The sequence below is a fragment of the Bos indicus genome, chromosome 8, assembly GCF_029378745.1.
Source record: "Bos indicus isolate NIAB-ARS_2022 breed Sahiwal x Tharparkar chromosome 8, NIAB-ARS_B.indTharparkar_mat_pri_1.0, whole genome shotgun sequence".
NCBI lineage: Eukaryota > Metazoa > Chordata > Mammalia > Artiodactyla > Bovidae > Bos > Bos indicus.
This window is the reverse complement of record NC_091767.1, coordinates 20,443,612-20,515,700: the sequence shown is the minus strand read 5'-3', so window position 1 is coordinate 20,515,700 and position 72,089 is coordinate 20,443,612. Positions and strand designations below refer to the sequence as shown.

Genomic DNA, 72,089 nt, shown 5'->3' with positions numbered 1-72,089 from the left:
TGTTGATTTACATGTAGCTGTCCAGATTCCCAAACACCACCTGTTAACGAGACAGTCTTCTTCATTGTATATTTTTGTTTCCTCTGTCATACATTAACTGATCATAAGTGTATGGGTTTGTTTCTGGGCTCTCTATTCTGTCCCACTCACCTATATGTCTGTTTTTCTTCTGATACCAGATTGTTTTGATTACTGTAGCTTTGTAGTATGAAGTTTGGAAGAGTTAAGCCTCCAACTTTGTTCTTTTTCTTCAGTATTGTTTTAGCAATTCTGGGTCTTTTGTGGTTCCTTATAAAAGAATTATTTGTTCTAGTTCTGTAAAAAATGTCATTGGTATTTTGATAGGGATTGCATTTAATCTGTATATTGCTTTGGGTACTTTGGCCATTTTAACAATATTAATTCTTTCAATCCATGAACATAGGATATCTTTCCTTTTTTTTCTGAATCATCTTCAGTTTCCTTGATCAATGTTTTTCAGTTTTCAGTGTATAGGTTTTTCACCTTGGTTAGATTTATTCCTCTGTATTTTATTTTTCTGATGCAATTTTAAATGAGATTGATGCAACTGTAAATAAGATTGCTTTTTTACTTTCTAGTTCTGATATTTGTTAGTGTAAAGGAATATAATACATTTCTTTCTGTAAATTAATCTTGTAGCCTACTACCTTGCTGAATTCATTTATGAGTTCTAATCGTTTTTGCATGTAGACTTTATTAGTTCTGTATTTAGAATACTATGTCATCTGCAAATAGTGACAGTTCTACCTCTTTCTTCTCAATCTGGATACCTTTTATTTCTTTTTCATGTCTGATTGCTGGGGTTACCTTACCCCAGTGCATGCACTGGCAACGTCCGCCCAGTTCCATCCCTGCCCCTGTGCTTATGCTGATAAGGGTCTCTGCAATTTGGTCCGGGAGAAGGCAATGACACCCGGCTCCAATACTCTTGCCTGGAAAATCCCATGGATGGAGGAGCCTGGTAGGCTGCAGTCCATGCGGTCGCTGAGGGTCGGACATGACTGAGCAACTTCACTTTCACTTTTCACTTTCATGCATTGGAGAAGGAAATGGCAACCCACTCCAGTGTTCTTGCCTGGAGAATCCCAGGGATGGGGGAGCCTGGTGGGCTGCCGTCTACCGGGTCGCACAGAGTCAGACACGACTGAAGCGACGAAGCAGCAGCAGCAGCAACCACCACACCACAGGTGTCCAGGTCTGTCTCTGAGCAGCTAGATTAAATCTCTGCCCTGGTCTCTCCCTAGGCTGTGGTATGGAGCAAATGGGGCTAAGGTGGTAGCTTCTTTGAACTGGGAAGTGTAGCAAGTTGGCAGCTGCCAGTACAGGTATATCTCTGCCCTGATCGTTATTAAACCAGCACATATGTTCTCCTCACAAGTAGATTCTAGGCTTCTCCAGGCCTTTTATCCATCTCAGTGGATTTCTCAGCAGTCAAGGAGGCTCCTCAGGTTTAGGGTCTGCCCATGTGGACCTTCTCTCCCTTAAAGATCCCTCCCAGGGGCACCAGTCCTGCCCCGATGCCTTTTTTCCCCAGACTATCCAGTTACGTGGAGATCTGTCTTGCAGCTTTGGTTGTATAGATCTTCTGCCAGTTTCTAATTGGTTTTCTGTGAACAATGTTCCACATGGGGATGTATTTTTGATGTGTTTGTGAGGAAAGGTGAGTTCCACATCCTCCTACTCTGCCATCTTGACCCCTCCCTCAGCCCTTCTCTTACATTAACTTTTCTAGGGTTTTGACTGAATATCCTGGGCCTTTCTGAGGTCCTTCTACCTTAAGTGGACAGAACTCCATTGTCCTGTGCTATGCAACCTCCAAGTTTCTATTCAGTTCAGTTACCCAATAGCTATCCTCTGCCTACTCTCACTGAATCTAGATCTTGCATACACAGCTTTATATTCACCCCAAAACTCAAGGGGACCCTCATACAGATTTCTGAGGCCGTATTATCTGTGCATCTGCCTTTTAGTCAGTAACCTGATCTGTAACTTCCAGCTACATCAGCATCCCCAAACTCTTATTTCTCTTGTCTCTACCCAGTGAAAGCACTGCTTTAAAAAGACACAAAAACACCTAAAAAAAAAAATTGGGCTCCACTTCTCTGAGCTGAGGTTTGAATAGTGGTTGCAGGCAGAAAACTGGAATGAAATATACTTTTCTTCTCTCAAGCATCACAGACCTGTGCTTTCTGTTGTCCCATGTCTGCAAACAGTTTCTTCATACATTTTGTCCAGTTGTACAGTTCTTCACTGGAACAAAAAATCAGTCCAATAACCATTTCTCTATAATGTTTTGTACTGCATCTATGCTTAAATATGATGCCTTATTTCATCCTCCAACAACTCAAAGAAATGTTCTTAAACTACTTTCTGGCTAAGAAAGCCAAATTTAAATGAGTTAATCCCTTTCTCTCATCCTTTAGACCTCTCAAAAGTAGAAGAAAATTATATTCACACTGCTCTTCATTCCACTTAACTCAGTCCTTTGCACACAACAGATACTCAATAAATAAACTAAACTTTAGGTAGATGCTTTTTCAACATTATATACCTGAAAAAAAAATGCTAAATTTCAAAGATGACAGATTGGAGAAGAGGAAGAAACTAATATTGGTTAGGAGCTAGGATTAGCAAAGTACAGATCAGAGGCCAAAGCTGGCCCACTTGTCTTTTTAAATAAAGTTTTATTGGAAAACAGCTATCCTTATTCCCTTCCACACTCACTGACCCTGGATGTTTTCACGCAATGATGACTAACTTGAGAAGTTGGGCCAAAAAGCCTAAAATATTAACAATCTGGCCCTTGAAAGAAGATCTCTGCCAACCTCTGATTTCGTATATGTTATATACCAGGTAATGGACTCAGCAGTATTACATACTTTTCCCTTCATTAAATTTCCAAGTCATGTTGTGAAACAATAAGTAATGACATTATCAGATGTGAACTCTGAAACCAACAAGGTAACACGTCCCAGGTTCTATAACTCCCCAGGTTCCATAGTTCATAAGTGGCAGAATACAAATTTTAATTCTGATTTGTGAGATTCTGACACCTATGTTCTTTTTACTTCTAACCGAGAATCTTGAAGGAAAATAGAAGGCCGTTTTCACTGATTTGTGTGTCACCACATAGGGGCAAGTGAAAGCAAAGATAAACAAAGAGCTGCCTTTGCCTTTGTATCCTATTATAAGAATAATCTACACCATTATTACTTATAAAGAACTTTTTATATGCTAAGAATTATATATATGCATATGTGTGTTTGTACATATAAATAATTTACTTCTCATATTCTATGAGGATACTGTTATACGTACAGAGAGAAATGCTTAGAAGGATTGAAGAAATCCTTAGAAGGATTACTATTACAAAATAGTAATTAGTAAATCAAAGATTCAACCTAATTTTCCTAACATAAAATCTCTCTCAACTTCTCTCCTATGCTCCCATGACTTCAGTCACGATCCCATGGCCTGAGAAAAGATAACGTCTTGGGGGTCTGCTGTGGTCACACAGAGCACCATGAGGCCACCTGCCAACAGTCCTTCCGGGCCTCCTTGGCCAGCTTTCCAACATCACTCCCAGTCCTGTCCAGATGTGATGCTTTTCTTTCCTCTCTTCTTCTAAATGTGTTAAGCTCCGAGCCCTCATCATTGAATTTTAAATTATCTTCTGATTTCCTACGTGGGCCAAGAATGAGAGCAGTATGGGGGGAAAAATGGTAGTGACAATAAATGGGAAGCGTTTGTGAAAATCTTTTTCTTCTTTTCAAAAAGACCTGTAATCGTGTTTTGTACCAACAGGACTCCTTCCTTCAGCTGTAACAAAGTTAGAGAAAGGGACGGTGCTATAAATTGAGAGTTCAGGAGGTGACTCTATTGACCCAGTCTTTTCAACAGGATTGGTATTACAGGTTTCCCGCATAGAAACCAGTGCAAGAATATTTCTAAAGCAATTTCATCTTTGCTAGTATCCCTTTTCTCTCTCCTTATGCCTCTTCTCTTTCCCATGGTGTCTCTAACTTCTCTGTTCTCCTGGTTTCTGCTGGGTATGTTCTCCTTCCGAACCTCAGTAACTTTCCATGGTGCCCAAGATCCAATCACCCAGGGGACAGAGTTAGGGACATAATTTGGCATTTGCCTGATTGAGTTTTCTGAGAACTGGTTCCAAAGACAGCCTTCTCTTTATAGACCAACAGATTGTTTTATATAGACACAGAGAACGCCAAAATGATAGGGCAACTAAGTGTTTGATAAAATGTAAGATGCCATATATGTCTACAGACAATCCTGGGGAGGATTTTTGTTCATGTAAAGGGAGAGAGATACAGGTCAGAATTATCCCACATGGATGCTCTGATGTGGGTTTTACTTATAGAAATGTTCTAAAGGTGAGAAATAGCAGTGGAGTAAAGGTATAAAACCTGAATGCAAACATGTGACATCTTGCATAGCCAGCCAGAAGAAAACTCCCAGGGTTTTAGGATTGAATATTCATTTCTCTGACAGGAGACATGCATGAACATCCTATCCCAAAGGAAGCAAGGGTGGGCCCGGGGGCCTCGGGGAGACCAAGGAGTCGGTAAACCACAGCAAAGGGAAGTGAACCACAGAGTGGGACAACAGTCCCACAGGCCCCGGGGAGCTGGCCACCCTGTCAACTACATCTTCACCACAAGTTTTAATTGAGTCTTTTGAGGATTTTCTTTTTTCCTTGTGGAGATACATCCTTGATTCTATCATAGCAGTTAAGAAGGAAAATTGAGTTCATTTTAGAATCAACAGCTGAAACACATCAGTTGCACAAAGCAAAATGTGTCTTTCCAATTTAAATCATCATGTAAGAGTTTGCGTCATGTCTGCTGGATTACGCCTATCCTGAACCAGCTCTCTTCCAGTTTTCCCACTACCATAAATGTCATCTTTCCTGGCATCCAAACCTTAACCTGCCTTCCCTTTCTCCTCCATTTTCCTAAACCAAGCCCAAAGGTAGAACACTTGCCTTATAGACTGCATCAGTAGCAGGTGAGTTACCTGAAGAACTAGAAAGTCAGCAAAGGATTACAACAGCATCAGTTAAGAGTCACTTGACCTTCACTATTTCCCTCTTTGCTGCCTTAAATGCTTGTGAAAGAGAAAAAAGGGGGAAAAAATTAAATAAACAGAACATGCTCTTCTTCACTACAGTCACATGGGCTTAGGCTTCTGGGTCTAAGATGAAGGGAGAGAAACAAATGAGACAACTTTTAGATTTAAGTTAGCAGAGTTTTGTTGTAAAAAGGCCCAAAATGCAATGGAATCTTCTTAAAAGGTTAACAGAGGACAAAAATGGAGTAAACAGGCACTGCATATTTAAGATAGTGACTAGAAAACAGTAAGGCCTTTTGGTTTATACGCCACTGAATTCAGACTGATCAACAGATTATATTGTTATAATTTATGCAACAAAGATAAAGCCTAGGCTAGTGCAGAATATGCTTTGGAATCATGTAAGTCTGGCTTCAAATTCCATGTCACTTTAATACCTGAGTGAACTGGATCACGTCACATCTAGAGTGTTTTTTTACATCTATAAAATGAAATACCATTCCCCTAGTGCACAGTCATCATGAGAATTACTCGATGCTGAGACAGTGCATCTGGAGTAACTAGCACAGTGCTGGACACAACAGGCGCTCAGTGAATCATTCTATCATCATCACATCTGATTACCTAAAAGGTCTGTTTCTCTCATTTGCCCAAATCCAAATGCTATGAATTTTCTTTAGGTGCCAGCCATCTCTTTATGAATCCATCCCTAACTACCATAGTGGATAATTTTACTCAGGGATTTGAAAATGATTGATTGTCAGGAAAAGGAAAGGTGGACATTCAGTTCTGCTCCCACAGGGCAATTTTATATAGACATAAAGAGAAACAGATTTTGGGTTCACTATCTGAAATAGCTTTCCAACAATTTTAAGTCAATCAGTAACAGATTAGACATCGTGAACTCATCTCCACTCTAAGGGACGCTGCTGAGTACTGACACGTGACAGCACACCGAGCCTCTTTGGTTCCTGAAAACGGGTTCAATACTGGTTCTTAAACTTACCAGTGGCAAGAACTCGGCCAAGTTGCATAAGCCGAGTCTGCTTGCTTAATGTGAAAATAAGTGTTAATAGTACCTACCGGGTCAGTGCTGTTCTGAGGATTAAATGTTAAAAGAACCTTCCCCAGTCCACTACCGAAAAACAAAACAAAATACTGCCCTGACCTCTGGGGACCAAGGTAAGGGCAGAGGCCTGTCGGGCTCATAAAGTCTTAGGAAAAAGTTCAGTTCAGTCCTGTCCGACTCTTTCCAACCCCATGGACTGCAGCACACCAGGCCTCCCTGTCCATCACCAACTCCCGGAATGTACTCAAACTCATGTCCATTGAGTCAGTGATGCCATCCAACCATCTCATTCTCTGTCATCCCCTTCCCCTCCCACCTTCAATCTTTGCTTTTAAAGACAAAAAAAAGAAAAAGAAAAAGCAAACCCTTCTCACACTTGGAACATACTCTCATGGAAACCCCCAATAGCAGACCGCATTACCATACTATCCCACATCCAGTGACTGGAGAACAGGGTCATTTTACAGAAGGGATGAGATGATACTATGCAAGTTAGACGATGTTTCCTTTCCAGAACTGTGAGTCTTTTGTTCTTCTGGGCTTCAGGCATCTTTTTATATGGTATAATCCATTAGGTATTATCAAAAGTTCCAGGCATGTTCAGATGTTCTATACCAACTATTTGGAACAATAGTGTTCTCTGTAACATCTATTATCAATATGACAATCTACCAATATTACCAAGATCCTACATATTTTCCAGCTTTATTGAATGGTATCAACATATAGAGCAGTGTGTATGTTTAAGGTATACAACGTATTGATTTAAGTTTTTATTTTGATTGCAAATTAATTAACCACCACTGCCTTAGCTAACATCTGTACTATATCATCTAATTAAGATCTACTGTCCTAACAACTTTATATAGGTATATAATAAGTATTAACAACTATCATCATGATGCTGTACATTAGATTCCATACCTTATTCATTTTATAACTGGAAATGTATACACGTCAACCAACATTTCCAGATCCTTTCCCCCAGCCCTAGCCACTGGTAACCACCATTCTAGCCTCTGTTTCTATAAGTTTGGCTTTTTCAGATCCTACATATAAGTTATATCACACAATATTTATTTCTCTGTCTTATTTCACTTAGCATAATTCCCAAAAGGACCATCCATGTTATCACAAATGGCATAATATCCTTCTTTCTCATGACTGAATAGTAATCCATTGTACTCCAAATCAAATCAATTTGATAGAATAAGTATACAAGTTTACCTTTCAATATAAAAAATCCTTTGAAGTGACAGAAAAAATTTTCATAAGAATTAATCCTTCATTCATCTGACAAATCACTACTGCTCTCTGGCTGTGCTCTAGGTGCTACTGTGGTGAAGAGGTTAAGCAAGGTTCCTGATCTCAGGGAGCTTACAGGTCAGGGTGGGGGAGGGCAAGAGAAAAAAATACAATAAACAACATAACTGTAACCAAAGGTCTATACTACAAAAGTAATTAAACAGAGTAACTATGGTTGAGAGTGACTGGTAGGAGGGGTTTGGGGAACTGCTGCCCCTATAGCATGCAGGAAATCCTTTTCAGTTCAGTTCAGGCACTCAGTCTCGTCCGACTCTGTGCGACCCCATGGACTGCACCATGCCAGGCTTCCCTGTCCAATACTAACTCCTGGAGCTTACTCAAACTCATCTCCATCAAGTCTGTGATGCCATCAAACCATCTCAGCCTCTGTCGGCCCCTTCTCTTCCTGCCTTCAATCCTTTTGGAGAAGGTATATGTGGCTTAGTGGTAAAAAATCTGCCTGCCAATGGAGATGCAGGTTCCACCCCTGGGTTGGGAAGATCCCTTGGAGAAGGAAATGGCAACCTACTCCAGTATTCCTGCCTGGGAAATCCCATGGACAGAGGAGCCTTGGGGCTACAGACCATGGGGTTGCAAAGAGTTGGACACAACTTAGAGACTAAACAACAACAACAAATATGTGATCTGAGACTTGAATGATCCAAAGATACAGACTTCCAAAAATCTTAGAATATTCCCATAGAGGAAGTAGTTCAAACGTCTAGAGTGGTCTGAGCTTGGTCCGTTCAAGTAACAGAAACCCCATTCGTAAGAGTGAAGTGGCATCCATGAACCAGAAATTTTGAAGACTGTCTAGTTTAGAGAAAACAGAAAGGACTGGATTACCAGAGAGACAGTTACAAATTTTCTAAAATACATCAGGTAATTCCCAGGTGATACTATCTGCAGTGAGGAAATATGAAATACTAGACAAAAGTAACAGGCAAGATACAACACAATGTAGAGCAAATACCAGCTGAGGAAGTGCAAACTCATGTCATTCAAATGACTCACCTCTGAAGTTCCCCTGAAGAAATTGTACATTGCACTCACTCAAGTCCTTTCCATATTTCTCTCTTACAGAAAGGAGAACTATAAGAGAGATTCTTCTAGACATTCCTTCCAGGTGCACAATTCCAATATTCCAATGATAATATAAAATTTCAGCAACTCAATTAACTTAGGTAAGCTGTTTCCTGTCGTAAGTTGAGGAACAATCAAATTTCATAAGGAAATAACTGGACTTATATAAAATACGTTTTACTAATATTTATGAACCTACTAAATATTCTAAAGGAGAAATTTTGCAGAGGTTTCAATTCTAAATATTGTTTTTTTCTTCCATTCTTATTAATATATAATTGAAGAAATGTCTATTTAGTTCTTTGGCCCATTTTTTGATTGGGTCATTTATTTTTCTGGAGTTGAGCTGTAGGAGTTGCTTGTATATTTTTGAGATTAGTTGTTTGTCCATTGCTTCATTTGCTATTATTTTCTCCCATTCTGAAGGCTGCCTTTTCACCTTGCTAATAGTTTCCTTTGTTTTGCAGAAGCTTTTAAGTTTAATTAGGTCCCATTTGTTTATTTTTGCTTTTATTTCCAATATTCTGGGAGGTGGGTCATAGAGGATCCTGCTGTGATGTATGTCGGAGAGTGTTTTGCCTATGTTCTCCTCTAGGAGTTTTATAGTTTCTGGTCTTACGTTGAGCTCTTTAATCCATTTTGAGTTTATTTTTGTATATGGTGTTAGAAAGTGTTCTAGTTTCATTCTTTTACAAGTGGTTGACCAGATTTCCCAGCACCACTTGTTAAAGAGATTGTCTTTAATCCATTGTATATTCTTGCCTCCTTTGTCAAAGATAAGGTGTCCATATGTGCGTGGATTTATCTCTGTGCTTTCTATTTTGTTCCATTGATCAATATTCCTGTCTTTGTGCCAGTACCATACTGTCTTGATGACTGTGGCTTTGTAATAGAGCCTGAAGTCAGGTAGGTTGATTCCTCCAGTTCCATTCTTCTTTCTCAAGATCGCTTTGGCTATTCGAGGTTTTTTGTATTTCCATACAAATTGTGAAATTATTTGTTCTAGCTCTGTGAAGAATACTGTTGGTAGCTTGATAGGGATTACATTGAATCTATAAGTTGCTTTGGGTAGTATACTCATTTTCACTATATTGATTCTTCCAATCCATGAACATGGTATATTTCTCCATCTATTAGTGTCCTCTTTGATTTCTTTCACCAGTGTTTTATAGTTTTCTATATATACGTCTTTAGTTTCTTTAGGTAGATATATTCCTAAGTATTTTATTCTTTCCGTTGCAATGGTGAATGGAATTGTTTCCTTAATTTCTCTTTCAGTTTTCTCATTATTAGTGTATAGGAATGCTAACAAACACATGAAAAGATGCTCAACATCACTCATTATCAGAGAAATGCAAATCAAAACCACTATGAGGTACCATTTCACGCCAGTCAGAATGGCTGCAATCCATAAGTCTACAAGCAATAAATGCTGGAGAGGGTGTGGAGAAAAGGGAACCCTCTTACACTGTTGGTGGGAATGCAAACTAGTACAGCCACTATGGAGAACAGTGTGGAGAGTCCTTAAAAAACTGGAAATAGAACTGCCTTATGATCCAGAAATCCCACTGCTGGGCATACACACTGAGGAAACCAGAAGGGAAAGAGACACGTGTACCCCAATGTTCATCGCAGCACTGTTTATAATAGCCAGGACATGGAAGCAACCTAGATGCCCATCAGCAGATGAATGGATAAGAAAGCTGTGGTACATATACACAATGGAGTATTACTCAGCCATTAAAAAGAATACATTTGAATCAGTTCTAATGAGGTGGATGAAACTGGAGCCTATTATACAGAGTGAAGTAAGCCAGAAAGAAAAACACCAATACAGTATACTAACGCATATATATGGAATTTAGAAAGATGGTAACAATAACCCTGTGTACGAGACAGCAAAAGAGACACTGATGTATAGATCAGTCTTATGGACTCTGTGGGAGAGGGAGAGGGTGGGGAGATTTGGGAGAATAGCATTGAAACATGTATAATATCATGTATGAGACGAGTTGCCAGTCCAGGTTCGATGCACAATACTGGATGCTTGGGGCTGGTGCACTGGGACGACCCAGAGGGAGGGTATGGGGAGGGAGGAGGGAGGAGGGTTCAGGATGGGGAACACAGGTATACCTGTGGCTGATTCATTTTGATATTTGGCAAAACTAATATTGTAAAGTTTAAAAATAAAATAAAATTTAAATTAAAAAAAAAACATAAAAAAAAATATATATATATAATTGACATACAGCACTGTGTTAGTTTAAGGTATATATAAGACACATGGAGATTCAACCAGTCCATTCTAAAGGAGATCAGTCCTGGGTGTTCTTTGGAAGGACTGATGCTAAAGCTGAAACTCCAATGCTTTGGCCACCTCATGCAAAGAGCTGACTCATTGGAAAAGACTCTGATGCTGGGAGGGATTGGGGGCAGGAGAAGGGGACGACAGAGGATAAGGATGGCTGGATGGCATCACTGACTCGATGGACGTGAGTCTGAGTGAACTCCGGGAGTTGGTGATGGACAGGGAGGCCTGGCGTGCTGCGATTCATGGGGTCAAAAAGAATCGGACATTGAGCGACTGAACTGAACTGAATAGACATGGGTTTGATACCTGGGTTGGGAAGATCCCCCGGAGGAGGAAATGGCAACCCACTCCAGTTATCTTTGCCCAAAGAATCTCATGGACAGAAGAGCCTAGAAGACTATAGTTCATGGGGACATGACTGAAGTGACTTAGCACACAGAGTACAATGAATATACAAAACTGTATATAGAGTGAAAATGAAAGAAGTAGAAAAATTTTTTCCCTTGTGATGAGAACTCAGGATTTACTCTCAACAGTTTTCATATGTAATATAGAGCAGTGTTAATTATATTTATCACGTCCCTAGTATTTATTTATCTTTATACCTGGAAGTTTGTAGCTTTTCACTGCCTTCATCCAATTCCCCATGCCTCGCAACCCTACCTCTGGTAACCACAAATCTGATTTTTCTATGAGTTTGTTTGTAATACAAAATAGTGATTCCATAATTCTACACATTTCAAAATGATCACCATGATAAGGCTAGTTACAATGTAACCATATAAAGATTTTGCATAGTTATGGACTATATTCCCCACACTATTCATTATATACCTGTGGTTTATTTTGTGTTGAAGTTTGTACCTCTTAATCTATCTCACCTATTTCTTTCCTTCCTGACCCCTCCTCACCTCTGGCAACCACCTGCTGGTTCTCTTTATCTACAACCGTTTGTTCTTTTGTTTTTGAGATTCCACATATAAGTAAAATCATACAGTGTTTAAATGTCTACCTCTTCACTTAGCATAATAGCCCCTAGGTCTATCCATGTTTTCACAAATGACAAGATTTCATCCTTTTTCATGGCTAATATTCCTTTATATATATGCCACTTTTCATCTATTGATGGGCACTTAGGTTACTTCCATATCTTGGCTATTGTCAATAATATTGGAATGAACATATGTAAGTATTTTTCTAATTAGGGTTTTTCTTTTATTTGAATAAATACTCAGGAGTGGAAGTTCTAAATCATATGATAGCTTTATTTTTAAATTTTTGAGAAAATTCCACAATTTTTTTCATGGTGGAAAAGAGTGGTATTGGTTGTAACTTTTTAATCTTATTGACTTGGGCCCTCTTTTTTTGTTCTTTTTTTTTTTTTCTATTTTAATCTTTCTTCTACTTTATTCAACATATAATAATCTTATTTACTTACCTTAATGCTATACATATTACATTAAGAAATCATATATCTTTTCATTTGAATAAAAACTGATTTTAAGCATGGTTACAATTCTTGCTACTAACTACTGCTACAGCAATATTGCATAGTTTACTAATTGTAATTTGTTTTTTTATGTTTTTTAAACTGGAGGACAATTGCTTTACAATGCTGTGTTAGTTTCTGCTATACAACAGTGTGAGTCAGCGCTAAGTATACACATATCCCCTCTATCCCAAGCCGCCTCCCGCCTGTGCAGGTCCTCACAGAGCCCTGAGCTGGGCCCCCTGTGCTATGCAGCAGCTTCCCACTCACTATGTGTATTACACACGGTAGTGTATGAATGTCGATGCTACTCCCACTCTTTGTTCCAGCCTCTGCTTTCCTTGCCGTGTCCACAGTCTGTCCCCTATGTCTGCATCTCTACCCTGCAGGTACATTAGTACCTTTTTTCTAGATTCCATATATATGCATTATTATTCATTTTAAAACTTGGTTTACCAATCTTTCATGCAGTGGTTTGCAGAAAACAGATGAGTTTCTGGGCTTAGTCATATTGCCAAATACCAGTATGAATGTGGGCAATCCATAACCTCTCTTTACATCAGATTCCTCAACAGAAAACTGGAAAAAATAATGTGTTCTGTGGTGTTTAGTCACTAAGTCGTGTCTGACTCTTGTGACCCCCTGTACTGTAGCCCACCAAGCTCCTCTGTTTATAGGATTTTCCAGGCAAGAATACTGGAGTGGGTTGCCATTTCCTTCTCCAGTGTGTTCTAGTTACCCCAAAAAATTATTCCTTAGAGCCCTAAAAATGTTAAATTATGAAGTTTTTACAAATAATATGTATTATTGAGATAGTCATCCATCTATTCATCGGAAAGTTTAAAATTCTTACTACATACAAAACTCTGAGGCAGATACTGCAGTGTTTCCAGGATAGCAAACACAGTCTCTGTGCTCCATACCATATAGAAAGGTAAGTAAGTAGTCAACGTTTCTGACCACCAAATAAGGATGCGTGGGAACCATTTCTGCTTTCCTAGATGAGAATGATGGCTGTTGTTAAATATGTTTAAGATATTTTGATTTTCTAAAATTATACTTTTAGAATAACCCACCCCTTTGGGAGAATCTTCTAAGTGAGAAGTTATAAAGAGCATTTAGGACATGAGCCAATCTGGGAGAGTTAACCACAGGAAGACTTGTTCATTCCTGTAATTCATGGTGATTAGGTTATCCTGGTTCTGAAAAAAGTTTAAAGCTAAAAATGTTTTTCAGAGAGAAGCAAATTTACACGTCCATCAAGAAGGGAAAACATTGGGAAAGGAAGATGCCACATTTTTCTGAGTTTTGTAATGGCATCAGCTGATCGAAATCATGGATTGGTATGTGGGCGTAGGAAAAAGAAAAAGGTATGGCTGTCACAGTGTTTTCAAGGAACAATTTCTGTGAGTCATAGTGACTGATTACTATGTGTAATGAATGATAGGGAACGTCAATAATGATGGAGTTTCCAAGCCTTCCTAAGTGGGGAAATGTTGGTGTTATTGATGAAGGAAATGAATTTGGCATGCTGAGCCCAGTGTGGATGGAAGAAGGATGAGCTTAGTTTGGCAAGTGTTCATTTGAAGGAAGAAAATTGAACAGCTGAGTGTGAATGTTCGGCTGGAATTTCAAACAACACAGCTGGAACTCAGGTGAGAGAACAAGATGGAAGGAATAGATTTGAGTATCATTTGTACAGACATTATCCAGGAAGCTGACAGAACTTTGTAACAGCAGAAAGAGCCCAGCAATCAGGCTGAACTTTCAGATATGCTCAGAGTTAAGGACAAACAGAGAAGAAAAGCCAGGGGGTAGAGACAAAGATCAAGCAAGAAGGTAGTGACTTACCTTGGAAATGAGTAGAAGGTATTTCAAGGTTTCAACATAGGTGATGAATATATCTTTGAGTTTCTTATTCAAGAACTGTGTCAGTAAAGACAAGATAGTACAATTTTGGAGTTTGCTCTGGATACCAAGATTTTCTCTCAAGGTGAAGGAGAAATACACAAGTTGTGCTGAAATACCTCTATGAAGAGGGAGAGTCTGAAGGTGCCAGAGAGAGGGGGAATAAATACAGCAACAGTATCAGTCAGGTGGGGATGTGGCTTGAGAGAAAAATAAGGACACAGATTCCGCAGACTGGAGAGAAGAGGGATGAACATGATGGTTGAAACTGATAAAAAAAGGAAGGGAACCTCTGAAGTTGTCATTAAAATGGAGTAAGGAGTCATTTATCAAGTCAAAATGCATATTTCAAGAGAATTAAAGATTCTGGAGTAGACTACTGGTAGACATGTGGTAGGCCATCATCCACAGATAAGGAAAGGGACTTGAGCTAACTAGTAAGGGTTGATTTTGGTATCAAATATTTGTTGAGTTCCCTCTATGTGGCAGGCACATGTGCTTGAAGCCAGAATACAGGGTTTACACCTTTCAAGTGTAATGCCCTGTGACTCAGACTCAGGGATGTAGAGTCGAGAGAGAGGATTATTTAGAGTAGAATTGAGGACAGTATTGAAGAAAGTGCCAGGCAGGCGTCCAGAGGATTGTGGCTTCCATAAAATACTGTTTCACATTCTAATTCTTTTTCCTAAACTGACAAAACTCACCCCCCTCCACATTCCTCAAAAACTGCATTCAAATCTTAAATAACACTCAGTTCAGTGTTGCTTTTAAAAGGGGCTGCTGAGAAGTGAGGCAATGAAGCATTGAAGCTCCACGTCTATCGATTTTATATATTTTAGTTTGGATCATGTGTGTATACTAATAAGATTTGTTTCGATTATAACAGAGTACTAACCTGAACTGACTTAAACTAAGGAGGGATTTAATGGACCAAATAAAAGTAATTATAGGAAGATTTGGTAGGAAGAAATATAGGAAGATAGGGCCTCTGGGATAAATGAAGCCAGGGATACCACCAGGGCATTCTCTCCACACTGTTCTGCCATGTGGTAGCTAGACTTTCTCTCTGTGCAGAGTGACATGTTCCTCAGTGGCCCCAGTCAGATGCAAAGTCTCATAGGAAGACTCGCTGTCTGATTCCAAGGTCAGGATTCTTAAAAGAGTGCTCTGATTGTGATAAGTCCTGGACATAGGGATTGTGGGCATGAGCACAGGAACTATGACTGTACTCAAAACATGGTACTGGCATAAAAACAGAAATACAAATCAATGGAACAGGATGGAAAGTCTGGAGATAAACCCACATTCCTATGGTCAATGGATCTACCAACAAAGGAGGCAAAGAATATGCAATGAAAGATAGTCTCTTCAATAAATGGTGCTGGGAAACACTGGATAGCTACACATAAATGAATGAAAGTAGAACACTCCCTAACACTGTACTCAAAAATAAACTAAAAATGGATTAATGTAAGACACGATTCTATAAAACCCTTAGAGGAAAACATAGGCAGAACACTCCTTGACATAAATCACAGCAATATCTTTTTCAAGCCATCTCCTACCATAATGGAAATAAAAACAAAAATAAACAAATGGGACCTAATTAAACTCAAAAGCTTTTGCACAGCAAAAGAAACCATAGACAAAATGAAAAGACAACCTACAGCATGGAGAAAATATTTGCAAATGATGCAAGTGACAAGGGATTAATCTCCAAAATCTACAAACGGCTCATGCAGTTCAAGATCCAAAAAACAAACAACCCAATCAAAAACTGGGCAGAAGACCTAAAGAGACATTTCTCCAAAGAAGGCATACAGATGGCCAAGAAGTATATGAAAAGATGCTCAGTATCGCTGATTATTAGAGAATGCGAATCAAAACTACAATGAGGTATCACCATACACCATTGAGAATGGCCATTACCAAACCTCTATAAACATATAAATAAATGCTGGACAGAATGTGAAGAAAACAGAATCCTCCTACACTGTTGGTTTGAATGTAAACTGGCACAGTCACTATGGAGAACTGTATGGAGGTTCCTTAAAAAATTAAAACTAGAGCTACCATATGATCCAACAATCCAGGATACATTCACCCCTTTGTACACTGCAGCACTGTTTACAACAGCCAAGACAAAGAAGCAATCTAAATGGCCACTGAGGGAAGAACAGGTAAACAGGTAAAGAACATGTTAATACATGTATATAGTGGAATGTTACTGAGACATTAAAAAGAATGAAATAATGGATTTGAAGCAACATGGATAGACCTAGAGCTTGTCATACTGAGTGAAGTAAATCAGAGAAAGACAAATATATGGGATCACTTATACGCAGAGTCTTAAAAAAATGATATGACTAAACTACTTTAAAAAATAGAAACAGACTCACAGACATAAAAAAAAAAAACTGATGGTTATCAAAGAGGAAAGGTGGGGAAGGGGATAAATTGGGAGTCTGGGACTGACATATACACACTACTATATTTAAAACAGATAACCAACAAGGACTTACTGTACAGCACAGGGAACTCTGCAAAATATTCCAGAATAACCTACATGGGAAAAGAATTTGAAAAAGAATAGATGTATGTGTGTGTATAACTGAGTCACTTCACTGAACACCTGAGACTAACAACATTGTTAATCAACTATACTCCAGTATAAAACACAAATTTCAAAAAATAGATAAAGACCTATTGCACATAACATAGGGAACTATATTCAACATCTTATAATAACCTATAATGGAAAAAATCTGCAAAATTATATATATATATATATATATATATATCAGGCTGAACACCTGAAACATTGTAAATCAACTATACTAAAATTCAATAAAAATCAAAATATTCACATAAATAGTAGAATAGATAAATTATAGTCTGTTTACACAATGGAATACTATACAGCAAGGCAGCATGGATGAAGCCCACAAACACAGTAAGAAAAACTAGAACAAAATAATATATGATAAATTTTTGCATTTATGAGGAACTCTATGATGTTGAAAGAGGAGCTTCTCATTGTCTAAGAAGGCAGGTACCAGAAAACTGGTAACACACTGTTTCTTGATGCCAGTGGTGTCACATGGATGTGCTGACCCTGTGATAATTGAGTAAGCTGTACACTTCTAGTTTGTGTGCTTTCTGTAGTATATTATACATAAATGAAAAGGTTTTTTCCTACAAAAATGACTGTTAACAAGGGGATGGGAAAAAAAAAAGAAATCCACTTGAGTTTAGTTTAAAGCTGGGTTACCACTACTGAAAAATCACTGATAGACTATCCTACCTCCTACTTCACAGACTAGGAAACAAATATTCACATGTATTCAATTCCTGATTCTGAGTTTCACAGATAATTAGTAACAGAGTCAGAACTGAAAGCTGTTCTTGAATGCAAACCAAAATCTAGAGCCTTCTACCAATCTGCCATGAAATACATGTAATATACATAAATATATGCAGATCCCCTAGCTCTGCGACCAAAGACTGCATTCAGTCATTCTTTCAACATCTATTACAAGGCAGCCACTGGACTAGGCTTAGGGAGCTCCGTCTCCTCCCTGCAGCACAGCGATACTATGACAGAAATATAAACAGGGGGTGAGGAACACACGTAGGGAGCTATTAATTACCTCCTAGGTGGATCAGGGTGTCTTCACAGACATATGTATTTATATTGTGTATTAGATATTTCACAAGGCAGATATTTAGGTGAAATCATGCAATACTGCTGGATTAGGCAGTATGACCAAACCGCACATGATCTCTGTGCTTCAGTTCCCTCAGCTGTAAAATGGGGACAAATTATGGAAGTTAATATATATAAAAGCTTAGGAAGGTGCTGGGCACACGGAGTGGGTACCAAGGATAAAGGGGGCTGAGAAGTCTGCCCCCATGGGGAGGAGTGTTTTATTACTGATGTTGTTTAGGACTGCCAAAATAGGTTGGTCAGAAAAAAGCAGAATCCATTTTTTGTTTTTAATATGTTTTTTAATTCTCTGTAGACAATGCAACTCCTTATCAGCAAGATCTGAAGCAGGTATTCCCACTGCCACACCATTCAACCCTCTACACTACCAGATGCATAGTAACTACTATATAAAGGCTAGCTGCTGCTGCTGTTGCTGCTGCTGCTAAGTCGCTTCAGTCTTGTCCGACTCTGTGCGACCCCATAGATGGCAGCCCACCAGGCTCCGCCATCCCTGGGATTCTCCAGGCAAGAATACTAGTATTGTTATTACTTAGGTAAGGAAGGCCACATGTAGGAAATTCTCTAGAAGTGAGGTGGGGGTAGGGCTGGGGAATGAGGGGTAGGCTTTCCTCAGAGAGGAAATAGTGCATATGAAGGCAAGTAGGTGAAAAGATTATGTTCATTCAAACCATTAGCTAATACCTGTGCCAGGAAGCAAACTGGGCTTTCCTGAGGATAGCAGTTCCAACACTGGAAAGAAAAGTGAAGCACTGTGACTCTTCTCTGACAGCCATCATTAAAGGCCACTCGTAATTTCACATGAGATCCTTCTACCTTCACTTCAACATTTTCCCTACTCCTCAGCATTGTATGTGGTTGCCTTTCTGCTGGAGAGTTAAGGATGGCTTGAAGATATCTGCCCTTGAGAGTATAATTCTACCAACAAGCTATTTCTATGCAGTACTTGGTGTGCTGATGTGAGTACCTACTTTGATGATAAGAATAATCAACTGCTTTGTCTTTTAAAGGGTTCTTAATGCCAGCACTCCATAGTTCTTTCCGGTGAGTGCAATTAACAAAGGCAGGGACAAAGCCCAGTTAAGTAATTCATAAAAATACATCTACGGAAAGAAAACTTTAGCTTGGTTTTTCCATCAGTCCGTGACTGGGCTGCAACCAAGGTAAGGGGCTGCCTTACAGTGCGGACTGTCACACCACTGTGGGGCCCACAGCAGAGATCAGTCATCTTACTGAAGACCCACAGGAGTACTGTGCTAAGTCTCCTCAGGCTGCTATACAAAAATACCAAACAATGGGTGGCTTAAAGGGCACTGCTTTCTTGCTATGTCCTCACATGGCAGAGAAAAGGAGAGTGAGCTCTAATCCCATCACAGAGTTCCCCCTCATGAACTCATCTAAAGGTAATTATTTCCCAAAGGCCCCCACCTCCAAATACCATTGCATCAGAGATTGAGGCCTCAATATATGAATTCTGAGGACACATAGATTCCATCCACAGCAAGGATGAATGGTGGGATCATAACAATGCAGAACACCAGCATATCATATGGGTGACTTCCCAAAAAATACCCAGAAAACATAAAACTTTATTTAGATCAGTATTAAAAATAGGCAATAAATTTACTTTACCTTAGAGAGAAAATATCAACTGTAACTATAATCCTATATGACTCCTCCTAAGGAGGGGCTCCCCCAAACTAAAAAGTGAAAAAAAAAATAACAGACCAAATGCAGTAAGATTATCTAGAATGAAATAATAGGCCAAATACAATAATTTAGAACCAAAATCCAGGATCATTTCCATTGGAGACCATAGATTAGACAGAAGAATTTTTAATCCATGGAAAAAAAATTAGCCTGAGGTAAATACCATATGATATCCCTTATATCTGGAATCTAAAATATCACACAAATGAATTTACCTAAAAACAGACGAAGAACAGACTTGTGGTTGCCAAGGGTGAGGGGAGGCTGGGAGATGGATGAATTAGGAGTTTGGGATTAGCAAATGCAAACTATTATATATAGAACAGATAAATGGCAAGGTACCACTGTATAGCATGGGGAACTATATTCAGTATCCTATGAGAAATCATAATGAAAAAGATTATGTAAGAGAATGTGTGTGTGTGTGTATATATATATGTATAACTGAGTTACTTTGCTGTACAGAAATTTACATGCAAATCGACTACACTTCAATAATTTTTTTTAAAAAAATTAGTCTTTGAATCTGCAAACCTTTGAACACTATGTATTAATAAAATAGTTTGGACCAAATAAGAATGATTTTTAAAAACCAAACAAACCACCCTATTATAAAACACCGTCATGGACAGGACACAGAGGACTGCCTAGACCAAATGACATATCCGAGCATAAAGTTTAGGTCCTGGAGCCCCCCACCTCCATCTGCATCCTGGATGCACCACTCATTAGTTACATGACCGTGCACATGTTAGTTGACCTCCATGAGCTTCCATGTCCTCAGGTATAAAATGGCCTTAATAGTACTACCCACCTTTAGAGTTGATGCTAAAATTAAACAAAACTTGAACAGAAAGCATTTCCAGTGGTGCCTAAAAAAGAGTAAGTACTCTAATTATTAGAGAAAGGGAAAACAAAACCATAGTGAAATACAATTTCACACAGGTCAGAAGGACCATCATTTAAAAAAAAAAAAAAACCTATAAAAAATAAATGCTGGAGATGATGTAAAGAAAAGGGAACCCTCCTACACTGTTGGTGGGAATGTAAGTTGGCATAGCCACGGTAGAAAACGGTATAGGTTCAGTTCAGTTTAGCTGTTGAGTTATGTCCACCTCTTTGCAACCCCATGAACTGCAGCACGCCAGGCCTCCCAATCCATCACCAACTCCCAGAGTTTACCCAAACTCAAGTCCATTGAGTTGGTGATGCCATCCAACTATCTCAAACTCTGTCGTCCCCTTCTCCTCCTGCCCTCAATCTTTCCCAGCATCAGGGTCTTTTCCAATGAGTCAGCTCTTTGCATCAGGTGGCCAAAGTATTGAAGTTTCAGCTTCAACATCAGTCCTTCCAATGAACACCCAGGACTGATCTCCTTTAGGATGGACTGGTTGGATCTCCTTGCAGTCCAAGGGACTCTCAAGAGTCTTCTCCAACACCACAGTTCAAAAGCATCAATTCATTGGCCCTCAGCTTTCTTTATAGTCCAACTCTCACATCCATCCATGGCCACTGGAAAAACCATAGCCTTGACTAAACAAACCTTTGTTGACAAAGTAATGTCTGCTTTTTAATACGGTGTCTCGGTTGGTCATAACTTTCCATCCAAGGAGTAAGAGTCTTAATTTCATGGCTGCAATCACCATCTGCAGTGATTTTGGAGCCCCAAAAAATAAAGTCAGCCACTGTTTCCCCATCTATTTGCCAGGAAGCGATGGGACCAGATGCCATGATCTTAGTTTTCTGAATGTTGAGCTTTAAGCCAACTTTTTCACTCTCCTCTTTCACTTTCATCAAGAGGCTCTTTAGTTCTTCTTCACTTTCTGCCATAAGGGTGGTGTCACCTGCATATCTGAGGTTATCGATATTTCTCCTGGCAATCTTGATTCCGGCTTGTGCTTCTTCCAGCCCAGTGTTTCTCATGATGTACTCTGCAGATAAGTTAAATAATCAGGGTAATAAGTTAATACCTTATTAACTTAATAAGATAAGTTAATATACAGGCTTGACGTACTCCTTTTCCTATCTGGAACCAGTCTGTTGTTCCATGTCCAGTTCTAACAGAAAACAGTATAGATGTTCCTCAGAAAACTAAAAAAAGAGATACCATATAATCTAGCAATCCTAATCCTGAACATATATCTACACAAAGCTATACTTCAAAAAGATACATGCACCTCTATGTTCAAAAAAGCACTAGTCACAGTAGCCAAGACATAAAATAACCTAAATCTCTATCAACAGATAAATGCATAAAGAATATGTGGTACATACATGCAATGGAATACTACTCACCCATGAAAAGTAGAATGGGAAATGTCATCTGTGGCACCAAGGATGATAGACACAGAGACCATCATACTAAGTAAGTTAGAAAAAGAAAAAAAATGTGTAATGGAAGCACCCAAATACATAAATATTAACACACATAAAGGTTCTGTTAATGTTCAGAGAAATACAATATAAATAAGAGACATTAACACCCCACTCACATGAATGGACAGATCTTCCAGACAGAGAATCAGTAAGGCAACAGAGGCACTAAATGATACAATAGAACAGTTAGGCTTAATTGATATTTTCAGGACATTACATTAAAAATAAAAAACAGAATAAACATTCTTTTCAAGTGCACATTAAACATTCTCTAGGATTGACCACATACTAGGGCAGAAAACATGCCTCAACAAATTTAAGAGTACAGAAATTATCACAAGCATCTAACTACAAGGGGATGAAGCTAGACATGAACCACAAAAAAAGAAATGAGAATATAGCTATTTCATGGAGACAAAACAACATGAGACTAAAAAACTAATAGGTTAAAGATGAAGTCAAAGAGGAAATTAAAAGATACCTAAAGACAAGTGACATTTCATCTGAAAGCAGCAGAACACACTTTATTCTCAAGTGCACATGCAACATTCTGCTGGAAAGATTACATCTTCAGTCAAAAATCAAGCCCCAGTAAATTTAAGAAGAATGAAATCCTATCAAGCATTTTCTGACCACTATGCTATAAGACTAGAAATCAATTACAGGAAAAAGAAACCTATAAAAAACACACATGCATGGAGGCTAAACAACCCACTACTAAATAACCAAGAGAGCACTGAAGAAATGAAAAATGAAATTAAAAAATACCTAAGGAAAAAAATGAAAACATGACTCAAAACCTGAGAGGCAGCAAATGCAGTTCTAAGAGGGGAGTTTATAGCAATACAATCCTACCGCAAGAAATAAGAAAAATCTTAAATAAACAACCTATCCTTACACTTAAGACAATTAGGGAAACAAACAAACAAACAAAAAATAAAAGTAAGTAGAAGGAAAGAAACAATAAAGATCATGGCAGAAGTAAGTGAAAGAGAAATGAAGAAAACAATAGCAAAGATTAGTGAAAATAAGGGCTGGTTTTGAGAAGATAAACAAAATTGACAAACCTTTAGCCAGACTTATCAACAGGCAAGTTTGGCTTTGGAGTAAATGAAGCAGGGTAAAGGCTAACAGTTTTGCCAAGAGAACGCACTGGTCATAGCAAATACCCTTTCCAACAACACAAGAGACGACTCTACACGTGGATATCACCAGATGGTGATATTGAAATCAGATTGATTATATTCTTTGCAATCGAAGATGGAGAAGCTCTATAGAGTCAGCAAAAATAAGACCAGGAGCTGACTGTGGCTCAGATCATGAACTCACTATTGCCAAATTCAGACTTAAGTTGAAGAAAGTAGGGAAAATCACAGGGCCATTCAGTTATGACCTAAATCAAATCCCTTATGATTATACAGTGGAAGTGAAAAACTGATTCAAGGGATTAGATCTGATAGAGTGCCAGAACTATGGACAGAAGTTCATAACGTTGTACAGGAAGTGGTAATCAAAACCATCCCCAAGAAAAAGAAGGCAAAATGGTTATCTGAGGAGGCCTTACAAACAGCTGAGAAAAGAAGAGAAGTGAAAGGCAAAGGAGAAAAGGAAAGAGATACTCATCTGAACGCACAGTTCCAAAGAATAGCAAGGAGAGATAAGAAAGGCTTCTTAAGTAAACAATGCAAAGAAATAGAGAAAAACAATAGAATGGGAAAGACTAGAGATCTCTTCAAGAAATTTAGAGATACCAAGGGAATGTTTCATGCAAAGATGGGCACAATAAAGGACAAACAGTATGGACCTACCGGGAGCAGAAGATATTAAGAAGAACTGACAAGAATACACAGAAGAACAATACGAAAAAGTCTTAATGGCCTGGATACCCACAATGGTGTAATCACTCACCCAGAGCCAGACATCCTGGAGTGTAAAGTCAAGTGGACCTCAGTAAGCATTACCACAAACAAAGCTAGTGGAGGTGATGGAATTTCAGCTGAGATATTTCAAATCCTAAAAGATGCTGCTGTTAAAAGTACTGCATGTAATATGTCAGCAATTTGGAAAACACAGCAGTGGCCACAGGACTGGAAAAGGTCAGTTTTCATTCCAAACCCAAAGAAGGACAATGCCAAAGAATGTTCAAGCTACCAAGCAATAGCACTCATTTTATATGCTAGGAAGGTAATGCTCAAAACCCTTCAAGCTAGGCTTCAACAGTACGTGAACCATGAACTTCCAGATGTTCAAGCTGGATTTAGAAAAGGCTGAGGAACTAGACATCAGATTGCCAACATCTAATGGATCACAGAAAAAGGAAGGGTATTCTACAAAAACATCTACTTCTGCTTCACTGAATATGCTAAAGCCTTTGGCTGTGTAGATCACCACAAACTGGAAAAAAGATGGGAATACCAGATCACCTTACCTGCCTCCTGAGAAACCTGTATGCAGGCCAAAAACAACAGTTAGAACCAGACATGGAATAACAGACTGGTTTCAAATTGGGAAAGCAGTACTTCAAGGCTGTATATTGTCACCCTGCTTATTTAACCTATATGCAAAGTACATCATGAGAAATTCTGGGCTGTATGATTTTTTCTAGCTGGAGTCAAGATTGCCAGGAGAAACATCAACATTTTCAGATATGCAGATGACACCACGTTAATGGCAGAAAATGAAGAGGAAACAAAGAGCCTCTTGACAAAGGTGAAAGAAGAGAGTGAAAAAGTTGGTTTAAAACTCAACATTCAAATAACTAAGATCATGGCATCTGGTCCCATCACTTCATCCAAATAGATGGGGAAACAATAAAAACAGTGACAGACTTTAAATTCCTGGGCTCCAAAAATCATTGCGGATGGTGACTGAAGTTATGAAATTAAAAGATGCTTGCTCCTTGGAAGAAAAGCTATGACCAACCCAGACAGCATATTAAAAAGCAGAGATATCACTTTGCTGACGAAGGTCTGTATAGTCAAAGCAATGGTTTTCCCAGTAGCCATGTATGGATGTGAGAGCTGGACCATGAAAGAGGCTGAGTGCCAAAGAATTAATGCTTTTGAACTGTGGTGCTGCAGAAGCCTCTTGAGAGCCCCTTGGACAGCAAGGAAATCAAACCAGTCAATCCTAAAGGAAATCAGTCCTGAATATTCATTGGAAGGACTGATGCTGAAGCTGATGCTCTAATACTTTGGCCACCTAATGAGAAGAGCCGACTCACTGGGAAAGATCCCGATGTTGGGAAAGACTGAAAGCAGGAGAAGGGGATGACAAGAGGATGAGACGACAGAGACTGGCATTCACTGATGCCATCCACTGAATCTGTGGATGGCATCACAGATTTAATGGACATGAGTTTGCGCAAACTGAGGGACAGGGAAGAGGGGCATGCTGCAGTTCATGGGGTTGCAAAGAGTCAGACACGACTGAACAACAACAAAAAATTCTCATCAAGAAAAAAAGGAAGAGGACTCAAATCAATAAAATTCGAAATGAAAAACAGAGAAGTTACAAAAGACACCACAGAAACACAAAGGATCGTAAGAGTCAAGCAACTATCTGCCAATTACGTGGACAACCTGGTTGAAATGGACAAATTCTTAGAAAAGTACAACCTTCCAAGACTGAACCAGGAAGAAACAGAAAATATGAGCGGACCAATCACAAATACTGAAATTGAAACTGTGATTAAAATTTTCCAACAAACCAAAGTCCTGGACCAGATGGCTTCACAGGCAAATTTCACCAAACATTTAGAGAAGAGTTAACAACCACTGTTTGCCAAAACTACAGAGGAAGAAACACTTCCAAACTCATTCTAGAGGCCACAATCTTCCTGACACCAAAACCAGACAAAGATAACACAAAAAAGAAAATTATAGGCCGATATCACTGATGAACATGGATATATAAATCCTTAACAAAATAGTAGCAAACAGATTCTAACAACACAATAAACCGATCATACACCATGATCAAGTCAGGTTTATCCCAGGGATGCAAGGGTTCTTCAATATAGGCAAATCAATCAATGTGATACACCATATTAACAAACTGAATAATAAAAACCATATGATAATCTCAACAGAAGCAAAAATAGGTTCTGACAAAATTCAACACAAATTTCTAATAAAAAAAAAATTCTCTAGAAAGAGGGCATAGAGGGAACCTACCTCAAAATAATAAAGGGTATATACAACAAAACCACAGCAAACATTATTCTCAGTGGTGAAAAACTGAAAGCATTTCCTCTAAGATCAGGAACAAAACAAGCGAGCCCACTATTACCACTATTATACAAAATAGTATTGGAAGTCCTAGCCATGACAATCACAGAAGAAAAAGAAATAAAAGGAATCCAAATTGGAAAATAAGAAGTAAAACTGTCACTGTTTACAGATGACATGATACTATACATATAAAATCCTAAACACATTGCCAGAAAACTATCAGAGTTCATTGATGAATTTGAGTAAAGTTTCAGGATACAAAACTAATCCACAGAAGTCTGTTGCATGTCACTATGCTAAGAATTAAATATCAGCAAGAGAAATCAAGAAGACAACCCATTTACCATTGCATTGAAAGAATAAAACACCTGGGAATACGCCTACCTAAGGAGACAAAAGACATGTACTCCAAAACCTACAAGATGCTGAGGAAGAAATCTAAGACAACACAAACAGAAGGAAAAGTAGACCATGTTCTTGGACTGGAAAAATCAATATTGCAAAAATGACTGTACTACCCAAGGCAATTTACAGATTCAATGTAATCCCCATCAAATTACCAATGGCATTCTTCACATAACTAGGACAAAAAATTTTACAATTTGTATGGAAACACTAAAGACCCAGAATAGCCAAAGCAATCCTGAGAAAGAAAAATGGAAGTGAAGTTATCGGGCTCCCTGACTATACCACAAAGCTGGAGTCATCAAGACAGTATATTACTGATGCAAAAACTGAAATATAGAACAATGGAACAGGTTAGAGAGTCCAGAGATTAACTCACCAACCTATGGTCACCTAATCTATGACAAAGGAAGCAAGAATATACAATGGAGAGAGAGCCTCTTCGATAGTGGTGCTAGGAAAACTGGACAGCTACATGTAAAAGAAATGAAATTAAAATACTCTCTAACATCATACACAAAAATAAACTCAAAATGAATCAAAGAGCTAAATGTAAGGCCTGATACTATAGATCTCTTAGAGGAAAACAGAGCCAGGACACTGACATAAATCACAGCAACACTGTTTATGTCCCACCTCCTAGAGTAATGAAAATAAAACAAAAATTAAAAATGGGACCTAATTAAATTTAATTTTGCACAGCAAAGGAAACCATAAACAAAAAGACAAACCTCAAAATGGGGGGAAAAAACTGAAAACAAAGCAACCAACAAGGGATTAACCTCCAAATGTGCAAACAGCTCAAGCAGCTCAATATTAAAAAAAAAAAAAAAGAACCCCATCAAAAGACAGACAGCATACCTAAATAGACATTTCTATAAAGAAGACATGCTGCTGCTGCTAAGTCACTTCAGTCATGTCCGACTCTGTGCGACCCCATAGACAGCAGCCCACCAGGCTCCATAGTCCCTGGGATTCTCCAGGCAAGAACACTGGAGTGGGTTGCCATTTCCTTCTCCAATGCATGAAAGTGAAAAGTGAAACATACAGATGGCTAAAGACAAAATGAAAAGATGCTCCACATCACTAATTATTAGTGAAATGCAAATCAAAACTACAACATGGCATCAGTTCAGTTCAGTTGCTCAGTCGTGTCCGACTCTTTGCGACCCCATGAACTGCAGCACGCCAGGCCTCCCTGTCCATCACCAACTCCCAGAGTCCACCCAAACCCATGTCCATCGAGTCGGTAATGCCATCCAACCATCTCATCTTCTGTCGCCCCCTTCTCCTCCTGCCCTCAATCTTTCCCAGCATCAGGGTCTTTTCCAATGAGTCAGCTCTTTACAACAGGTGGCCAAAGTATTGGAGTTTCAGCTTCAGCATCAGTCCTTCCAATGAACACCCAGGACTGATCTCCTTTAGAATGGACTGGTTGGATCTCCTTGCAGTCCAAGGGACTCTCAAGAGTCTTCTCCAGCACCACAGCTCAAAAGCATCAGTTCTTCGGTGCTCAGCCTTCTTCACAGTCCAACTCTCACATCCATATATGACCACAGGAAAAACCATAGCCTTGACTGGATGGACCTTACTTTATACCAGTTAGAATGGTGCTCACCAAAAAATTTACAAACAATAAATGCTAAAGAGGATATGGAGGAAAGGGAACCCTGCTACACTCTTGGGGGTAATGTCAGTTGGATATGGCCACTATGAAGAACATCATAGAAGTTCCTTAAAAGAGTAAAAATATATAGCTACCATATAATCCAGCAATCCCAGTCCTAAGTATATACTGAGAGAAAACCGCTGTTCCTTTCGTCTGGGTCCTGGTGTGCACAAGGTTTTTTGTAATTGCTGTAATTCAAAATTACAGTTTGAATTACACTGTAATTCCAACAGTGTAATTCAAAAAGAAACATGAATTACAATGTCCACTGAAGTACTATTTACAGTAGCCACAACATGGAAGCAATCTTAATGTCCATCAACAGAGGAATGGATAGGGACTTCCCTGGTGGTTCAGTGGCTAAGAGGCTTTGCTCCCAATGCAGGGGGCCTGGTCAGGGAATGAGATCCTCCGTGTTGCAACTAAGAGTTCACACGGCACAACTGAAGATTCCACACACCATAACTAACACATCCAGCATGCAATAAAGACTGAAGATCCCACATGCTACAACCAAGACCTCGCACAACCAAATGATAAGTAAACATTTAAAAAACAAGGAAGGAAGGAATGGATAAAGATGTGGTGTGTATATATATACACACGATGGAATACTACTCATTCCCGCAGGAGACTGAGCCAGACCTGCCTTGGAATGTCTGAGTGTCTCCTGGGGAGACATGGGTCAGCAGTGATCTGCCATGGGGACAGGAGCTCTGGCTGCAGCAGATGTGCGAGGAACAGAGTGTGGCTTAAGTATTCTTGGAGGAGGTTGCCATTAGCTCCACTATAGAGCAACTGAGCAGAGGACCCACAAACCAGAGAACAATTATACCAAAAAAGTTCTCTCGCTATTGTGAAAGTTCCAGGGCCCACAACAAACTTCCAGCCTGGGTATCCAGCAAAAGGACTGAGAACCTTCAGGGAAACAAACTCCTGGAGGGCACAACAAAACCTTGTGTTACCCAGACCCAGGAGAAAGGAACAGTGACCCCACAAGAGACTGAGCCAGACTTGCCTGTGAGTGTCTGGGAGTCTCCAGCAGAGCTGTGGGTCAACAGTGGCCTGCTGCAGGGTTGGGGGCATTGACTACAACAGTCCTGGGAGCTGCGGCATGCTGCCATTAAGTACTTTTGAAGGAGGTCGCCTATATCACCATTACCTCACCATAGTTTGGCCTCTGAACAAACTACAGGGAGGGAACACAGCCCCATCAGCAGAAAACTGGATTAAAGAATTACTGAGCATGGCTCTGCCCACCAGAGCAGAGCAAGACCCAGTTTTACCCACAGCCAGTCCCTTCTTTCAGGAAGCTTCCACAAGCCTCTTATCCTCATCCATCAGAGGGGAAGACAGAATGAAAACCACAATTATAAAAAACAAACCAAACTGATCACATGGATCATGACATCATCTAACCCAATGAAACTATGAGCCATGCTGTGGCCACCCAAGACAGATGGGTTATGGTGAAGAGTTCTGACAAAATGTGGCGCACTGGAGAAGGGAATGGCAAACCACTTCAGCATTCTTACCGTGAGAATCCCATAAACAGTATGAAAAGGCAAAAAGATATGACAGTGAAAGATAAACTTCCCAGGTCAGTAGGTACCCAATATGCTAATGGAGAAGAGTGGAGAAATAACTCCAGAAGGAATGAGGAGGCTGAACCAAAGCAGAAACGACCTCTGTTTGGAAGTGTCTGGTGTTGGAAGGAAAGCCCAATGCTGTAAAGAACAATATTGCATAGGAACTGAAATGTCAGGTCCATGAATCAAGGTAAATTCAAAGTGGTCAAACAGGTGATGGCAAAAGTGAACACTGACACTTTAGGAATCAATGAATGAAAATGGAACAGAATGGGAGATGACCATTACATCTACTACTGTGGGCAAGAATCACATAGAAGAAATGGAGTAGCCCTCACAATCAATAAAAGGGTCCAAAATGCAGTACTTGGGTGCAATCTCAAAAATGACAGGATGATCTCTGTTCATTTCCAAGGCAAGCCATTCAATATCGGTGTAATCCTAGATTATGCCCCAACCACTAATGCCGAAGAAGCTGAAGTTGAACAGTGCTATGAAGACGATAAGACCTTCTAGAAATAATACCAAAAAAAGAGATGTCCTTTTCATCATAGGGGACTGGAATGCAAAAGCAGGAAACAAGACATACCTTGAGTAACAGGCAAGCTTGGCCTCAGAGTACAAAATGAAGCAGGGCAAAGGCTAACAGTTTTGCCAAGAGTACGCACCAGTCATAGCAAATACCCTCTTCCAACAACACAAGAGACAACTCTACACATGGACATCACCAGATGGTCAATACTGAAATGAGATTGATTATATTCTTTGCAGTCAAAGAGGGAGAAGCTCTATACAGTCAGGAAAAACAAGACCAGTAGCTGACTGTGGCTCAGATCATGAAGTCCTTATTGCCAAATTGAGACTTAAATTGAAGAAAGTAGGGAAAACCACTAGACCATTCAGGCATGACCTAAATCAAATCTCTTATGACTATACAGTGGAAGTGACAGATTCAAGGGATTAGATCTGATAGACACAGTGCCTGAAGAACTATGGACAGAGGTTCATAACATTGTACGAGAGTTCAGTTCAGTTTAGTCTCTCAAGTGGCCCACTCTTTGCGACCCCATGGAAGCACGTGAGGCTTCCCTGTCCACCACTAACTCCCAAAGCTAGCTCAAACTCATGTCCATCAAATCAGTGATGCCATCCAACCATCTCATCCTCTGTTGTCCCCTTCTCCTCTTGCCTTCAATCTTTCCCAGCCTCAGGGTCTTTTCTAATAAGTCAGTTCTTCGCATTAGGTGGCCAAAGTAGTGTAGTTTCAGCTTCAACATCAGTCCTTCCAATGAATATTCAGGACTGATTTCCTTTAGGATGGACTGGTTGGATCTCCTTGCAGTTCAAGGGACCCTCAAGAGTCTTCTCCAACACCACAGTTCAAAAGCATCAATTCTTTGGCACTCAGCTTTCTTTATAGTCCAACTCTCACATTCATACATAACTACTGGAAAAACCATAGCTTTGATAAGACAGACCTTTGTTGGCAAAGTAATGTCTCTGCTTTTTAATATGCTGTCTAGGTTGGTCATAGCTTTTCTTCCAAGGAGTAAGCGTCTTATAATTTCATGGCTGAAGTCTCCATCTGCAGTGATTTTGGAGCCCAAGAAAATAAAGTCTCCTACTGTTTTCCTTGTTTCCTCATCTATTTGCCATGAAGTGACGGGACCAGATGCCAAGATCTTAGTTTTCTGAATGTTGAGTTTAAAGCCAGCTTTTTCACTCTCCTCTTTCACTTTCATCAAGAGGCTCTTTAGTTCTTCTTCATTTTCTGCCATTAAAGTGGTGTCATCTGTGTATCTGAGGTTATTGACATTTCTCCCAGCAATCTTGATTCCAGCTTGTGCTTCATCTAGCCTGGCATTTCACATGATACACTCTGCACATAAGTTAAATAATCAGGGTGACAATATACAACCTTGATGTACTCCTTTCCCGATCTGGAACCAGTCTGTTGTTCCATGTCCAGTTCTAACTGTTGCTTCTAACTGCATACAGATTTCTCAGAAGACAGGTGAGGTGGTCTGGCATTCCCATCGTTTTAAGAATTTTCCACAGTTTGTTGTGATCCACAGAGTCAAAGGCTTTGGTGTAGGCAATAAAGCAGAAGTAGATGTTTTTCTGGAACTCTCTTGCTTTTTTGATGTAAGATGTACAGGAGGTAGTGATCAAAACCATACTCAAGAAAAAAAAATGCAAAAAGGCAAAATGGTTGTCTGAGGAGGCCTTACAAATAGCTGAGAAAAGAGAAGTGAAAGGGAAAGGAGAAAAGGAAAGATATACCCATCTGAATGCACACTTCCAAAGAATAGCAAGGAGAGATAAAAATTCTTTGGAAAGATTAGAGAACTCTTCAAGAAAATTAGAGATACCAAGGGAACATTTCATGCAAAGATGGGCACAATAAAGGAAAGAAACGGTATGGACCTAACAGAAGCAGAAGATATTAAGAAGAGGTGGCAAGAATACACAGAAGAACTATACAAAATTTATCTTCATGACCCAGGTAACCATGATGGTGTGATCACTCATCTAGAGCCAGACTTCTTGGAGTGTGAAGTCAAGTGGGCCTTAGGAAACATCACTACGAACAAAGCTAGTGGAGGTGATGGAATTCCAGTTGAGCTAACTCAAGTCCTAAATGATGATACTGTGAAGTGCTGCATTCAATATGTCAGCAAATTTGGAAAACACAGCAGTGGTCACAGGACTGGAAAAGGTCAGTTTTCATTCCAATCCCAAAGAAAGGCAATACCAAAGAATGTTCAACCTACTGCACAACAGCACTCATCTCACATGCTAGCAAAGTAATGCTCAAAATTCTCCAAGCCAGGCTTCAACAGAATGTGAACCGTGAACTTCCAGATGTTCAAGCTGGATTTGGAAAAGGCAGAGGAACTAGACATCAAATTGCCAACATCCTTTGGATCACCGAAAAAGCAAAAGAATTCCAGAAAAACATCTACTTCTGCTTCAATGACTTCGCTAAAGCCTTTATATGGATCACAACAAACTGTGGAACATTCTTAAAGAGATGGGAATACAAAACCTCCTTATCTGCCTCCTGAGAAACCTGTATGGACTTCAAAAAGTAACAGTGAGAATCGGACATGGAACAATGGACTGGTTCAAAATTGGGAAAGGAGTACATCAAGCTGTATATTGTCACCCTGCTTATTTAATTTATATGCATTATGAGAAATGCCAGGCTGGATGAAGCTCAAACTGGAATCAAGATTGCTGGGAGAAATATCAATAACCTCAGATATGCAGATGACACCACCTTAATAGAAGAAAACGCAGAGTAAGTAAAGAGCTCCTTGATGAAGGTGAAAGAAGAGAGTGAAAAAGTTGGTTTAAAACTCAACATTCAAATAACTAAGATCATGGCACCCAGTCCTATCACTCCATGGCAAACAGATGGCGAAACAATGGAAACAGTGACAGACTTTCTTTTCTTGGGCTCCAAAACCACTTCAGACAGTGACTGCAGCCATGAAATTAAAAGATGTTTGCTCCTTGGAAAAAAAGCTATGACAAACCTAGACAGCATATTAAGAAGCAGAGACATCACTTTTCCGACCAAAGTCTGTGTAGCCAAAGCTATGGTTTTTCCAGTAGTCATGTACAGATGTGAGAGTTGAACCATAAAGAAGGGTGAACACAAAAAAATGATGCTTTTGAACTGTGGTGTTGGAGAAGACTCTTGAGAGTCCCTTGGACTACAAGGAGATCCAGCCAGTCAATCCTGAAGGAAATTAACCCTAAATGTTCATTGGATGGACTGATGCTGAAGCTCCAAAACTTTGTCCATCTGATGTGAAAAGCCAACTCATTAGAAAAGATCCTTATGCTAGGAAACACTGAGGTAGGAGAAGTGGTGACAGAAAATGAGATGGTCGGATGGCATCATCGACTCAATGGACATGGGTTTGAGGAAACTCAGGGAGACAGAGAAGGACAAGGAAGCCTGGCATACTGCAGTTCATGGGGTCTCAAAGAGTCGTACACAACTGAGTGACTGAACAGCAACAACAGTTTGTGGAATCTAAAAAAAGGGGGTACCAATGAACTTATCTACAAAACAGAAATAGACTTATAGATGTAGAAAAGAAACAGAGTTACCAGGTGGTACAGGGGGGATAAATTAAGAGAGCTGGGAGTGACACAAACACACCACTATATATAAAATAGATAGAAATAAGGACCTATTGTATACCATAGGCAACTCCAATCAATATTCTGTAATGACCTATATGGCAAAAAAGTGAACATATGCACCGAAGAATTGATGCTTTCTAATTGTGGTGTTGTAGAAGATCCCTGAGAGTCCCTTGGATTGCAAGGAGATCAAATCAGTCAATCCTAAAGGAAATCAACCCTGAATATTCATTGCAAGGACTGATGCTGAAGCTCTACTACTTTGGCCACTTGATGCCAAGAGCCAACTCACTGGAAAAGACCCTGATGCTGGGAAAGGTTGAAGGCACAAGGAGAAGGGGGCAGTAGAGGATAAGATGGTTAGATAGCATCACTGACTCAACAAACATGAATTTGAGCCAACTCCAGGAGATACTGAAGGACAGGGAAGCCTGGTGTGTTGCAGTCCATATAGTCACAAAGAGTTGGACATGACTTAGCGACTGAACAATAACAAATGCCTGATTCACTTTGCTGTACACCTGAAACTAACACAACACTGTAAACAGCTATACAGCAATAAAATTTTCTTAAAAAAGAATATACAATGGGAAAAAATCTGCCTCTACAACAAGTGATGTTGGGAAATTTGGAGTGCCACATGTAAATCAATGAAGTTAGAACACACCCTTCTCAGTAATCTCAAAAAAAAAAAAAAAAAATCACAAAATGGCTAAAAGACTTAAACACAGACATGACACCATAAAACTCCTAAAAGAGAATGTAGGTAAAACAGTCTCTGATATACATCATACAAATGTTTTCTTAGGTCAGTCTCCCAAGGCAATACACTTCACCGTAGCCAAAAGGCCTAGAAGCCATCCCATGGCAACAGAAACAAAGAAATGGGACCTACTCAAACTTAAACTCTTTTGCGTCACAAAGGAAATATAAACAAAATGAAAAGACAACCTAAAAAATAGGAGAAAATATTTGCAAATGATGTGACTGAAAGGGCTTAATTTGCAAAATATGCAAACAACTCATGCAACTCAATAGCAAAAATCAAAAAACTCTATCCAAAACTGGGCTGAAAATCTAAATAGACATTTCTGCAAAGAAGGCATACGGATGGCCAATAGACACACAAAAAGATGTTCAACAACACTAATTATTAGAGAAATGCAAATCAAAACTACAATAAGGTATCACCTCACACCAGTCAGAAAGGAAATCATTTAAAAATCTAAAAATAAAAAAAGTTGGAGAGCACGTGGAGAAAAGGGAACCCTCTCACACTGTTGGTGGGACCGTACGTTGGTGCAGCCACTGTACAGAACAGTATGAAGTTCTTCAGAAAACTAAAATAGCTTTCCTTATGATCCAGCAATCCCACTCATGGGCATATATTCATATGAAAGAATAATTCAAAAAGATACATGTACCCTAATGTTCACAGTAGCACTATTTACAACAGCCAAGTCATGGAAACAATATAAATGCCCATCAACTGACAAATGGATAAAAAGGTGTGGTACATATATACAATGGAATACTACTCAGCCATCAGAAAGGATGAAACAACATGCCATTTGCAGCAACATGGATGAACCTAGAGATTATCATACTAAGTGAAGTAAATCAGAAAGAGAGATACCATATGACATCATTTATATGTGGATTCTATAATACGGCATTAAATGACATTCTATATGTCATTTTATACGCATTCTATAAAATGGATCTACCTGTGAAACAGAAACAGAATCACAGGCATAGAGAACACACTTGTGGTTGCCAAGGGGTGAAGGATGGGGGAGGGATGCATTGGGAATTTGGAGTTACCAGATGCGAAGTATTATACAGAGAATGGATAAACAACAAGGTCCTACTGTGTGTGCATATATCATAAATAGGCACATATAAATGAATCATTTTGTTGTATATCAGAAATTAGCACAATATTGTGAATCAACTATACCTTAAGAAATTTAAAAAGGGGGGCTTCCCTGGTGGTCCAATCATTAAGAATCCATCGTGCAATGCAGGGGACATCAGTTGGATCCCAGGTCAGAGAAGATCCCACATGCTTTGGAGCAACGAAGCCTGCATGCCACAGCTACTGAGCATGCGCTCTAGCGCCCACAAGCTGCAACAAGTGAAGCCCATGTGCCTCAAGCCTGTGGTCTGCAACAAGACAAACCGCCACAATGAGCAGCCCGCTCCATGCAATGAAGAGTAGCCCTGCTCACTGTGACTAGAGAAAGCCCTTGTGCAGCAACAAAGACCCACAGTAGTCAAACAATAATTTTAAAAAAAAATCATTAAATTTTTTAAAAATTTCATTAAAATTAGCTATTTTTTTAAAAAAAAACTTATCATCCATTGCCTCAGCACAGGCACATGACCAATGTCCTTGTGGAGGTAAGACACTGGTGAAACCAGAAAAGCAAAGTGTTATTTGTGCTCTCAAAATCTGCCAACAAGGGTCTCATGAATCCCTGTGGTCCCAGTGAGAACGTAACAACTCGTGCTGCGGCAGTCAGAACAAAATCAACAGGCTCCCGGAAGTCCGAGGAAATGGAAAGTCCTCACACACAAGGACGCAAGAAATTCCAAACTCAACTCATTATCTTCTCACCCCTCTCCCACCCCATTTTCCACACCCTAGGCCTGCTCCTATTTTCCGTACTATACGCCCAGCAGACAACTTCCCTGTCACCCCCATCCCTTGGCCCTCCCATCACAAGGACCTTTAAAACATCGCTTCCATTCACTCCCAGCACACTGCTGCTCCCCTATACTCTCTCTTGGCTTAGCAGCTGTAACAGCCTTCTTACAAGTCTCTCTTCTTACAAATCTTCCACACTTTCTCCAGGCCAATCATTCTCTTCAAAATCTCCAGAGGAACCTTTCCAGCTTGCAAAACCAACCAGGACACTTCTCCAGTGAAATCTCCAGCATCTTTCAAGGCACACCCCTCCTCCTCTCTCTGCTCTCAATTCCTTCCACCCCCACATTCTTATTTTACACGCGCCATATGGAATCAAGACAGGTTCCTCAAGCTCCCACACTCTCTCCCACCTCTGTGCCTTGGGCACAGGCTCTTGCTTTTGTGTGGGATTCTTCATTGGTTTCTACCTAGAAAACTCCAGCTCACCCTACAAGGCCCCATTTCAAATGCTGCCACATCTCTGGAGCCTTCAATACCTTCTGCAGGCCGACCCAGATGCTCTATCTTCTGCACATGTATGGTCTCATATGCAGCTCCATAATCAATGTGCTCACCATTTTGTAGTGATTTGTTCGCAGGAATATCCTCCAGCACTGAGCCTGAATATGTATGCCATGTTAACACTAATGAGAACAATGTAATAACAACCATAAGAAATCCTTTGTTTCTAAAAAATGCTATTAATGTTGAGTCTTTGGTAGATTCTATGTACTTTGCTAAGCCATGATTAGCTTGGACGACATAAAATTGCTAGTTGTTAATTGGTCAAGATGGTCACACACTGATGATTTCATGTACTTCAACCCAAACATGGATCTTTTAAATTTAATCTTCACAACAACCTTAAGAGGTAGAGATGATATTTATTAAGAGATAAATATGATGCTATTTCCATTCTATGGATAAGAAAATTGAGGCTCAGAGGTTTCAAGTAACTTTGTCCTAGGTTTCAAGACAACAAAGTGACAGAGTCAGGAAAGTGAAAAATAAAGTGAAAGTGTGTCTAGCTCTTCTGTAACCCCATGGACTGCAGCCCACCAGGCTCCTCTTTGCATAGAATTCTCCAGGCAAGAATACTGCAGTAGGTTGCCATTCCCTTCTCCAAGGGAGTGTCCCTAACCAGGGACTGGACCTAGGTCTCCTGCATTGAAGGCAGATTCTTTACTGTCTGAGCCACCAGGGAAACCCGACGGGAGTCAGGACTCTAACCCAAAACCACTGCCTCTCAGTGCTCTTAACCAGGGCTATATCCCAACTCCCAAATTGTTTGTTTAATTGTTTAATCATCTAATGAGGCAATAACATGAGGATCCCTGGAGTTAGGATGATGGTCGCCTAACACTGAGATACAAGTCTGTGTTCAGCAAGCCTAGAAAGGACAAATTCTGATGTGCGTGTGTGAGTTAAAGCAGGTTTCTCAGCTGCCAGCGAAGGCTGTTAAATACTGAAATGAGTTAATAAAGGTTATAGAATCTCTTTCAAGGGAAGGATTTCTTCCCCCAACGGGGGATAGATTCTCATCTGTCTGAGATGGTTGAAATATAATCCTCTGTGAAGGTCAATAAATTGGGCTCACCAAGTCCTTTCCAGATTCCATATGATACTCAGATACATGAGCTTAATGTGGCTCAGAGTGGAGCCTAAAATTGGGAGGGGCCTGATCCTCCAGCCGGACATAATCTCTTCTTCCTTTAAATGCTCTCAGCCTTCTGACTTGACCTTCTTTATGACATATGTAGTGATTTTTCTATGTTGTTGTGCTTTCCGAAAGAGAAACACAATTAAAAGATGAAATGTGTGTGGTTCATTTTCATATCTCCCACAGCGCCTCTGTTCAGTGTTACATTTAAAAATTTTTTATTTTCTCTTCTTTCCTGTTCTGAAAGAATCATACAGTCCCAAACTGAAAATAAGCCCCTGATTTTCATCCAAAATCCATTATCAAAACTCAGCAATTCACACCATGGGGCAAAGTTTTCTAAAATATGCTTTTGGTCCAGTCATTACCGGATACATTTTTTTTCTTTCTCCTTGCATCATTTTGAAATATGGTCATTCAGATGTAAATTCCTTTCAGGTAAAATGTCTGAAAAATAAACCAGCATTTCAGCCAATAAGAAAGCAATCTGGCTAGATTACTAATAAAAGATAACACATTCACATATCTAAGTGTTCCACAATTCCCAGTTAGATTCACCACCAACTCAAAATAATTACAATGGAAAAATTTTTTCCATAATTGTCACTCCACAGAAGCATAATTTTTCATGATAATAGGTACAATAAGAATTGTTTCAGCTGTAAACCTGAAACTAACCACAACATTGTAAATCAACTATACCCCAATAAAAATTTTTAAAAATTGCTCTAGACCCTTATTCTCAATAAAAATAACAATACCTGTACTGAATATTAAGAAAATAAAACTTTCAAATGATCTAGTTCATCTGATCCATGTAACAGTCCTTACCATTTATATCACCACTTTTGAAGATATTTAGAGGAAACTTGGATCAGAGAGATGAAGAAAATTGCTATGACTCACAAAGCTAGGAATAGCAGAGTCTAGACTGGAACCCAGGCATTTTCCTGATTCCAAATCTCATGATCTTTCTACCAAATCTTTCTGTCCACATGGCCAATCTTAAAAAAAAAAAAACAAAAAAAAAAGCAGAAAAAAAAAAAATTTATACCTCATCAGTATTAAAAAGAAAATCAAGATCCAGAGATAAATGATTAACTTAATAGAGGGGGCATATTTTCTTAATTTTAGTAATTGAGCTTGAACATTAATTTCTCACATCTGGTTAAAAAATACCACCAGCTAACATTCTTAGTATTTATATCTTGCCACTGCACTCAGTAGGAAATGGCACCCCACTCCAGTACTCTTGCCTGGAAAATCCCATGGACAGAGGAGCCTGGTGGGCTGCAGTCCATGGGGTCGCTAAGAATCGGACACGACTGAGCAACTTTACTGTCACTTTTCACATTCATGCATTGGAGAAGGCAATGGCAACCCACTCCAGTGTTCTTGCCTGGAGAATCCCAGGGACTATGGAGCCTGGTGGGCTGCTGTCTACGGGGTTGCACAGAGTCAGACACGACTGAAGCCACTTAGCAGCAGCAGCAGCAACTGCACTCAGTACTTTATATGGATCAATTCACCTCATAGTTACAAGTTTAGAAGGTTACTTCTCTTTCCATTTTATAAAAGTGGAAACTGTGATTTACAAAGATTAAATTGTGAGGCCTTAGCTGTCTCAAGGTCACATGATTAAGAAAGTTAAGTGGCAGAACTGTGATCTGAACCCGTATCAGCAAAACCTAGAGCCTAGACTCTAAACCACCAGGGGTTCTCAAGGCTTGGTCCTGGTTAGGTAGCATCAGCTTACCTGGGAACTTGTTAGCCATGTGAATTCTCTGTCCACAACCAGATCTACTCTGGGAGAGGTGCCCAGAAAGCTATGTTTTAAAAAGCCTTCTAGGTGCTTCTAAGTTACACTAAAATCTGAGATCTTCTGTGCTAGACTCAAGTAAGAGTAAATAGTAACCATATATATATATATATATGGATTCTGCATATGCTCTGTGCTATCAGGGAATGCCAAAACGGAGTGAGAGGAGTTGGAGATAACTAATAAGGTTTTCGTAAATGACAATATTCAGGGGCTAGAAAAGCCAAAAAGGGAAGAAATAAGCTTAACTAGTGCATGCAGAAGCTGAAAACAGCAATGATGAGCAATTAATCAGGCAATATGTTACACTGTAATCAAGGACCAGAAAATTCCGGAAGGACTAAATGACACAGAGTTTATTACTGCAATGGTAAATGATCATTAATAAAACGTGGCTATTAAAAGAACTAAAGAGATGAGTAATCATAGAAAGGAAATGTCAGCTGTAGAAGGAAAAACTTGCGGTCTTAATCACTTGAAGGAATTATAGGTCTGGACACAGAATCAAAAGAAAAGAATGGAAATTAGCAGTGTTATGAGAATACGGCACAAACCTGATTGCTTTTTTCATATACAAAAAAAGCTAGTTACAAAGACACCATGCACCGGTGAATAAAAAGTCTGGCTAACATCTCAACCACTAAAAATAAATTTACATAATTGTAGTTGCATATTGTTTAGCATCAATTCCTATCTCTGCTGTATAAATAAGAAATTATCTTGTTGAAACTGCTAAAATGCAGAGATTACCTGACTTGAATTTATCTAGCTCCACTGGTTATTCTTCAGATTTATCTGGCTGATGACCTCTGCTGACCTGTAAATTTCCTAAAGGACTAACTGCACAGGAGTTTCCAAAGAGAGAACCAGGAGCAGCTTCCAGGGCATGTCATTCCAATATCATTCATTGTATCTCCACAGAGAACTGCTTTTTCAAAGCATAATGTGGCGGGACTGAAAAGTGATATCAAGAAGAAAAAAAAAAAACCTGCAACAAAGTATAAAAGGAAAAAGGATTCCAACAGAGACACCAAAAGTCATTACCCCACAAAACTGTGGGTTAGTCCTTTCATTTAAGGACTACTGGTTTGAGATCTTTAAAAAAGAAAAATTATCAGTTAAGTAGAAGCAAAGAGAATATGGCAATTAAAGATGTCAAAGGAAATACTAACCAGTAAAATCATCTAACTGGAATTATGAGAAGATATCATAATTTCCATGGAGGAAAAATTATGTTTTTCTCCAACTTCGTGTTTTGCAGGAATTTTTCATTTTCTCATAGCAATGAAAATTAGTTAAATTAGTTAAAATGTAGTGGGACTTCCCTGGTGGTCCAGTGGTTAAGACTTCATCTTTCAATGCATGGGTTGTGTGTTCAATCCCTGGTCATGCAACTAAGATCCCACATGCCTCGTGGCCAAAAAAAAAAAAAAAAAAAAAACAGAAGTAATATTGCAATAATTTTAAAGACTTTAAAAACAGTCCACATCAAAAAAATCTTTCAAAAAATGTATCAACTACTTGCTATGTGCCAGGAATATGATTTTTATACCAATTCTGTGATGTATGTGTTATTTTTCACCCTCTCTCAATTTCCTATTTTATAAAGAAATTTATGGCAGAAAATTATTCTCCAAAGTGAGTCTCTAATAATTCTGCCCCTCCGTATATGTACATGGTGTTTCTCCCATAAACAGGTGGCACTTACCTTCTTTCCCTTCGAATCTGCTGAGTCTAAGACTAATTTAGCCAATAAAATGCAGAGAAAGAAATATTATGAGTATTCAAAGCAAGATATTAAGAACGCCGGGTAGTTTCTACATCTTGAAATCTAGCCACTGTGTTGTAAGAAAGCCCAAACAGCTCTTGTGAAATATAATCCAAACCTCTGGCTGACAGTCTTCATTTGAGCTCCCGGTCAATAGCCAGTACCAACTTGCCAGTTACCCGAGTGCACCATCTTGAAAGTATATCCTCCAACCCCAGTTAAAACACCCCAGCTGGTGACACATGGAACAGAGCTAAGCTCTACCAAATCCTATCCAAATGGCAAAACCATTGTTGTTTTAAGTCACCAAGCTTTGAGGCAGTGTATTACACAGAAACAAACAACTGAAACACTAAGCTACCAAGTTACATAGTGAGAGGGTCCAACATCTGGTAGGCCATGCCTTTCTCTTTCGTATAAATTAACAAGCTGCATCTGAGGATGTGCGAAGAAAGGATTTCCAATCAGAGGCCAGGGTACTGGGGGAAAAAATATTTATATGGACAGTTTATGCCAACAAATAGTCACTGAGAACCTGGGAGGTGCCAGGAACTGAGGCTAGATGCTACAGATAAAAAGCTGAGTAGTCAGAGACCTGAACTCAAGAAATTCTCCATGCAAGGCCATTAAGTCAAAATTTCAATACCACAGGAAACTGGGATCTGAGTTAAAAAGTTAATACTGCCAGGCTTCCCTGGTGGTCCAGTGGTTAAGAATCCACCTTGCAACCCAAGGGACACCAGCTCCTTCCCAGGTCTGGGAAGATCCCACATTCCTTGCCGCAACTAGGCCCCTGTGCCACAACTACTGCACCTGTGCTCCAGAGCGTGCTGGCTGCCACTACTGAGTCCATGTACTGCAGCTACTAAATAAAGCCTGAGCACCCTAGAGCCTGTGCTCTGCAAGGAGGGAAGCTGCTGCAACCAGAAGCCCGAGTTCAGCAACTAGAGAGTAGCCCGCTCTCCAGCCCCCCTACTCTCTGAAACTACAGAAATCCAGCGCACAACAATGAAGACCAAGCACAGCCAAAAATAAAAATAAGCAAATAAAGTAAAAGCTTTTTTAAAAGTTAATACTCTTGGCACTGCAACCAGGTGGCCCACCAGTTCAGTCTCTGGTTTCAACAGTGTTTAGACGCAAGAGACCCTGGCTCCTGGCCTCCGACTCCACTCCAACCCCCTTTCCAAATGCGACCTTTGGAACCTAAGCTGAGTTTCGTGTCCTCACTCAACCATGGCCTTCCCAGATTCTCTCTGAATTATTCCACCGAGGTGGAAGACTCAGGCAACTGCCTGCTCTACATGTATCTGCAGGCCCCCTTCCACTTACCTCTTGCTGGGCTTTTATTTTGACTACGACCATGTGACTTGGGAAGACATGGGCCACTTCATGGAGTTGGCCGAGGAGAAAGGCGAGAACGCCAAGCCTGTCTTTAACACACAAACGACTGCAGCTGAGCCCTCTTCCAGAACTTGCCATACGGAAGCCGTTCCAAGACAAGCGGGGCAAAACCTTCGACGCTATGGAACCTACCGTCGTTACGGAGAAGAATATGAACAAGGCCCTTTTGGATCCGAACGCCCCAGGTTCAGGCGGCAGGCCCCTAGCTCTCTAACTTCCGGGATGAAGGACTTCCGGATTGAGCGGTGAAACTCAACAAGATAGCAACCACGTGACTAATCTCATTCAGCTGGCAGCCCACGGGCTGGGTATCTGCTCAATAGGCTCAGCTTCAAGCATGTACTGGAGAAGGAAATGGCAACCCACTCCAGTACTCTTGCCTGGAAAATCCCATGGACGGAGGAGCCTGGTAGGCTACAGTCCATGGGGTCGCTAAAAGTCAGACACGAGTGAGCGACTTCGCTTTCACTTTTTACTTTCACGTATTGGAGAAAGAAATGGCAACCCACTCCAGTGTTCTTGCCTGGAGAATGGCGGGACGGGGGAGCCTGGTGGGCTGCCGTCTGGTGGGTCGCACAGAGTCGGACACGACTGAAGCGACTTAGCAGCAGCAGCAGGCACGTACAGAAGCCTCCATGGCCCAGCGGGCCTTGAGAGGCCCCTTTGACATCCCCTTGGTGTCAGAGCTTCTGTCAGAAGCCTCCCTTTGCAGACACGAGGCAGCTTTTTAACCAACCTGGGGCCTTCTCCCAAGTGAAGAAAGTGTTAGCAGCTCAGTAGTATCTGACTGCAACCCCAAGGACTGTAGCTCACCAGGCTCCTCTGTCTATGGGATTCTCCAGGCAAGAATACTGGAGTGAGCTGCTATTTTCTTCTCCAGGGGATCTTCTCAACCCATGGACCGAACCCCGATCTCCCATATTCCGGGCAGATTTTTTACTGTCTGAGACGTCAAGGAAGCCTTGGAGCCTTCTCCCACGCTATGAACCAAAGGTAGACAATAAAGATTTTTTCAGGGGGGAAAAAAAAAAAAAAAGTTAATGCTCTTGATTTTTTACATCCACCCTAATGCAAGGAATTACTGGGCAAGATTTGAAATAAACTGTAGTGGGGGTAATAGAATAGTGCAAGTAAGCTTGCAGGGTAGATCAACAACACAAAAGAATGTGTGTGTGTGTGTGTGTCTGTGTACATGTGTGTAAGAAAGGGTTAAATGGGTATTAGGGAAAGGAAATTTAAACCATTCAAATTTGTCTTTGTACATGCAACCATACATGCACACGTGTGCACATAGACACACACACACACACACAGACAATACTCTAATGACAAGGTCCATGGAAATATTCTTACCAAATAGCATGTTAGTTCAGTTCAGTTGCTCAGTTGTGTCCAACTCTTTGTGACCCCATGAACCCCATGAACAGGGAGGCACACCAAGCCTCCCTGTCCATCACCAACTCCTGGAGTCCACCCAAACCCATGTCCATCGAGTTGGTGATGCCACCCACCCATCTCATCCTCTGTCATCCCCTTCTCCTCCTGCCCTCAATTTTCCCCAGCATCAGGGTCTTCACAAATGAGTCAGCTCTTCACATCAGGTGGCCAAAGTATTGGAGTTTCAGCTTCAGCATCAGTCCTTCCAATGAACACCCAGGACTGATCTCCTTTAGGATGGACTGGTTGGATCTCCTTGCTGTCCAAGGGACTCTCACCACAGTTCAAAAGCATCAATTCTTCAGCGCTCAGCTTTCTTTATAGTCCAACTCTCACATCCATACATGACCACTGGAAAACATAGCTATGACTAGACGGACCTTTGTTGGCCAAGTAATGTCTCTGCTTTTTAATATGCTGTCTAGCTTGGTCATAACTTTCCTTCCAAGGAGTAAGTGTCTTAATTTCATGGCTGCAATCACCATCTGCAGTGATTTTGGAGCCCAAAAAAATAAAGTCAGCCACTGTTTCCACTGTTTCCCCATCTATTTGCCATGAAGTAATGGGACCGGATGCTATGATCTTAGTTTTCTGAATGTTGAGCTTTAAGCCAACTTTTTCACTCTCCTCTTTCACTTTCATTAAGAGGCTTTTTAGTTCCTCTTCACTTTCTGCCATAAGGGTGGTGTCATCTGCATATCTGAGGTTATTGATATTTCTCCCGGAAATCTACATTCCAGCTTGTGCTTCTTCCAGCCCAGCATTTCTCATGATGTACTCTGCATATAAGTTAAATAAGCATGGTGACAATATACAGCCTTGACATACTCCTTTTCCTATTTGGAACCAGTCTGTTGTTCCATGTCCAGTTCCAACTGTTGCTTCCTGACCTGTATACAGGTTTCTCAGGAGGCAGGTCAGGTGGTCTGGTATGCCCATCTCTTTCAAAATTTTCCACAGTTTATTGTGATCCACACAGTTAAAGGCTTTGGCATAGTCAATAAAGCAGAAATAGATGTTTTTCTGGAACTCTCTTGCTTTTTCGATGATCTAGCGGAGAAGGCAATGGCACCATGGGGTCGCTGATGGTCGGACATGATTGAGTGACTTCACTTTCACTTTTCACTTTCATGCATTGAAGAAGGAAATGGCAACCCACTCCAGTGTTCTTGCCTGGAGAATCCCAGGGACGGCAGAGCCTGGTGGGCTGCTGTCTATGAGGTCGCACAGAGTTGGACACGACTGAAGTGACTTAGCAGCAGCAGCAGATGCTGGCAATTAATTATTTAAAAATAGTTACTGAGATGTTTAGTTCCAATATTGGAGTAGCCCCATTTCCACCTCTGCAGAAGGCTTGGCACCCCACTCCAGTACTCTTGCCTGGAAAATCCCATGGACAGAGAAGTCTGGTAGGTTCAGTCCATGGGGTCACTAAGAGTCAGACATGACTGAGCGACCTCACTTTCACTTTTCACTGTCATGCATTGGAGAAGGAAATGGCAACCCACTCCAGTGTTCTTGCCTGGAGAATCCCAGGGACAGGGGAGCCTGGTGGGCCCCCATCTGTGGGGTCAAACAGAGTCAGACATGACTGAAGTGACTTAGCAGCAGCAGCAGCATTTCCACCTCTTAGAGAGGCAGAGTTCCTCCCTCTTCAAACTAAGATTTCGAGAACATATATTCCAGACATGGCAGAAGCCTCAAGCCAGAAATCACCAACAAGCATGGACAAAAAAAAAATTACTTGAAGAAAAGCCTATTCCCAAGTCAAAATATTTGAAAAGAGGTGGCCTATCAACAGAAAGCCCTTTGGTAATGCTGCATTACTCCAGGCAAATTCCTAAAGAAAAACTGCATTTCTCCCACCCCACAGTTTAGGGAGGACTGAATGGAAAGCTGATCTGCCACCCTACACCATTCTGGTAACCCTCAGACTCTTCCATCAGGATAGCATCCAGTGAGGTCCAGCAGCGAGCAGATCATCCCACCCCCATCAGGCAGCAATGAAACTCAATGAACAGTGAGGCACATCTAGTTGGTACCTGCTTTCACCATCACTCATGTGACTAGAGCCCAGTAGATGGCTGAACCTCCATGCCTACCTGGCAACAATGAGGTGTGAGATGCAGTCAGTTGGCACTCAACTCCCTTCCTCTCCCTCATTGTCAAGGATGCCTTGTTGAATTGCCTTCCTCCCCTGTAGCAACAAATGACTTCCCTGGTGGCTCAGGAGGTAAAGCATCTGTCTACAATGAGGCAGACCTGGGTTTGATCCCTGGGTCGGAAAGATTCCCCTGGAGAAGGAAATGGCAATCCACTCCAGTACTATTGCTGGAAAATCCCATGGACAGAGGAGCCTGGTAGGCTACAGTCTATGGGGCTGCAAAGAGTCAGACACGACTGAGCGACTTTCACTTTCCTGTAGCAACAAAGCAGGTGAATCAGCCCTCTGCACCCCCATCCCTGATGTCAGCAAGACCTGGTTCTACACCACGTGGAGGCAATGAGGTGGTATCAACTGATGTCCCACTTTCACTGGGAAGGTATCAGTAGGACCAAGTGGCAAGCATCCACTTGCAAGGAAACGTGTAAGCCAGTCCTCTACTTCCTGTATCAGCAGAGACCCTTTAGGAAACCTGACACATACACCCATCCAGTCCTCCCTTAAGCTACACCTTAGCAGGGAGATTACCTCATAAAGATGAAAAAGGATTCAGTTCTCAAGAAAATGATATCCAAATTGTCCAGGATACAATCAAAAATCAGTTATTATACCAAGAACCAGGAAAACCACAAGGTAAATGAGTAAAGATAAACCTCAAGAAAAAGAAATGCAAAAAGGCAAAATGGTTGTCTGAGGAGGCCTTACAAATAGCTGTGAAAAGAAGAGAAGCTAAAGGCAAAGGAGAAAAGGAAAGATATACCCATTTGAATGCAGAGTTCCAAAGAATAGCAAGGAGAGATAAGAAAGCCTTCCTCAACAATCAATGCAAAGAAATAGAGGAAAACAATAGAATGGGAAAGACTAGAAATCTCTTCAAGAAAATTACAGATACCAAGGGAACATGTCATGCAAAGATGAGCACAATAAAGGATAGAATGGTATGGACCTAACAGAAGCAGAAGATATTAAGAAGACGTGGCAAGAATACCCAGAAGAACTATACAAAAAAGATCTTCATGACCCAGATAACCATGATTGTGTGATCACTCACCAAGAGCCAGACATCCTGGAATGTGAAGTCATGTGGGCCTTAGAAAGCATCACTATGAACATACCCAGTGGAGGTGATGGAATTCCAGTAGAGCTATTTCAAATCCTAAAAGATGATGCTGTGAAAGTGCTGCACTCAATATGCCAACAAATTTGGAAAACTTAGCAGTGGCCACAGGACTGAAAAAGGTCAGTTTTCATTCCATTCCCAAAGAAAGGCAATGCCAAAGAATGTTCAAACTACTGCACAATTGCACTCATCTCAACGCTAGTAAAGTAATGCTTAAAATTCTCCAAGCCAGGCTTCAACAGCACGTGAACCATGAACTTCCAGATGTTCAAGCTGGTTTTACAAATGGCAGAGGAACCAGAGATCAAATTGCCAACATCTGCTGGATCATCAAGAAAGCAGGAGACTTCCAGAAAAACATCTATTTCTGCTTTATTGACTATGCCAAAGCCTTTGCCTGTGTGGATCACCACAAACTCTGGAAAATTCTTCAAGAGATGGGAATCCCAGACCATCTGATCTGCCTCCTGAGAAATCTGTACACAGGTCAGGAAGAAACAGTGAGAACTGGACATGGAACAACAGACTGGTTCCAAATAGGGAAAGGAGTATGTCAAGGCTGTATATTGTTTAACTTATGTCCTGAGTATATCATGAGAAATGCTAAGCTGGATGAAGCACAAGCTGGAATCAAGATTGCTGAGAGAAATATCAATAACCTCAGATATGCAGATGACACCACCCTTATGGCAGAAAGTGAAGAAGAATGAAAGAACATATAATGAAAGTGAAAGAGGAGAGTAAAAAAGTTGGCTTCAAACTCAACATTCAGATAACAAAGATCATAGTATCTGGTCCGATCACTTCATGGCAAATAGGTGGGAAAACAGTGTCGGACTTTATTTTCTTGGGCTCCAAAATCACTGCAGATGGTGACTGCAGCAATGAAATTAAAAGACGCTTGCTCCTTGGAATAAAAGTTATGACCAAGCTAGACAGCATATTAAAAAGCAGAGACATTACTTTGCCAACAAAGGTGCGTCTAGTCATAGCTATCGTTTTTCCAGTAGTCATGTATGGATGTGAGAGTTGGACTATAAAGAAGGCTGAGCACCAAAGAACTGATGCTTTTGAACCATAGAGAAGACTCTTGAGAGTCCCTTGGACAGCAAGGAGATCCAACCAGTCCATCCTAAAGGAGATCAGTCCTAAATATTCATTAGAAGGACTGATGCTGAAGATGAAACTCCCATACTTTAGCCACCTGATGCAAAGAACTGACTCATTTGAAAAGACCCCGATGCTGGGAAAGCTTGAGGGCAGGAAGAGAAGGAGATGACAGAGGATGAGATGGTTGGATGGCATCAGCGGCTCAATGGACATGAGTTTGAGTAGATTTCAGGTGTTGGTGATAGACAGGGAGGCCTGGCGTACTGCAGTCCATGGGGTTGCAGAGTCGAACACAACTGAGCGACTGAACTGAACTGAAAACTCTAGTCACCAACAGTGGAAATTAATCAGATACTGGAATTATCTACCAGGATTTTAAAGCAACCATTTATAAAAATGCTTCCATAGAAATTACAAATTCCCTTTGGACAAATAAAAAACCAGTTATTATCAACCACATCATCTCTTAAGTTACTAAGTTTATATAACTGGCACCTTTTCTTCCGGAGATACACAAGTTCTTTGCTCCTTAAGTGACTGCAGCCATGAAATTAAAAGACGCTTACTCCTTGGAAGGAAAGTTATGACCAACCTAGATAGCATATTCAAAAGCAGAGACATTACTTTGCCAACAAAGGTCTGTCTAGTCAAGGCTATGGTTTTTCCTGTGGTCATGTATGGATGTGAGAGTTGGACTGTGAAGAAGGCTGAGCGCTGAAGAATTGATGCTTTTGAACTGTGGTGCTGGAGAAGACTCTTGAGAGTCCCTTGGACTGCGAGGAGATCCAACCAGTCCATTCTGAAGATCAGCCCTGGGATTTCTTTGGAAGGAATGATGCTAAAGCTGAAACTCCAATACTTTGGCCACCTCATGCGAAGAGTTGACTCATTGGAAAAGACTCTGATGCTGGGAGGGATTGGGGGCAGGAGGAGAAGGGGATGACAGAGGATGAGATGGCTGGATGGCATCACCGACTCAATGGACATGAGTCTGAGTGAACTCTGGGAGTTGGCGATGGACAGGGAGGCCTGGCGTGCTGCGATTCATGGGGTCACGAAGAGTTGAACATGACTGAGCGACTGAACTGAACTGAACTGAACCATAAGAATACTGTATCCAGTTGAAAGTATTTATAGTTCTGGTCTTCATTTTCTAAAGAACCTAAGACATTATTATGCAACTGAATCTTCTAAAGAACCCATAGCCAACGTGATGCTGTTGTAGGAGTTCATCAAGGGGATATGACCACCAGTTGAACAGCAAGTTAGATGTGGGAAATTGGAGGCTCCTTACAACCTCCCATCCTCGGAATGTACACTCTGCCCACCATTCCCACACTAGGAGTTTCAAGGACATAGTCTAGAGAGAGTGAGGTGTTCTTAAGACCATTTGAACTGCATAGTGACTGAAGCAGTTAAAGCCTGCATGTAAACTTTTAAGATTCTGGCAGGTGGACAAGATCGCCCTGTCTTGTGACTGCCCAAGACAAGCCTCATGTGTAAGTTGCCTTGCTTATTAAACCTCCACCTACCATTCTGGAGTGATCTGCCTTTCTCTTCTCTCCCCTTGCCCTCCGTGTATAGGGGCCAGTTTTAGATTTCACCTGGGAAATTCCTCAGTTTTTGAAACAGTAAATGCACAACATATGCCCAGTAATGAATTCCATTGTCATGTTAGCTACTCACCAATTTCCTATAAATTTCATGCCTTGTATTTATTTGCTTAACATCTCTCTCAAAACTTAAAAACCTCTAATTAAAATACTCTGTGCTGTGCTTAGTTCCTCCGGCATGTCCAACTCTTTGAAACCCCATGCACTGTAGCCTGCCAGGTTCCTGTGTCCATGGGGATTCTCCAGGCAAGGATACTGGAGTAAGTTGCCATGCCCTCACTCAGGGATCAAACCCAGGTCTCCCACATTGCGGGTGGATTCTTTACCATCTGAGCCACCAGGGAAGCCAAAGAATACTGCAGTGGGTAGCCTATCCCTTCTCCAGGGGATTGTCCCAACCCCGGAATCAAACCAGGGTCTCCTGCATTACAGGCAGATTCTTTACCAGCTGAGCTACTAGGGAAGCCCAGTAGCTCTGCTGCTGCTGCTGCTGCTGCTGCTAAGTCACTTCAGTCGTGTCCGACTCTGTGCAACCCCATAGATGGCAGCCCACCAGGCTCCCCGTCCCTGGGATTCTCCAGGCAAGAACACTGGAGTGGGTTGCCATTTCCTTCTCCAATGCATGAAAGTAAAAAGTGAAAGTGAAGTCGATCAGTCCTGTCCGACTCCTAGTGACCCCATGGACTGCAGCCTACCAGGCTTCTCTGTCCATGGGATTTTCCAGGCAAGAGTACTGGAGTGGGGTGCCATTGCCTTCTCCTCCAGTAGCTCTAGAACATAGTAAATAAAAGAAATTCTGAGTATTTTGGCTTGGTACTGACTTTTGTTTACCTCTGACACATAAAAGTGTACTTCCTTTTTTTCTGAATAAAAGTATTTGTCAAATGCTTACCATGGGATAAGACTTCAGAGGGAGAAATGCTTCTGATGATCTTCCTTAAGATTTTGGCTTTCATGGTACAAATCAAGAGGTGCCACCAAAGTATATCTTTGGCTAATTGCTGCCATAAAACCTGAAATTACACAGTCAGAGTCTTTCTGCATTAAACACCTTTCCATCATCAGGTATATCTTCTCTCAACGTGAAACAGTGAGGAAATGTAGCTCTGTGATGAATGCCATTAGGACTCAGAAAACACCAGGTCCATCTGACACCACTGCTCACTGCCAAGTGTGACTTTGGGCAAGTCTTTTAACCCCTCCAGCCCTGTATTCGAAGACGGTGATGGCACTCCACTCCAGTACTCTTGCCTGGAAAATCCCATGGACGGAGGAGCCTGGTAGGGTGCAGTCCATGGGGTCTTGAAGAGTTGGACACGACTGAGCAACTTCACTTTCACTTTTCACTTTCATGCATTGGAGAAGGAAATGGCAACCCACTCCAGTGTTCTTGCCTGGAGAATCTCAGGGACGGCGGAGCCTGGTGGGCTGCCGTCTATGGGGTCACACAGAGTCGGACACGACTGAAGCGACTTAGCAGCAGCAGCAGCCCTGTATTATTACTGTTTGTAAAATGTGGATAACCTACCTGTCTGTTCCACTTGGCAGTTAACAAGAAAAATAAAACAGTGCATATGATGGTACTTAATATAATGAGTTACACAAATATAAGTGATTACTATCAGCAGATAATTTTTTGCAGAATTGTATAAAGGTTAACACATCAGGACAAATGTTTGGTAATAAAACATACAAAAAGGATTTGGAGGGCTGTAAGAGGGCTCGGACGTATATCAAAAGGAGTTAGAGGGCATGAGAGGGAAAGGGGGATGTTGACAGAGACACATTTTGCTCCGTCGCAAGTTGCCCCTGCAGGTCTTTCTTTGGAACGAATGGTCCTTGCAACACGTCCATAGATATACGCTCAGCACTGAGAGGAGGCCTGGAGCGAAAGATGCTGTGTATGCACGATACGTATGCACGATACATGGATTCAAGGATGTGGGCAACCTCAAAAGGGCTCAAAACTTACAGACCCTCCCTCTACAGTTAACACTATTCCTGGAGTGTCTTAAACACTTTTTCCTCCACCATTCATTTTCATTAAAAAGTTTTTCTCTCCCGATACCTGAGAAGCTGCAGAGGAAAAAGTAGAATCAGGAAAAAGTACTGGAATGAATGTCCAAAGGCTGGATATGATTCCATTACTAATTTACTGTATGACTGACCTTGAGTATGTCTCAACCTTTTCAGAACACTGAACTAAATATTATATATACTATACTTATTTATTCTCTGGGGTTGGGAGGCTTTTTTCTTCTTCACTCGTTTTTTGGGCATCTGTTTTTATACATCCCCTCCCCACAAAGGAAATGGCAACCCACTCCAGTACTCTTGACTGGAAAATTCCATGGCCAGAGGAGTCTCATAGGCTACAGTCCATGGGGTCTCAAAAAGTCAGACACAACTGAGCGACTTCACTTTCTTTCTTCCTTTCTTTCCCCACAGAAGTTACTGGTCTTGGGAACTATTTCTTGACAGGGTTTAATTTTCTTGCAGCCAAACTACATGTAATATCACTCAAGAGTAGTGACTCGCACTACAGTTTCACAAGTATGCATATGTGTGGATTCTCATAATTTTGTACTCTCTAGGGGAGGAAGAAAAACACATCTCAAGTTGAGAAAAAAATTATCCTCAAGGATATTTCTTTATAAATGTTTTTAGAGACCTTTGTTAAGATTAGAGTTGGAGATAGTGCTAAAGTGGTAAACGAGGCCAGAGGACAATGGAAAAAGGGCAGGTTCAGTGGCCAGAAAGACCCAGGTTGAATCCTTGGTTCTGCTACCCACCAGCTAGTGATTTTTATACAGCTGTAAACTGGGTAACATCTAGATTACAGATCACATTTTTAATAGTGATTAAAAATAATGCAAATAAAGTTGTTGCACATATAGGGAAGAAAGACAATGATACCTCTATTATGACAACAGCTGTGGGGAGCAGAGAGAGAGCAACGAAGGAGGAGGTAATTCTTGGTTCCTATAGCAGCAAAGTCAATCTCAGTGTTGTAGAGCCTCCCAAGAGGGACCTGGAAGCCTGCCATGCATTTTGAGAACTTCAGTCCGTGTCCTCTCATTTCTTTGCAACAGACCACAGTATACCCTCTGAGACATCAAACTGTCCTCCATGAGTTTCCCTGTGAGGAGTAAAAGGCCCATCTTCTAACTTTTGTAACAGAAAATGGTAATCATAGCTATAATAAGAATTACTATAATAATTATCACTTATTCAATTATTGGGTCCTCTCTATATAGGCCAAGCATTGTACTAAGTCCTTTACATATATTATCTTATTTCATCTTTTCTTCAATTTTGTGAGATAGATATTATTACTTTATTAAAAGATAAAAATCTCAAGTTTCAAAGAGGTTAATAACCAGAATAGCCAGATTCAAGCTCACTTGCTTATTCACTACTCTACTCTGCCTTATGTAATGCACTAAAATACTTAGCCTTGTTTAATACTTAACTCAGACTCCCCAGCTGCTAAAAATTTATGATAATTATATAATTAGAATTTCAAATTTAGGGCAGTGACTGAAAATTATTATACTTCATTATGTGACCTTACAAAAGTATTTACTATAATAAGTTTGCACTATCTTTTGCAGAAGTCTACAGTCTTCTTAAACAGAGTCACATATACTTAAACAGAAAAGGAGTATGAATGAGACTATATCCTCAACAAAGAAGATTCTCAAATTAATAACTGCAAATATTGTCAATGGAAATATATATGAGCAAAAAACTAAGTGCCAGGCACAATTATAAATATCTTACACATATGATTTAATTTAATCCTTACAATAATTTTATAAAGTAGATACTATTAAAATTCCCATTCTCCAGATGAGGAAACAGAGACAAAAGAAGTATAAATAATTTTAAGAGAGTTAACATCCAGGACAGGAAAAAGTCTTTAATAAGAACAGAAAAAAATGCAAATCCAAGAATTATTCTTTATTTTTAACTGAGAACAAGAACAACATAGGAGTTGTGCCTTGACCAAGGGACATTGCTGCTGCTGCTAAGTCTCGTCAGTCGTGTCCGACTCTGTGCGACCCCATAGACGGCAGCCCAACAGGCTCCTCTGTCCCTGGGAGTCTCCAGGCAAGAGTACTGGAGTGGGTTGCCATTGCCTTCTCCGAAGGAACATTAATGTTCAATTTACAAATAAATTGAGTCTGTGTATCGCAGATTTGTGGACACCATTGAGCCAAAGTCATCAAACCCTTTCATTTTGCTAAGATTGACTTCTCAGAAATTTCGACTGCACACCTATTATTAATATTTGGTCTTAGACATCCACCACACTTTTCTGTACTTCTGGAATTGTTTTATAAGAACCATCACTTAGGTTTCGTAATCTTACTTCATCAGTTCTTGTTCTCATTTTTCTTATAAAATTTAACAATGGATTGTGATGCCTTCATTTATGGAATTAGTTATACACACGAAGTCATGTGGCTAATCCATAGTTAACTTCCCTCTTGTGTCTGTGTCCTCAGGTGCTCAGTTGTGTCCAACGCTTTGCAACCCATTGGATTGTAGCCCACCAGGCTCCTGCATCCATGGGATTCTTCAGGCAAGAATACTGGAATAAGTTACCATTTCCTCTTCCAGGGGATCTTTCTGACCCAGGGATCAAACTTGCATCTCCCGTGTCTCCAGCATTGCAGGCAGATTACTTCTCTTCAAATAAATCAGTACCTGCTTGTGCTACTTTTAATTTGATTAAATGAACAGAAACCTGGCCCATCCTTTATTATAGGGAGTCAGCAATTTCAAATATCCCCAAAGTGACCTTGAATCTGTGAGATCCATTGCCAGCCTCTGGTAATTTTTAACTGGAACACTTTATTCCAATAATGTGAGACACAGCCTGAGGGATGCGTAAGTTCACCATTTGAAAATGAAATTAAAAAGATTTTTAAACATTAGCTGATTGCCCGTCTCTTTTTTCCTAGAAGTTGTGCTGGCTTTAATATACATGTTCCAGAAATATAAATACTAAATACCTACTAAAAGCCAGGCCTTGTGCAAGGTGCTAGAGATACAAAGATAATTAAGACATATCCTCAAGGAACTGAACCAGACAGGGCACCAGATCTACTCAGCTAACCGTCATCTTGAAATTCTGGATTCTGTGTCATAACTAACTTACCACGCACATTCAGCCCTAGCCTTTCTCCTACTTGGCGTGAATTTTTCTTGTTCTCAGCCATGACCTCTCCTCTCCTATTCTCTTCTCCCATGGCGGCACAGGGAACAAAGGTGCCTTGGAATGGATGTAAAACTCAGCTGTAACCAAAGATGTAAAGACCAAAGTTGGCAGCGACACTGAAGTTCAGGATTAAAAGATTTCCTCTTTAGGATCAAAATTCCAGATGATCCAAATACAGGCAAATGAGCCCCAGTAGAACACTCAGTTTTCTGCGCTGATTCCAGGAAAGAAGCAGACATCACCACAGAAGCAACTCCGTTTCACTCTTTCCAACCCTGTGGGCTTGATGCTAATTGCCACCCCAACAGTGAGATCGCGTTTCAAAATATGGTCAAACACAAAACAGCCAAGTCAATCAAGCATTAAGTATTCAAGCACAATTACCCCCACACATGCCCAAGCACCAGCGGTGAAGCAGCTTCGTTTGGGAGCAGCTCGGTAATCATCTCTCCGGGCAGCTGAGAGTCTAACCTCTCACCCCAGGGCCTTCTGTTGGGGATGCTGGGCGGGCTCCCAGGGTGCGAAGGATCACAGCGCCAGCAGCGGCTCCCCGCCCCCTACCCAGCCTAATTTAAATGAGTGCTCACGGTGGGGGAGGGGAGGGGCAGAAGGTCCGCACAAGTCCCTATTGTTGGGGAGCGACGTGTGGAAGCAGATGGTGAGGCTGGTCACTCAGTCTGTTGGCAGAGGCTTTCTGCCCGGGTCCCTGGGGGCTGCGGGGCTTTCTTTCCAGGCTCCACTCTGGTCATGTTTTCTCAATGTGAGCAAGGGCGCTCTTTCTTTATCGCCCCTCACATTTCAAGGAGGCCGAGTTGCTGCCTCCTTCCCCTATTCCTTCCTTCTGCTTCCTCTTGCTTTTTCTGGACTAGCTAGTTCCGAGCCTCCGAGGGCCCACTTGATGCAGAGAAAAGCGAGCGGTTCCCTTTGTCTCTAATTGATGCCGCGCTCTCATCCGGCGGGCTTCCGAGTGGCATGCTCACTCGGTTATTTAACAAATTACTCCACAGTCCTTGTTAGGACTATTGACATTTACAGCTAACCAACCCCTACAGTTAGGGGCGATGTGGTGAATGACTTGCACAGTCTTCCTTCCTTTTATTTCAGTCCTGCGATGGGGTGAGTAGAACGACCTCCTACTTTGGTTTGACCTGATGCTCTCCTTTCATAGTAATGTCAGCGGCTAAAAAAGTAAATAAATAAAGCCTGGGTTACAGATGCAACTCTTATTTGCATCTGTGAAGGACAAACAGGAGCCTCTGTATATATAACTGCTGTCTCTAACGTATTAGCTGTTGAACATAAATCTTGGCCTCAAAACCTACTCCATTGAAAGATGCCACACAGCTTATGCCAAGGCAGCTCTCCCTAGCAGTTCTCAATTCAGATTTCCTGCAGCTCAGGGTGTTAAATTTGTTTTAGTTTTTAAACCATACTGGCAGCCTGGTGCTTTGCTAATGTTGTCTGTATGAGCTGGACAAAGTCAACATAAGCCCAGAAGACTGCTGTCTGGGGTTGAGTGGCAAAAATAAAGTCAGAAATACCATCTATTCCCCCTCATCTGCCTGGGATTAATCTTTTCCTCCCCAGTACTATTCTCTAGGCTTAAATGCTTCAATGTTTCATTTTGCACTCACCAACAGAATTTCCGTTTCATATGTCTTCCCTTCTTCCTAAAATTGTGAAGGCTGTGAAGACCAGGCTTGTAGTATTCATATTCATCAGTTCAGGATTTGATATTAATTCCCTGGTACAACCAAGCAGTGCAGTAAATACTGAATGAATAAATGAAATTTAAAAATGAGAGAAATTAACAAAAGGGAATATACTGAAATATGAAATAAGAGTATGTCTAAGTGTCACATATTTCCTCCAAATACCAACTACTTCAGGTAGTCCTGTAGTAAAAACTACATTTTACTTCTAAGTAAAATAGCAGTCAGGAATTAGAGAGAACACCTGAAATCACTGGAATATTCATGGCCCAAACTATCTAAGAACTCAGGTGTCCAAGGAGACTGGACTCTTGCTAAAGTCCCAAGGTGACCGGCCCCCCAACTGGCAATCTGTAGAAGCTGTGTTGCAAGAAGCACCAGGGATACACCTCGGGGAGATGGAATGGGAGCTTAGTGCAGCTTCTGGACCCCACCTAGTCTGCCATGTGAGCCCTCTGCAGACAAGGGCTGCAGTGCAGAAGTTGTATATTCACCACATGAAATGCTGCTGCCTTAGTGCCCAGAATGCAAAATGTGTCCATCTCCCCACTGAATAGCAACTGCCACAAGCCCGCAGAGATTTATGGTTTCAGAGCATCTGTAGATGGCATCCTTGGCACTGACATCAAACTTTTTCCATGGGTACCTGGAGCAGCACGACACCATCAAGTGGCTTCCCAGACATCAGCATAGATGAGGGTAAGGGGAGAAAAAGGAGAAATGGATGTGTCCCACTATGGGAGAGAAGACTGTTGCAAACACCCCCCAAGGAAAGTAAAAACTTGATTGAAAACTTGAAGTGTATAAACCTTAACTTTAGCAGACAGAGGTAAAAGCTAGGACATTGATTATGCACATTTAAACACACAATTTTTCCTTTTCATTGCATGTAGACATAAGCACCAAGAAAATCCATCTTGCACACATAACAATGAATCCTCCAATTTGAAATCATAAAACACTCTGCTTAGGTAGGGATGAGTATCTCTTTAGTTTATGTTTTATCACTTTTCTAAGAAAAGCTCCTCTAAACCATTCAGTCTGCTATTTTGTACCTTAAAAAAGGTTATTGTCTGCACAAGAATAAAAAAGACTGTAAAATAGGATTGGCAAATGCATTATGGGCACACTGCCATCATCCCTTCCCATATCCATTACAGACATTGCTAATCAATCAGGGCATGGATTGTAGCCTTAGAATCCTGATAAAGCACAATAAAGCAGCAGCTTCTCTATCAAGCAATCTGTGCTGGTATGTGAGGTTACTCCTATTTGTCACATTCACTTTAAAGATAATAATCATATACTTCAAAGATTAAAGAGGCTTCCCTGGTGGCTCAGTGGTAAAGAATCCACCTGCAATGCACAAGCCACAGGAAAGTGGGTTAGATCTCTGGGTCAGGAAGATCCCCTAGAGGAGGGCATGGCAATCTGCTCCAGTATTCGTGCCTGGAGAATCCCATGGACAGAGGAGCCTGGGGGCTACTGTCCATAGGGTTGCAGAGAGTCAGAGATAACTGAAGCAACTAAGCACACCAAAGATTAAAACATAGAAAATGAGCTTCATTGCTCAAGAGGTACTGAGAATAACCTATGATGCAGCCTTTACTGTTAAAAGGGCATTGTCTACCATTGCTGGTTCCCACAGTCCATACAATACACCCTGGGGGATGGGGATAGGAGTCAACATTCAAGGAAGAGCTTGCTTAGGTGGCAACTTGGTAAACTTGCACTAGCCTTAGTACGTGTCCCTGTGGCACTGTTGAGTATTCAGCTGCATTGAGGAAACCAGGGAAGCCTAGAACAATTTCCAAGGAGGTCATTTCTCAGGATTAGCAGGCTGCAGGATAGGAACAGGAGGTCCATTCTCTCCCCGACCATCTCTTTCTAGAAGTAACAAGGCAAAACATTGGGTCTCATTTCCTTTCTCCTGGGACATGACCTTTTCAACATGTGAAGGCCCTCAGTCAATATGCCCATACATTACAAAGGCCATCACAGAAACAGGCAATACAACATAAAGAGCGCCTCATGTCAGGATCGTCTTCCCAGTCCTCTCTTCACATTGCCTAGAAGAAAAAAACTGAAGAGCAAGTTGCTTGTTTTGCAGTTTTTGTTTCAGTTATAAATTGAGTGTTATGTGTTTTGCGTACACACCTTACCAATGAGTCCATGCAGATCCAATGGGACTAAAGTGCCCACAGTCACAGAAACTAAAGTGGCCAGATCAGTACTGAGAGCAGGTCCATCACAACAAAGCCAACGTCTTCTCCCTGCACACTGGAAGTCCACCTTGGGGATAAATCATCTGAGCATCCAGAAGACTTTGAGGACCAAGTATGTCCCTTCCTTTCCTCTCTGTGGCCTGAAGTTTTGAGGGTCATCTTTATCCCTGGCCCATGCTGACTGCTCTGCATGCCCTGTTGGGGTCTGGTAACAGAACCAGAGAGATGACCCACCTCTACAGTTTCACTCTCTGCAACACTAAAGAATCTAAGGGACTCTTATTTGAGGTTTTATTCCCTGATCCAGGTAGTAACTAACCAGGCTATTAAAAACCTCTTGTGGAGTCTGTCTCTGGTTGTTTTCAACCAGCAGTAGATATGATTTCATGAAACATATGTTATTGATAGGCTGTTCATTGGTGGGAGTAGGAGACAGTGCGAAGAAAACTAGATCATTGTCTGAGATTTCAGCTCTTCAATTGCAATAGGAAACAGGTGTCAAACAATGAGATCCTGGAAGCTCCCATGCTGTGGCAGACATCATGAAACTACAGACTGCTGAATTATGGAGAAATGTGGCAGGATGGTGGGGTGCAATGGGAGAGCTCAGGACAGTGACTGCACCCACGAGTAAGAAAGTATTTCAATATTTTAGAAACTGGTAGGGCCATGAAGGTGGTACAGCAGTGTGATATCAGCCCTGGAGATGTTCCCAATAACGTGACTGGACTGAACATTTTAACACTCAACAAGAGTATATTGATCAGACGAGGGAGGTGGTTAGTCACAGAGTCAAATGCGAGTATCCAGGCCCATTCTGATGCTGATTTAATTTCTCTAATCTAAAGAGATTTTGGTCCATTCAGCAAGACTAATCAACGGTGGAAACTGACCCAGCTTGCTCTCTGCACCTGTATCTATTAAACACTCAAGCTACATAACATTCTATTTCCATATCTGTTTTAAAATGTTTTGTTTGAACTTCTCTGCTGCTTTTGCTCTGTTAAACAGCTAAGATGAAAATATTTTTATACAGTCAAGTGCGTGTTGAGCTAACGTGAAAGAAGTAGGAATACCATCTCTGCTTTCAGCACCCTTCCCCAATCAAGTTTAAGCCCAATAACTGACACAGATCTTGGGCGAGGGGATATTCCCAGGAAAAGCTTGATTTTGCCATGCCTCATATGTTTAATCTGGTGAGTCTTGAAAGAACTGTTAGGGTGACACCAGCCAAGTCTTACATTAAATTTGAGTTATAAGGAAAAATAAAAAAAGACAAGTGGAATTATTTCCTTAGCGTTGGTAATGCTGAAAATGTTAACAGGTTCAAGGAAGGTTTGATGAGGCCAAGGATGTCAAATCTGAGCAGATTAGTGTCTTCTCAAGTCCTTTGACATTTACGTGATAGAGAGATACTGTCTTTCAGAAAGACGGTGCTATCAAGGGGGATTACTGGGCTGGCTGAAGAATAAGATGCCAAATCCTAACCACCAGGCCACCAAGGAGCACATTAAAGGAGGAAATTGGACCCATCTGATGACATGCTATGGGACCATGGAAGCTGTAGTCAAACTAGCTAACAGAACCAAGCCCATACCCCAGCGTCTAAACTTCCAACATTTTAAGTGTTCCAGACACGAAGGGTTTGAATCCAGAGATTCGGAGGCTTGCACTGTCACTGAACAGGCTCATACCAAGCAGGACCCTGCGGAGCTCCAGGCCACAGAAGGGCTTCTGTGTTCCCCCACTTCTTGATTACAGGAAATAGGCTTCATTTAGCCTCCAAGTCCTTCCCTAGGGTCCAAGAGCAGGTTCAAATAGTTGCTAATTAGGGAAGGGAGGGGATGTGGAGGAACAGTCAAAAGAAACAATAGTGTAGCCTCAGGGACAGTTCCCCCTCAAGGGATATAACAATAACTGTGAGCTGTTCCACAGATATTGAAGCTCCCCCACCAGGTGCTGCCCACAAGTACGGAGATCCTGGACAGGTTGAAACCGGAAGGTTGATGATGCTGACTCCCACTTACCTCACCACCAACTAATCAAAAGAATGTCCATGAGCTGACCACATCTTCTTTGAACCATTACTATAAAACTTCTCACTACCCCCTCCAAGATGGGACATTTGTTTTCTGGTCATTAGCCTGCTGGGTCCCCTTTGTCTGGCAAAGCAACAACGCTATTCTTTTCTGTGTGTGTATGTGCTGCTGCTGCTGCTAAGTCGCTTCAGTCGTGTCCAACTCTGTGCGACCCCATAGACGGCAGCCCACCAGGCTCCCCTGTCCCTGGGATTCTCCAGGCAAGAACACTGGAGTGGGTTGCCATTTCCTTCTCCAATGCATGAAAGTGAAAAGTGAAAGTGAAGTTGCTCAGTCATGTCCGACTCTAGCGACCCCATGGACTGCAGCCTACCAGGCTCCTCCGTCCATGGGATTTTCTAGGCAAAAGTACTGGAGCGGGGTGCCATTGCCTTCTCCGGTTATTTGTTCAGTAGTGTCCAACTCTTTGGGACCCTGTAGACTGTAGTCCGCTAGGCTCCTCTGTCCATAGGATTCTTCTCCAGGCAATACTGGAGTGGGTAGCCTATCTCTTTCCCAGGGGATCTTCCCAACCCAGGGATCAAACCCCAGTCTCCTGCATTGCAGGCAGATTCTTTACCATCTGAGCCACCAGGGAAGCCCTGGTAGCTATTCTTTTCAACTTCACCCAAAACTCTGTCCCTGAGATTTAATTTGGTGTCAGGGTATAGAGGCCAGATTCGGCCTCAGGGCTAGGGCAGCAAAGAATACAGAAGCCGGCAATGAAGACCTCCACCTGCTGCAGGAAAACAACAGCTTCCCAAGAAGCTGCTGCAAGCGCCAAGAACCTAGAAGAAGCTCCCTAGAAGACACAATGGTCTAGGCTGGTGACAGGGAATCAAGGACTCAGAAACAGCCACACTAATCATCCCCACTGCCTAGAGCACAAAGCAGGTAATTCACAGGTGCTTGCCAGAAGATTCTGCAAGCCTTGAGTCTGCCAGCTGTCCACACATCTGCCTGAACTGCCTCTGGAGTGTAATGGCCTTTTGTTTTTCTATCCACTTTCTAAATCTCATGTGAGTGGCTCTCACTGGCAGACTCTAACTAGGAATCACTTAGGGAAGGAGATCCTGGGAAATATGACTCCCAGCTTCTCCTCTGTAAGACCTTAGATGCGGAAGGATGTTGATTTCGAGCTGACAACAAAAATAACTCAGCACAACACAGTAGGTCATATTTGCTGAATAAATTGGTACAAGAACTTGAAACTTCCACCCTGAATACCCTAAGTGGTCACATCTTCACACAGCCTTTTAAAACTGGTCAGACATACAGATGGCACCCCCCGCCCCCCCAAAAAAATGTTCAACATAACGAATTATTCAGTTCAGTTCAGTCACTCAGTCGTGTCTGACTCTTTGCGACCCCATGAATCACAGCACACCAGGCCTCCCTGTCCATCACCAACTCCCAGAGTCTACTCAAACTCATGTCCATCAAGTCAGTAATGCCATCCAGCCATCTCATCCTCTTCCGCCCCCTTCTCCTCCTGCCCCCAATCCCTCCCAGCATCAGGGTCTTCTCCAATGAGTCAACTCTTCTCATGAGGTGGCCAAAATATTTTTAGAGAAATGCAAATCAAAATTACAATAAAGTATCATCTCACACCAGTCAGAATGGCCATGATCAATAAATCTACAAACAATAAATGCTGGAGAGGGTGTGGAGAAAAGGGAACCCTCCTACACTGTTGGTGGGAGTGTAAACGGATACAGCCATTATGGAAAACAGTATGGAGATTCCTGAAAAAACTAGGAATAAATCTACCATATGACCCAGCAACCCCACTACTAGGCATATACCCTAAGAAAACGACAATTCTAAAAGACACATGTACTCTGGTGTTCATAGTAACTCTGTTTACAATAGCCAGGACATGAGAGTAACCTAGATACCCATTGACAGATGAATAGATAAAGAAGCTGTGGTATATATATATACAATGGAATATTACTCAGCCATTAAAAAGAACAAATTGGAGTCAGTTCTAGTGAGGTGGATGAATCTAGAGCCTGTTAAACAAAGTGAAGTCAGTCAGAAAGAGAAAAACAAATACAGTCTATTAACACACACACATATACATGTGGAATCTAGGAAAATGGTACTGATGAACCGATTTGCAGGGAAGGAATGGAGATGCAGATGTAGAGCACGGACTTGTGGACACAGTGGGGACACAGTGAGTAGGACGGATGGAAAAAGTTGCATCAACATGTATACATTATCATATGCAGAATGGACCGTCGGTGAGAAGCTGCTGCATAACACAGGGAGCCCAGTCTGGAGGTCTGCGATGACCCAGAGGGGTGGGTTGGGGGAAGGGAGGGAGGCTCAAGAGGGAGGGGATATATATATAATTATGGCTGATATGTGTTGTATGGAAGAAACCAACAAAACATTGTAAAAATTAAAAAACAAATCAGAACTAGTCAGAAACATTCTAAGGTTCTGGTAGCTGAGAGAAACTTATTTGCAGACTTTCTAAGAGAGAGACTTCAGCTGACCCTTAAAACTCAATGGTTCCCAAATTATGAAAAGAAGAATCTGGAAGAAATGATGCTCTTTGCAAAATGCCACACTCTGCTGAATGCCTTAAAATATCACCAGCGTGAACTCCATCAGGCAAAGTACCAATAATTTTCCTAGGAGAAAAATTCTATATGTAGAACTGGGAACCCGCATGTCCACAAAGAAACAAGCTGTCAAACCAAGCATTATCAACTGTCTCAGAATTTTTCCATTAATATTCATTTGCTGCTTGTTCATTTCTTTGGTCGTCTGCTAGTGCTTGCTACCAGACAAGTGGGAGCAGGCATCAAAGTTTAAGAATAACTTTTGGGATAAATTTGAGAGAAAACGATCTTCTTTAAAATGACAGGGTATTTTCCCCCTGCAAATTTTGAAAGGATTCCCACTATCCTGGACTAACCCCATGCCACTCCAGCTCAGTGTTCCCCTGGGCCGTTTGTTATAATGCAATGGATTTGGGTCAACCACCTGAAAGAGTATTAAAGTGCTGGCCTAAAAAATATTTTACAGGCAAAACAATGGTAGTATCTTGTCACCCAATTACCCCAATAAACCGTTCCTAAAGAAGTAACATTGAAAGGTGGGAATCTTTACAGATTTTTCCAAGCCTAATAAGATGCCATGAACTGCACATCTCTACAAGTCCCATGCTAAAAAGCTCTTATAAGTGGCTCCAAATCATGGAAATCTTCTGAACTAGCAGACAAATGTCACCAACCCTACATAAGAAACCCACAATGAGGGAAGTTAGAAAAGAGTCTTCGACCAGAAAAGCAGAATAAGCATAGACACTGAGAACTAAGAGAGGGAGAGAGAGACAGAGAAGATGTACTCAGGCATGCAGCGCAAGGGCATGGCCTGGAGTTTAGACTTTGATCTATCATTAGCTTCCTTGACTTAACTATTGGTTTTAAGGGAGAAATGAAGTGGAGCCCTCTCCTGTGTGCCATATGCTAAGTCGCTTCAGTTGCATCCAACTCTGTGAGACCCTGTGGACTGTAGCCCCTCAGGCTCCTCTGTCCATGGGATTCTCCAGGCAAGAATACTGGAGTGGGTTGCCATGCCCTCCTCCAGGGGATCTTCCCGACCCAGGGATCAAACCTACATCTGTTCCATCTCCTGCATTGGCAGGTGGGTTCTTTACCACCAGCAAGCCCTCTCCTAAGAATGTAAAAACACATGCAGGGGGGTAAGGAAGTCCTCTAGAAAATATGGGAATGGGACCTTGACTCTTCCCAATGTTAAGTATATTTATTTTGAAACTTATGTAATGAACTGTCCTGCTATAAGCAAAACCAGATGATAGAAAAAGACATCACATACCCTCAGAAAGGAAATTCTCCAGGGAACAGACTCTGGACTCTGTGACTCAGACCCAACAGCCAAGGTCAAGTTCAGTGGAGTTATAGGCCAAGTACACACAGTGGATACTGAAACCTGAGCCACCGGGACCCTGCTGGCCGGGTTCCATGGAGGATGTTTCCATAGTCTTCCAATGAAATCTAAGTTCCATACCATGGAACTGCAAGAAATAAGTGATTAGACTTCGACCCGCCACTCCAGGCTCCTTTCCTATTCTCTAAGCTCCAGCCACTCTGGATTTCTCAGTGTAGCTCAGATGCACTAAACTTACTCCAGCTTCAGAGACCTGACACCTGCTCTTTTCTCAATTCTTCACTTGCCCACGTCTTTTGAAACAGACTGACTTCTCCAAATACTCCATGTAAAAGAATTTCCATCACCCCAGCCCAGCCACTCTCTTGTCTGCCTCTTGCCTTTATTTTCTTCAGAGCACTTACCAACATCTGAAATTAAAGTATGTACAAACCATCTGTCTCTACCACTAGAACATAAACTCCATGAAAATGAGGATCTTTCTCAGAGATGACATGAATGAAAGTATGTATCAACTAAAGAGAGAACTCCTGAAGTCATACATGCCTCCTTGACTACTTGATCATTTATTCTTTCACTCATTTGAAACAAATCTGCCCTGTGTCAGGCACTACTCTAGGTGCTGGGGATAAAGCAATGAATAAAATCCCTGTTCCCCTGGAGCTGACATTCAGTATGCAGAGATAGCAAGTACATAAATATAACAATGTCAGGTGCACCATGAAGAAAAATAAAGCTGGGCATGGAAAAAAAGAGGTTTCAGTTGGTATTTCATATGGGATGTTCAGCAAAGACTTTTCTAGGGAAGTGACACTTAACCAGCGACCTAAAAGAAATGCGGAAGAGACTATGTGACACCAGACAAGAGTCAATATTTCTCCAGGCCTTGTGGTGAGAGCCACACAGTGGAAACAGTGTCAGACTTTATTTTTTGGGGCTCCAAAATCACTGCAGATGGTGACTGCAGCCATGAAATTAAAAGATGCTTACTCCTTGGAAGGAAAGTTATGACCAACCTAGATAGCATATTGAAAAGCAGAGACATTACTTTGCCAACAAAGGTCCATCTACTCAAGGCTATGGTTTTTCCAATGGTCATGTATGGATGTGAGAGTTGGACTGTGAAGAAAGCTGAGCGCCAAAGAATTGATGCTTTTGAACTGTGGTGTTGGAGAAGACTCTTAAGAGTCCCTTGGACTGCAAGGAAATCCAACCAGTCCATTCTGAAGGAGATCAGCCCTGGGATTTCTTTGGAAGGAATGATGCTAAAGCTGAAACTCCAGTACTTGGGCCACCTCATGTGAAGAGGTGACTCATTGGAAAAGACTCTGATGCTGGGAGGGATTGGGGGCAGGAGGAAAAGGGGATGACAGAGGATGAGATGGCTGGATGGCATCACTGACTCAATGGGCATGAGTCTGAGTGAACTCTGGGAGTTGGTGAAGGACAGGGAGGCCTGGCGTGCTGCGATTCATGGGGTCACAAAGAATTGAACACAACTGAGCAACTGAACTGAACTGAACTGAACTGTGGTGTGAGCACAGTCAAGGAACAGTGAGGGGCCAGGGTGGACTGTGTGTGGATGAGGCAGGGTGCACTGAGGGTGTCAGAGCAGGCAGGTAGCTATGTACCAAGCAGAGAAATGCAAGGAGGGGCCAGATGGCAGGAAATCATGCATCTTGTAAACAGAGCGGGTCCATAGGCAGATGAAGAAAAGCAGGAACCTCCAGACTGATAGGAAACCACACATACTGGGTGATAAAGTTTTGGGTAGCAGACAAAGAAAGGTGAGAACCTCTTGCTTCTGAATGTAACCTGTTGCTCATTATGCTCTCATTACAATAAAAATAACCTTGTGGATAAGAAGTACCCATGATGAACTGATGCCATGACACTTCTGATCTAAGTTAAGTAAGAACAAAAATCCCTCCTCCCTTTGGGAAATTGGAACTGGGGTGAAAAATTACAGAATATGATGCCCAAATGCCCCTTTCCCCAGTGAATATTCCACTCCTTCATCTGTATGCTCCTCATAAGTGGGCTTTCCGGTAGCTCAGCTGGTAAAGAATCCACCTGCAATGCAGGAGACCCTGATTCAATTTCTGGTTTGGGAAAATCCCCTGAAGAAGGCATAGGCTACCCTCTCCAGTATTCTTGAGCTTCCCTGTTGCCTCAGACAGCAAAGAACCCACCTTCAGTGCAGGAGGCCTGGGTTTGATCCCTGGGTTAGGAAGATTCCCTGGAGGAGGGCATGGCAATCCACTCCAGTATGCTTGCCGGGAGAATCCCCAAGGACAGAGGAGTCTGGTGGGCTATAGTCCATGGGGTCGTAGACAGTTGGACACGACTAAATGAATAATATTTGTACCTTTCTTCATAACCGGCTTGCCAAATGGACCCAGGGCAGCTTCTCACCTGCCTGCCCACTCTCCCTTGGAAAGTGTGCTGATGGTTTAGTTGCTAAATCATGTCTGATTTGCAAACATTTCCTTCTCCAGGGGATATTGCTGACCCAGGGAATAAACCTAGGTCACCTGAATTGCAGGCAGCTTCTTTATTGATTGAGCTAGCAGGGAAGCCCTCTGAGACTGTATTCTTGCTTAAATAAACTCTCACTTTACTTTCTTAATCTTTCTGCTTCATCTCCGAATTCTTTCGTGATGAAGAGAGAACCTTAATTTCACCGGCGACAAGGGGGCAGAGGTAGAAAATGATGCTAGATGATTAGTAGGGTCAGGTCATCAGAGAGGAGCCGTGGAGGCTCACACTCGGGTCTTCAGGGAATCAAGCAAGTCCCTGGAAGGCAGGGCTTTGAGGCCTGGTCAATCTCTTTGGGACTTCCAGCGTTTCAGCATGAATCTCATTACTTGATCAGACGTCCACATTTCTGGCAAGCAGCCTTCAAGGCTGCAGTAGATTTCTATCCTCCTGGAAAGAGGTGGCAAATAAGCAAGGAGAAGTCCTCTGTAGAAAGGTGGCAATCCTGATGGGTCACAGGGAAGTTTGGGGAGGGAATCAGCTAGAGGTAAAAAGCCTGTGGTTCAGCTATTAAAGGAATTTAGGGCTTACCCTGACCTTGTTTAGGGAATCTCAGATAACTGACAATGGGTTATTTGTGAAACATACAACTGAATAGGTCTGTGTGTTCACTGTGGTGAGAGTCTATGTGAATACATGCTATGAAGTCTTACAGATACTTACTCTATGATGGTCTCAATGGGGACAAATATGCATGCTCAGTCACTTCAGTCCTGTCTGACTCTTTGAAACCCCCTGTTGCCCCCACTGTAGCCCTCCAGGCTTCTTTGTTCACGGGATTCTCCAGGCAAGAATACTGGAGTGGGCTGCCATGCCCTCCTCCAGGGGATCTTCCCAATCCAGGGATCAAACTTGGGTCTCTTATGTCTCCTGCATTGGCAGCTGAGTTCTTTACTACTAGTGCCACCTGGGAAGCCTGGAGACAGACATGGCATCACACTAAGTCCTTCCTTTACATGGAGGAAACTAAGGCCCGGAGAATGATGTCACTGGGCTAAGTGCCCACAGCGCTCAGGAATCCAAGTCTAATCGATTCCTGCCTCTGTCTTCCCTTGAACGAGCTCCTCCAGGTCACAGCCCTGATCCCTGATTATCACACTCAGTCCACACAGTGTGGCACAGGACACAGACAGCCAAGGAAGGGAGCAACATGTGAGCATCAGGGAGAATTCCCTGAACTGCCACCTGGGTGCCACCAAACCTAACGTGAGGGAGGCGCGGGGGGTGCTGATGCAAAACCTTTTCTTGCTCTGTTCTGCACCACGCTGTTACTTCCTTTCACGCTCTAAGACTATTCTGGAACTCGCTGACAACACAGAATCCCAGAGAACGGAGATCTCCTCAGTAGGCAAAGCAGAGTTAAATATTTGCTTAAAGTTTTCTCTTCCAAATTTACCCTTCAAAGCAGAGTCCAGACTATGTGGCCCAGACCAGCTGACTGTGTGGCTGAGGGGTGCTCTGTGTGTGCATGTACACGCATGTGCGTGCACACACACGAGCCTGCTGGCATCCGATTTTCACTTAGCATTAGCAGGTCTTCTTTGACAGTTTTAGTATGGCCACGCCTGGATGAGATGACTGATCTAAGTACCGTGATCCTGCTTGTCTCCCTCTTCTGACAAAGGTTTAGTCATCTTAAATCCGGCTGTCTTCAAGGATATGCTTGAAACCGCAGGGAGGCAATTCAAGACTTATTAATAGCCCTCCCATTCCTCACATGCCCTTTAAACATTACTAAGCTTCAGTGTTTCTTCCTCTTCATTTCTGACTCTCCCATCCATTCACTCTCCTTTCATGGTGTATTAGTTAGGACACTCCAGAGGGACAGCAGAACCAAAGGAGATATACAGAAATATATAAACATATGCACACACGTATAAACATACACATATATATGTTTGAGTGTATTAAGCTCTATCTCTATACATAGAACCAAAGAGATATATATAAAATGCAAATGCTTATATATAAATATATTAATACACATATGTATGTGTATCACTCTCTCTATATATGTGTATGTATATACACATATGGGCTTCCCTGGCAGCTCAGCTGGTAAAGAATCCACCTGCAATGCAGGAGACTGGGGTCGATCCCTGGGTTGGGAAGTTCTCCTGGAGAAAGGATAAGTTACCCCACTCCAGTATTCTTGGGCTTCCCTCGTGGCTCAGATGGTAAGGAATCCACCTGCAATGCAGAAGACCTGGGTTCAATCCCTGGGTTGGGAAGATTCCCTTGGAGGAGGGCATGGCAACCCACTCCAGTATTCTTGCCTGGAGAATCTTGCCTGGAGACAGAGGAGCCTGGCTACAGTACATGGGGTCACAAAGAGTCAGACACGACTGAGCAACGAAGCACATATACACATAAATAGAGAAGAGAGAGATTTCCCGTGGGAATTGGCTCACGTAACCGTGGAGGCCGAGAAGTCCCAAGCTCTGCCGTCTGCAGGATGAAGACTGAGGAGACACAGTGGTAAAATTCAGTCCAAGTCTGAAGACTTTAGAACCAGGGCTGCTGATGACGTAACACCCGGTGTGAGGCCAAAGTCCTGAGAAGCTTTATGGGGGAACGGGAGGGGAGTGGACAGGCTGCTGGTATAAGTCAGAGTCCGGAGGCCGAGGGAGTTTCCCCCAGGAACTCCTTCATAGGACGAACCCAGAAATAATGCTTTACCAGCTGACTGGGCATGCCTTAGCCCAGTCAGATTAACACATAAAATTAACCATCACACTTGGCTCCTCGGATCACTCATCTACCACCAGCTCCCAGCTCTTGGACAGCTGTTCTGAACGCCCTCCTAACTTCAAATGCCAGCGCAGCATGCCTTAGGTCTTGAAGGGAGCACGCATCCTGCCCACTCCCACCTCTCAAGAAAATCGTGCCTATTCCTCCCACACCTAGTTAGGAAGCTGTGGTAGCACCATCAACACAATTTCCCAAGCTGGGAACGCTTCTCCCCTCCCCTCTCTCGTCAGATCAGTCACTGCGTGCTTTCAATTCTCTCTCACGTCTGCTCTCACCTCTGCCATGGCTGCTCTTGACCTCAGCTCATCTCCTGCCTAGACTTTGACAACAGAATCCTAACCATGCCCTCGACCGCTTGTCAAACCCACCTGGCAAGTGGCAGTAACTCACTGTTAGTGACTCTCTTCACGAGAATGAAGGAAACTCCCAACAGGAATCCAATAAAGTGTGAACAGGGACACTGCTTGTGGAACAGGGCCTGCCAGGGGTTCCTCTTTGAAGACGACAGTCACATAGGTAAGTGCTGGTATGCCTGTTGAGGAAAGAAAAGCCACTGTTTTTAAAGCACTGTTGTTTTAATAGGGGCTACATTTCCTGTTACTGCTTGCTTTAAAAATGCTCACCCTTGTAGTGAGTATATCTTTATTATATCTTCTATCATTTTAAAAATGAATGAAGCTTGAGAATTTAACACAATCTCCTTC

At 41.6% G+C, this 72,089-nt stretch overlaps 1 long non-coding RNA gene across 1 annotated transcript; it reads right to left on the bottom strand.

Annotated features, from left to right (window-relative positions):
- Nucleotides 1-12,237: 12,237 nt before the first annotated feature.
- On the bottom strand, nucleotides 12,238-71,256 carry LOC109562835 (uncharacterized). Its single transcript, XR_011568010.1, has 2 exons — nucleotides 53,844-71,256; nucleotides 12,238-21,642 (listed from the first exon to the last, which is right to left on the bottom strand). It is a non-coding gene; the product is annotated as an uncharacterized lncRNA (long non-coding RNA).
- Between the last annotated feature and the right edge of the window lie 833 nt (nucleotides 71,257-72,089).